This window comes from Neltuma alba, unplaced genomic scaffold (genome assembly GCF_004799145.2).
Source record: "Neltuma alba isolate B1F8T4 unplaced genomic scaffold, ASM479914v2 tig00012607_pilon, whole genome shotgun sequence".
Taxonomy (NCBI): Eukaryota; Viridiplantae; Streptophyta; class Magnoliopsida; order Fabales; family Fabaceae; genus Neltuma; species Neltuma alba.
The window spans coordinates 567085-639173 of record NW_021637052.1 but is presented as its reverse complement, the minus strand read 5'-3'; the positions used below and the strand labels follow the sequence as shown (position 1 = coordinate 639173).

Genomic DNA, 72089 nt, shown 5'->3' with positions numbered 1-72089 from the left:
AAAGATTGGTGGAAATGACCACAACCTTAATCATATTGATAAATGTATAGGTGGGAGATGAATATTTTTGAGAGGGAGAGGAATGGAAGGAAGAAGAGAGAGAGGGAGATGAAGAGGGAGAGAAGGACAAAGACGGAAGAAAAGAGAAAAGGAAGAGAAAGAGATGGGATGATGAAAGAAAGAGAATAAGGACATTTCTGTCTTTTTAGGCTTATTTCATAATTATAATTTAAAACCAGGTCCTTCTTAGTAATATGACTTATTCAGTTGACCTCTTTATAATTTTAGTAATTCAGGTTTTTATTTGTCATTTTCCCAAATTGTTCTCTAAAACATATTTTAATGACAAATAAATTGAATAATTGGGGGTGTCAGGAGGAGACTGCACCGACAAGGGACACTTGTGAAAGCTTTTGGCACAAAACCAATAAAGAACTGTCAATCATTCGAATTCTTCTTCCTTTTCATAATGGTACTGTCGTACGCCTCACACCTTTCCACCACGTGGCGCTCAATTACTGGACACGTCCTACCACGATATTTAAGCTACCGCCATATTTTATTAGTTTTATATATAATAAACAAATAAATATCTGATTTCTAATCTCATCCTTTAAATTAATAAATCATTATCAAGATAATACCAAACATCAACTAATCAATTATGTGATGGGGCTCCATACTTACATATGGGTTGGTTGCGTATTTAGACGGATTTTAAAGTCAACCACATGGCTGTTGCCTTGTAAATACTCTATATGCTACTACTTGCATCTTACATATAGTTTCAAGGGAGTATTTTTTTTTTAATATTCTTAATATAATTCACTTAATTAATTTTACACATAAATGTGAATTTTTCATATTAAATTAGGCTAAAGTTGCAAATTAGATTTTAAGGTTCATTTAATGAGATTTAAGGTATTTTGGATGAAATACATTAAAAATGTCTTATAAATTCAATCAAATATTAAAACTACTAAGAGTTACTCCTCCAATCTTAAATATAAGACCTTTATAGCTAAATATAAGACTTTTATACACACTAATATAAATGGTTTTCTATTTAGGGTTGGAAGAGTATATTCATAAGGGATAATATGATTTACTGGAGATTTTCATGCAAATCCGCAATATATATGATTTATTTTAAATTTTACACAAATACATCGATTGTACTCTGACCTAATAACTTAAAAACTTAGGTCTCGTTTAGTAGGAAGCATTAAAAATGGGGAATTGAGATTGTGATTGCAATTAAAAAAAATCATTAAAATAATATTTAGCATTAGTAATTACTTGTTATATGAGATTAGGTAAACCCATAGAGGTGGGATTGGGGAATATCACTAGTATTCTTTAATCACACATACATGGGTTTGACTAATCCCATATAAGAAGTAATCTTTCATACTAAACACTTTTTTAATAGATTTTCCTAATTGCAATCTCAATCTCTTAATTTCAATGCTTCTTACCAAACGTAATCATAGATCATTCGCAATTGCATGATCAATTATATTTTTTTTAAATAAACAGTTTGAATAGCTCTTACCATTTGTGATTATCCACTTGATCTTCTTAACATTGTTAAACAATTGATTATCCACTAACTTTAGTATGCAAAGAATTTGAGCAGCTGGACCCATTCTTTTTCCTTCAACCGCAACACTATCCTTTATTTATAAGAAAAATGTTTAGAAAATCCTCATAAAATTTGTTGTCCAAAAATATGACTTAGGATTTTAAATAGGTGCATCTCATTTTAAAAGGGTGCAATTATTTTTAGTTTTATGTGACATATCTTTACTTGTATGCATATACTCCCTTCACTCCATAACATCGGAGAGTACTTCTAAAGCAATTTTTTGTTTCTTTTTACAAGACCATTTGGTAATTTCAATAAGTAATAAATAGTTTTTTACACATATACCCATATTTTTTTACATATATTTTTTTCCTCACCTAGTGATGATATGAGTTTTTGTTGTTGTTCTTGCATACGCCTGTATTTAATGATAACAGTGAGAGAATAGAAATTCGTATGATGTTGGTATTTAATATAATTAATAAGAATAATATTAAAAATAACTTTAATTTTATGACAAATTTAATACTTTTAACTCTTTAATTGGCAGATTCTTATAACAAGAAAAGAGAATACTACTCCCCGTTCTTATTTTAAGAGATTGTTTAACTTTTATTTTAGTCCTAAATAGAAGACCCTAATTCATTTTGTCTCCCATATTTATTCATTTTTCTTTTTCAAGATAGTCTTTCTAATAATGGTACTTTTAACCAATAAACTTGATTAGTAAGGATATTTTAATAAATACAATATCTATTTATTACAAATAACTAATTTAACTTATTTATTTAATCTATCTAAATTAGCCAATTAATTTTTAGGGCTGGAAGCAGTAAGACAATATTATTTATTACAAATAACTAATTTAACTTATTTATTTAATCTACCTAAATTAGCCAATTAATTTTTATATTTAGAACTGGAAGCAGTAGACTATAGTTAATAGAAGGTTGTACGCAGCCGCCCTGCATAAGAGCTGTGACCGGATCCTTGAACAAATTTTGGAATAAATTTTTGCAATGGGAATTTTAAGAAATTTTCCCTTTCTTCAATTAATTTAAATTTAAATTTTGCAACCACCATTTGTTTTTTAATAGATAACGTGGGCCTAAATCTTCACCCGCTCGGCCTCTCCTCTTATACCCTAAATTAGAATCAGTCTAAGATTATATGTTCCTTTCTTCAACATCACCTTCCCAACTCTCATAACGTTGATTTTTCCCCAAAATGTATCTTCTTAATCCCTCCCATAATCATCCATTACTGATCTTCATTCTTCTTCTTCTTCCTCACTAATTACTCATAACTCCCAATTCATTCCTTCGTTTCTTCTAAAAATTACTACGATTTATTAACGCTCGCACTCATTTTTTCTACTTACAGTTCTGGGACTTCGGGAATGATGAAGAACGGGTTGGCCCTTCCGGAGAAACCATGGTTCTTGGTTTTGGCCCTGATTGGCTTAATCGGGGGCGCCTTTTACATATCCACCTTCGCCCGGAACTCTAACGGCTCCTTATTGTGTTCAGTCACGGCGGTCAGAGGCGGTGCGGCGGACGATCTTCCCACCACGTCGAGCCAGCTCAAGGCTATACTTCACTACGCCACCACTCACGTCGTCCCTCAGCAGTCGCTATCGGAGATCCGAGTTTCCTTCGATGTGCTCAGATCTTTAGGTCGGCCGAGCAACTTCCTCGTCTTCGGCCTGGGTCACGACTCGCTCATGTGGGAATCGATCAATCCCGGCGGTACCACTGTATTCCTCGAAGAGGACCCTAAATGGGTCCAAACAGTCCTTAAGGACGCTCCTCATCTTCAGGCTCACTATGTACATTACCGTACGCATCTCAAAGAAGCGGACCGGCTTCTCTCTTCGTATCGGTCGGAGCCGAACTGTTCGCCGGGAAAGGCCTATCTGCGTGGCAACGAGAAATGCAAACTGGCGCTCCACAATCTGCCGGACACGGTGTACGATAGGGAGTGGGATCTGATCATGATCGACGCTCCGAGGGGGTATTTCGCGGAGGCGCCGGGCCGGATGGCGGCCATCTTCTCGGCGGCGGTAATGGCGAGGAATAGAAAGGGATCCGGTGTGACGCACGTCTTCTTGCACGATGTGGATCGGAAGGTGGAGAAGTTGTACGCGGAGGAGTTCCTCTGTCGGAAATACAGAGCTCGTGCCGTAGGGAGGCTATGGCACTTCAAGATTCCGCCGGCGACGAACGTGTCCCACCATAGTTCTCGGTTCTGCAGCTAAATTGCGCCGACCAATTGCCACGGGATTTTTCCAGGAGAGCTGTGTTCCTCTCTATCCACAGCTTCTGGGTTCGACGATGATTATTATTATTTTACTTATTTTTGTTATTTCGAATTATGCTATATTGTTATATTACATATATTGTCCTATTACATTTACAGGGATTATTACTTTTTATATGTCGCTGTCTCTGTTTTTCACCCTTTGTTGGTGGCCTTCCTTTAGATTCTTAGATGTTTTTTTGCCGACTTGAGGAGACTGTGATGTGAATATATAAATAGAGAAGAGTCTGAGACTGATGAGCTCCTTGTTGGCAGAAAAATAGATGAGACCTTTGTTTCTGCTTTCCGGCCAAAATAATATATATATATTTTCCTGCTTCTTTGTTTGCTTTTGAATTAAAGTACCTCTACTCCTTAACATAACACAATATATATATATATATATATATATTTTAAGATAGTCTTTCTAATAATGGTAGTTCTGGTTAATACAATTGATTAGTAAGGATGTTTTAGGAAAGACAATATTTATTAATTATAAATAACTAGCTTAATTTATTTCTTTAATTTTTTTAAATTAGTCAATTAGTTCTTATAATTAGGATGGAAGGTAGTATAAACTTTGTTCTTTAGTATTATATGGATGATCTAAATATTCAGAAAAACGGTTAAGCGCAATTATAGTAATTTTTAGAAATGATCATAAATAGAGCTTATTGTGGAAACCAATTTTGCAAGAGCGCATCTTTAATTTTATGAATTTAATACTAACGTTGTTACCCAAAAAAAAAAGCAAATATTAACTTTTTTAGTGTTAATTTTTAAGGTAACAGTGATTATTACAAAAATCATCATCTGATACGAATTATATTGAGGTTAGAGGACTAAAAAATATTTCTTAAAATGAGAGATCAATATGAAATGTATATAAAGTTAGATGACCGAAAATGCGCAAATTAATTCAGAATTAACTCAAGAGAAAGTGGCAAACAATATAATTATGCGCAAGATTTTATATTTTTGATTTATTAAAAATAACATGTACCTCCATATGGCTTCACATAAGGATGACTTGAGGATTTTTTTGTCTTTTTTTTTTTGGGGTTCTGGAAAAAAGAAGGGATTCGTAATTTCTCGTTTGGGAGTGATGTGGGTCACAGGCGAAGAGGGGCGAGTGAAGGAAGGAACCTGGCAAGCAACAAAAGGCGAATTGGGACTATGACGTGGCAGGCCAAGAAAAACGACAGAGGCTATTTTCAGGATGTACGACGTCGTTTACCTTCCCCCCGGGGATCCGTGCATCATCAGGACCGGCATCGCGTTCAGGTCTCAGATCCCACATTCTCACGGCAATAATAAGATTTAAACTGATAATTTTATGGGAAAATCACTAACAGGTCCCACAGAAAGCAATTTATTACTCTGAGATCCCATGAAATGTCAAAATCACTGACAGGTTCCAAGGGACCTCAGAGTAATATTTTCGTTTTGTAAAATGACATTACTGCCCCTCATATTCCAGATTCACATTTGCTCTGTCATTACGATTTACAACCTCAGCAGCGACTATTAACAACCTAATGAGAGGGCGTTAACAACCCTAACAGTATCCGTTAACAACTTACTTTATAGAATTATATAACCTCTACATAAGAGTAAATTATAACTAAATAATATAATACAACAACTTTAACACTAAAATGGGAAGCTTTTTGATATCATTAAGAATTTTAACTAGATCCAATAGGATTATAGTAATATTTTAATGCGAATATCCATTTACAATCTCAACAACGATTATTAACAACCGAATGAGAGGGCATTAACAACCTAAGCAGTAGCCGTTAACAACTTACTTTATAGAATTATATAACCTTCGCATAAGAGTAAATTATAACCAAATAGTATAATACAACAACTTTAATACTAAAATGGGAAGCTTTTTGATATCATTAAGAATTTTAACTAAATCCAATAGGATTATAGTAATATTTTAATGTGAAGATTCATTTACAACCTCAATAGCAACTATTAACAACCGAATGAGAAGGCATTAACAACATAAGCAGTATCCGTTAACAACTTACTCTATAGAATTATATAACATCCGCGTAAGAGTAAATTATAACCAAATAGTATAATACAGCAACTTTAACATTAAAATGGGAAGCTTTTTGATATCATTAAGAATTTTAACCAAACCCAATAGAATTATAGCAACATTTTAATGCGAAAATCCATTTACAACCTCAACAGTAAGTATTAATAACCTAAGGAGAATTGTTAACAACCTTAGCAGTATCTGTTAATAACTAATTTTATCGGATAATATAACTTCTAACTATAACTAACTAAACTATAACTAAATAGTCTTAAAGTTAATCTTATATAGTTGTTAGAGGTTATATTATCCTATAAAGTCAATTGTTAATAGATACTGCCTAGATTGTCAACAGCTCTCTTTGGGTTATTAATACTCACCATTGAGGTTGTAAATGGATCTTCGCATTAAAATGTTGCTATAATCATATTGGGTTTAGTTAAAATTCTTAATAATATCAAAAAGCTTTCCATTTTAGTATTAAAGTTGTTGTATTATACTATTTGGTTATAATTTACTCTTATGCGGAGGTTATATAATTCTATAAAGTAAGTTGTTAACGGCTACTGCTTAGGTTGCTAATGCCCTCTCATTTGGTTGTTAATAATCGTTGTTGAGATTGTAAATGGATATTCGCATTAAAATATTACTATAATCCTATTGGATCTAGTTAAAATTCTTAATGATATCAAAAACTTCCCATTTTAGTGTTAAAGTTGTTGTATTATATTATTTGGTTATAATTTACTCTTATGTAGAGGTTATATAATTCTATAAAGTAAGTTGTTAACGGATACTGTTAGGGTTGTTAACGCCCTCTCATTAGGTTGTTAATAGTCGCTGCTGAGGTTGTAAATCGTAATGACAGAGCAAATATGAATCTGGAATATGAGGGGCAGTAATGTCATTTTACAAAACGAAAATATTACTTTGAGGTCCCTTGGGACCTGTCAGTGATTTTGACATTTTGTGGGACCTCAGAGTAATAAATTGTCTTCTGTGAGACCTGTTAGTGATTTTCCCTAATTTTATGGATCATGAATGGACTTTTGATCAACGGGATCAATTGTTATTCGCCACGTCGTTTGCGTTTCTGATCCCCGTGTGTTTCCCTGCCTGCCTCTTTCTGGTCAGTCCTTTCCTTGTAATTTGAGAGCCATCCGTTGCTACTTTCTTATAATGGTGGGGTTAGCTTGAAAACCCTTCCTCCACAAACAACCTTCCCCTTTAGGCTTCCCCCCCGCCCCTTTTTTCAAACCAGAAAATATATAAACTAAATTATTAATTTTAGGAAAAACTGGAGATGAATCCCCATTTAAAAATTTAATAGTGGAATGGGACTTGAATTTTTAAAGTCCTTTTAGAGGATTAAAAAAAGAAATGAAATTATCACAATACCTTTAATGAAATGCAATTAGAATCAAATATATACAATTAGAGATCAAGAATATATAATTAAGATAAGTGATGTACAATTAGATCCTATATACAACTAGGCATTATCAATATGCAATTAGAATCAAGCTTATACAACTTGAGATCAAGAATATGTAACGACGCATATGCAATATGCAATTAAGATCAAGCATATGCAATTAGAGATCAAGGACATACAATTATAATTAGTAATATGCAAAGATTCTATATACAAGTAAGCATCCTCAATATGCAATTAAGTTCAAGCATATGCAACTTAGGATCAAGGATAGACAATTAGGATCAGTAATATGTAATTAGGTCTTATATACAACTAAGAATCCTCAATATGTAATTAGTATTAAGCAAATGCAACTAAGGATCACGGATATGCAATTAAAATCAATGATATGCAATTAGGTCCTATACGCATTACGCAACTAGGCATATGTAATATACAATTAGGATTAAGCATATGCAATTGAGGTTTAAGGATATGGAATTAGGACAAGTGATATGCAATTAGGTCCTATATACAATTAAGCACATGCAATATGTAATTAGGATATTGTATATGCAACTTGGGATCAAGAATATATAATTACGATCAGTGATATGTAATTAGGTTTCATATGCAGCTAGGCATATCCACTATGTAATTGAGATTAAGCACATGCAACTCAAGATCAATGATATGCGATTCAGCTTATTTGATATTTTCACTCCTCAAACTTATTGTCATTAAGGTTAGGTTCCATTCTAAAATTAACTTTTCAAATAGGGATTTATCCCCAATTTCCCCTTAATTTTATCTTATATTAGTTATTTATAAAAAAATATGTATTAATTTTTTAAAATATACTTCATTTTAACCATTTACATCACAGATTCCATTTAAATATTTGCAATAAATAGTAATAATTTGAAAGAAAATTATAAATATAAAAAAATTGGAGAGCTGGATTTGATTATAAATATAAGACATTGATGCAGTTTATTTCTCATATTATTATTTTTTACAAACTAATTTATCTAACTTATAAACTGATACATAATCATAGTTATCTCTTTTTTTTTTGGGTCAAACTAATGTACCTAACTTGTAAATTGATATATTACTTTCGGACCTTAATATAAGAGCTAGTGAACTAATTTAAACAGATTAATAAAATTAGTTATTTATAATAAATAAATGTTATTTTTTCTAAAATACCCATGCTAATAATATGTATTAGCCAGAACTATTATGTGATGAAACGTTTAACATGTGTAACTACTGCAAATACTACTTTAAAAAAATAGATAAATATAAGATATATAATGAATTGAGGTGTTTTATTTAGAATTAAATTGGAAGTCAAACTAGCTCTTTTATTAAAGACAGAAAGTAGTATAATCTAATATTTTACATTACTATTTTAGGGAGTTTACATCAAATTTTTTATAATTAACTTGTCTAGCTTAATTGATCTGGTCGCAGCTCTAATATTAAGAATTGCGACTAAATATCTTCTAAGTAGGGTAGTTACCAAAAAATGACAAGGAAGAGGAGATCTTTACATATAAAAAAAAATCAAAATCAGAAATATAAAATTAAAAAGTTATTTTAATTAAATTTAACATTTAAATTGTTGGGGGAGAAAAAAAATCTATTTGTAGCCTTTTTCTGATAAGATGCTCCAAATAGCTTACGAAAATAAGCTTTTTATTTTTCAAGACATCGTTTGTGTATTTAGTTTAAATTCTCCCAACAGCTCATTTATAGTACCTATTTTCTTTTTATATTTAGTCCAACTAAAATTATTTTTTAATCTTAAACAAACTCAGTTTAAGATTAAATATTTTTCAATAAGTAGCTGCATTTCAGTTTAAAGGTTGATGTATATTTCTTATTGTCCTTTTTTTTTCCCGGTATCACTCATAAACTTTATGAATGTCTTATTTTACAAACTGCATGAATTTTGGAAATTAAGGAGTTTAATACGTTAAGAAAAAAACGAAAGCTTTAGAGCTTTCAATAAGCAATAAATAAATTGCAAGTATTTTTCTTAATCAGATATAAATCAAAAGTTAATTGTAAGTGCTGATTGATAAAATTTAAATTTGTTGAATAAAAACAGAAGAAAAAAACTCACATGGATTAAAAGAGAATCTCAAATATTATTAGTATGGTGGTACAGTCTCGTACTATTGCTTTTCATCTATCAAACAAGCTCTTTACAAGGCATCTTTTAATTAACAAATTAAAAGTGCTTGACTAATTTATTTGTTCCATGAAATTAGTATTGTGAAACATTATACACTTATTTTGGGCGATTATGGCCTTACATATTTATCATCATTCATATGTGCGTTTTTATTTACCACTCAACCAATTGTAACACAATGTAAATCGTTTCAGTATGAATTGACCTTTTCATGCTGCTAACAATATAATCTTCAATTGCTATGTGTTTTTAATACCCACAGGATAACTATTACAACTTTTTCTAAAATTCTTATGGTTTTTTACTCTAATAATGTGAATCCTTTTGTTTTTTCATTGTCAAATTAATTGTTAATATATACTATTTTTTATTCTTAATATAAAAGCTAATTTGAGGGTTGAGTTTAGCTGTAAATATAAAACTTCAATTTATTTTGTTTTTCAAATTTATATCTGTTTTTCTAATATATTCTTATTGATTATAAGGATTCCAACCAAGGAGTAGCTCAAATGTAGATGATTTGAAATGATAGCATTTGTTACAATCAATCAACTTGACTATTTTTTTTAATTTTTTAAAATTAATTATCTAACTTATATATTAACTTATATATTAAGAATTTGAGGCAGTGTATATATATTGCTTTTTAAACTATCCTCTGGTCCATTTTTCAATAATATTTTCAATAATTGTTTGTGCCCTGTGCAAAAACAAAATAAATCGTAATTATATATCCATTGATGATTTCAATAAAGGTCATATGCTGCATCATTGGACATTTCAAGAATTGTTTAGTTCCATGATGGCGATTCTCATAGAAGCTTTCTTGAAGGTCACTTTTTAGTACATATGGTACCACTCTTTTCTTATATAGGAGGAATTATTTGAAATAATTTATAAATAGGTTTTTAAGTGTGTTTTATAAAATACAAGATAAGTATATGAAGAGAGTCATGTTTTGCTTAGTAAAACTGTTAATAAGCACTCAAAATAAGTAGAAGCAAACAAGCCTTCGCATACTAAGAACACGTTAAATTAATAAAATTTTCCACATTTTTTGCCTATTAGAAAAAGATATTGAAAAAAAGGTATATTATACATTTTCTCTCAAATTTTTTTAAATTATATTCAATGGGGTAAAACTGAAAAAAAAAGTTAATAATTACCTAATAAGTGACTTATATTTATGAATAAATTTTTTTGCTAGGAATAACTTATATATAGTAACAGAGTGGTAATTATTAATCTAATATGCTTTACCAAAATTAAAAAAATCTTAAAATATAATGACAGGAAAATATTTGTTGAATTTTAAAAAGACAAATAGGTTATGCTGATTATTTTTGTAATAACTTTGACTACACTTATAATAGTTTTTACCATTCAAAATATGTTAAAATCATTTATTTGTCATTTTAAAATTTAACATGTAAGTGATTTTTTCTTCCCTCTAATCTTTGGATAAGAACAGAATTTTGAAAAACTAAACTGGGAATAGTAACTAAAAATCATTGAATATAAAGTAAAAAGTTAGACATTAAATTAGGTCTATTTGTGGAAAAAATTTTAATTTCTCACTTATTAAAAAGGAAAAAAATGCTTTTCTTAATTAATGTCTGTGAAGTAATTATTTGTTTTCATTCATAATTTAGTGGGTGACCTTTTTCAAACATTGCCAAAACTCCAACCGAAACAATGGTTTTATTCAAACATTACTAGAATTGAACTCCTAATTAAATGAATGTTGGGAGGTGGAATTGTTTTGTCTCATTGTATTTTCTTCCCTCTAATCTTTGGATAAGAACAGAATTTTGAAAAACTAAACTGGGAATAGTAACTAAAAATCATTGAATATAAAGTAAAAAGTTAGACATTAAATTAGGTCTATTTGTGGAAAAAACTTTAATTTCTCACTTATTAAAAAGGAAAAAAATGCTTTTCTTAATTAATGTCTGTGAAGTAATTATTTGTTTTCATTCATAATTTAGTGGGTGACCTTTTCCAAACATTGCCAAAACTCCAACCGAAACAATGGTTTTATTCAAACATTACTAGAATTGAACTCCTAATTAAATGAATGTTGGGAGGTGGAATTGTTTTGTCTCATTGTATTTTCTTTCAAAACGTACAATCATGCGATAGCGTAGTAGATGGTCTTCGCAACCAAGTTGTTTCAGTTCTTTCAAGTTTTAATGACATCATAGAATCCAAATTTCACAAATCATATTAAGAACAATTAATGTTTTAATTTAATTTCCGAGAGTGTTGCATATATTGAAGTCATGCAAACGTATGTGAGGGGTAACAACTAATGTTAGAATGCTCTGAGGTGAGACAAAAAATTTTCTTATAAGGATTGGCTTGTATCAGGAATCACGTTTGAGCCCTTGTTTATTTAACCCTAATCCTAGATATTCTACCTAAGCTTATAAAAAAAAAAATCTTTAAATGCATACTGTTTGCTGATGATATAGTTTTTTTTATTTTTGGCCCAAGTCAAAAGATGAGATTTGCTCTAAACTTAATTTATGGAGGACCCTGGGGCCAAAGGGTTTTCAGCTGAGTAAAAACAAGATAGAATATATGTGTTGATGAGAGACAGGTGAAAAATGATAGGAAAGTTAAATTGGGAGATCAAACCATCCTGCAAGTGACAAAGTTTAGATATTTGGGATTAATTACAAAAAAAATGGCTTAATTGATGGAGATGTTAATCATATATATAATACAAGTTGGTGGTTTAAATGGTGAAAAGCTACTGAAGTTATTTGTAATAGGAAAGCATCTAATAAGGTGAAAAAGGAAGTTTTATTGTATTGTTACAAATCCCAGATTAGAAATATTATATGGTAGTAAATGCTGAGCGTTTTTAGAGGAACAATATTGGAATAAAGTGGGATAGCTGAGATGAGAATATTTGAGATGAGTACGTGATCATATAAGAAAAGATAACATTTATAACGAGAGAAGAGAAAAGATAAAAAAAATTGTTTGAGATAATCTGGATATATTTAAATAAGGCCATTAAATGGACGGACGAGGAAGATTGATTAAACAATATGGAATCTTTTAAAAAGATAAAGGACTGCGACAATCAGTGAAGTTATTGATTAGATCTTCCTATTAACTATTTATTTAAAGATTTAATGATTAACAGTGGTAAATAATAAAACAAGAAAATAATAATAAAGGTGGAAGACGCGCAATCGGTTCAGAATTAAAAGCATAGAAAAATGATTCACAACATTTCTGGAACTAAATAAACGTGAAAAGAAAATGACAGATTTTTTCAGATAGGGACACATCGCTGAGCATGGAAAGTTTTGACACAAAAAAAAAAAAAAATCTCATCACTATCTTTGTAGACGAAATAGACAAAGAAATAGGCCAAGTTTCCTACACATTACTGTCACGTTTGGCAAACTCATGTACGATACTCACCATAAGCAATCAATTTGGAACAATAATAATAATAATAATAATAACTTAATTGGTTTGAAAACTTCACAGAGTAATGTCCTTTTCGAAGGCTCTGAATCTGATTTTCAACGGTGAAGGGGAAGGGCACTAAGCACAACGCGGCGTGCCGGCACCCTTGAAACTTGAAATACGGACGCAGCCTTGTTCCAAAGTTTATTGTTCCATTCAAACCAAAGTTTTGGAAAATCCAAAACCCAGCTACTATTGCTATTTAAATGAGATTGTGGGAAAAAAAGAGAGAGAGAGAGAAATACATTGCAATTATTTCACTACTCTTATTTATAAGTTATTTTCAATATGTTTTATATAAATAAAAAAATTTTAAATTTTATTACCTCTCATTTAAAATTCCATGACTTTCTAATTTTATCCCTATTTAATATACATTATATTTTATGTAAACAAATTTAACACAATAATAAATAAATGATAAAATTGTACATTCATATAGAGAATTTCTTTCACTTTTCTATAGATAGGACCAAAAGTGTTTTTTCTCTTTGCTCTATAAATATGATCAAAGGAGTATATTTAAGTATTCATTGCAGGAAAAAAATTGACAAATAAGAATTATTTTTTAAGTGACTTATATTTTGGACTAAATTATTCTTTTAGAAATGACTTATTTCTCTAGTCATATTTATAAGTCACTTCCAATATGTTTTACACAAACTAAGAAAAACCTTAACTTTTATTAATTTTCATTTAAAATTCAACAAGTTTTTAATTTTATTCCTATTTAATATATATTATACTTCATATAAACAAAGTCAATACAATAATAAATGAAGGCTAAAATTATACATTTATACAAAAAAGTTTCTCTCAATATCTTATAAATAGGACCAAAAAATGTCTTCTTTCTCTGTCTTATAAATAGGACCAGAAAAATATCTTGTGGACGGATGGAGTACTTTTCCTATCGCTATTTACTCATTATCATAAGAAAGTCATGGCCGGGAAACAAAAAAAATATATCATGAGAAAAACCACACATATTAAGGAGAAAACAGAATCTAAGATCTGTATAATTCTTTTCCCCCAGTTTTACTCTATTCAATGCCCCACAATTTCAAACACTTCAAGCCACCTCTCGAATCTAACCATCAAACCGCATGAAAGATAACATCCTCCTTCTACTCATTCTAAAACACTTCAAACCACCTCTCGAATCTAACCGTCAACCATCTCACCAGAAACAAGGAAGGGTAGTTAAGTTAGTAGCTTCGTATGAAAATATAGAATAACAATTTTTTTAATTTTTTGGTTTGTATTACATTCTCTGCGTTATTAATGACTTTAAATAGAGGTAATATTAGAAAAGTAAAATGAAATTAAAAGATTTAATAAATTGAGGGGGGAAAAAAACAAAATAAGTACCGATTTACAAATTGAAGAAAAGTATAGGCACCTGTAAATTAATTTTCCCTATCTATCCAATAATATCCCTTGTTAACTAACTATAATCCAATCTTACGCATGTCTTTCAATCCCTTTCGCCACCATAAATAAGTAACAAGGGTGTTATTGGAAAAAAAAAATTTCATTGTTTCATGGATCTTGTGAAGTGACTTAAAAATAAAACCATGAAATGCTTCTAAAGGATGGCCTATAAATAGGACTGAAGAGTAATTCAAATATAGGAGAATTTCATGAAGATAATCATGTCTGTTACTAGTAACAACAAAATTGTCTACTATATTTCCTTTCAGTCACAAAGGGTAGTAAGTTAAACATATCTAGCAAATACAAGTGATCTCTGGTTGCTAGAACAACACAGAAACATGGGTTAGACAGATATAATCAAGCTAACTACTGGAAAGCAGGCAAATCATGAATCGGGATTTTCTGTCGTGCTGATGGACAACAGCCACAGCAGATCCAGCCATTCCTTCACATATATGATATATGAAAATCTGTTTATATATGAAGAAAGAATAAATAAATGGCCAAATCTGTCATGCTGCCTGCACACAGTGAACGTTCCCAGTCCCAGTATCATAAATACATCGCCGGGGAGCCTGGCATTCTATACAAAAAAAAGACCTAACGGATTATAAGAAGTACTTCATCCGTTCATCTCTCCTCATGGCATTATAGACCGCTTGCACCTGAAAAATGCAGTAACATTACAAATATTCAGGGAAGACTCAATCCACAACACAAGATCTAATCAATGAAATATTTATATATAGAATCTTCAGTGAATTGTAAGAGAAAATATCTATGCACTACTTCCTTTTTCGGGTGAGTAACAAAAGGGTTTTTCCTTCATTAAGAATCGCATATGTACTAAGGTTAAATTACAAAGATTAAAAGACGTAAAAACCTGTTCGCTCGAAACAACTTGGATTGGCCCGATATTTACAGACACATATTTGCCCCTTGATGATACCTTCTGCTTCACCCGTTCCTGAAACAAACGTGTTATGTTTCATGGACATCAGACACCATCTGGGGAAACGAAACCCATCTACTAGGTAAGTGCACGGGTGTGAATTAGCATGGCATACAAAATCATATTCAAGATACGTAAATAATGCAATATCTGACACTCTTCATATAACAAAAATGGTAATAAAAACATGCTGCGGTGCCCATGATACTTCATATGATCATCACTATGTAAGAAACCAGCCATCAGTTTTCCTTTTTGCAATTTCTCAATGCTAGTTCTCAGTTCTCAAAGCACCCTTGTACTTAGCAGCTTAATTCATTGGAAGCATCCTCCTCCCACCTGGCAGAAAATAATTATTCTCCACCTACTAGTGACTGTTTTCTCAGAAGCAGGTAAGAGGCCTCATTGCCTCAGCCAACCTGTCCTAGCCGTCCTGGGTGAATTGAGTGAAATAAAATTAGTGGCTCACCGCCCACCTGAATGTTTGATTACTGACGGAGACCAAGATTAGCATGGAATGTCTTATTGTGCCTCTCATTGAGTTAAACGAGATGCTCCGCGAAATACTTAAGTAGATTGGTTTTTCCATTTTAATAGCTAGTTTTTAGGGGAGGTTTATCCATGTTACTGGGGTAACCATCAATTTTATCAAGGTTGGTTAGTTATCAGCAATTTTTGGGAAGTGCAATCTGGAGAGTTCTGATAAGTGGAGAGTTCACACCATTGAGGAAGCCAAGTGAAGCGTCAAAGCGCAACCATCGAGATGCTTCAAAGAATACCAGTTGATGAAGACTAATTACGGTAAGACAGAATGGTCTATAGGATACTAGTTGAATTGGTGATCCTATCTCAATAGCTAGTTCTTGGGGAGGTTTCTCATTCAACTTGTATACCCCTCTGTTGTCCTATGAAATCAGGTTACCTTCCAAAGCTCAATGAATCAAAAACATTTTCGACCCATTCACAAAACAGCAAGCAATGCTTCTAACCTTTTGCTGACTTGCAGGTAGTTAATAAAGCTGATCAAGGAGGTGCGAGGGTAACCATGTCTTACAATATTGACGTCGATCACATTCAATTTTAGCCCCACAAGGAAAACAGAAAACTCTCAAACAAAGTGTATACTTTTCATTCCCTCGCACCCTTCAGAACAAGGATTTAGGGACCTTAATTAGCAGCACGAGAGCATGCTTAAGGTTCTTTTTGCAGCATGAAGTGTCCTTGATCATCAAATACAAGGTCATGATTAATCACTTTTCCTTGCCAATGCGAGTTAAATATGATATCCATTCACAATTAAATCTCATGCTCCTGCCTCAACTGTGAAGACGTACAAACACAAATTACCACAGTAGCTTCATAAATTTAGTAGTTTAATGAGTTTAAACAGTCAATCACATGCATTCATGTAAACCAGAACTTATGAGTAGCACAGAAGCCAAACTATCAAAAGTTTCACCTGCGTAGAGAAATATATTGGAAATATGGTTAAGGCAAGCCAACCAAACCTAAATAATTAACTAGGTATTCATTTTCTTTCATTTTAGCAATTGGAACCACCATTCAACTTGAAGTGCTATTGCCAAGCTCAGCAAACAATAGTATGTTATCCACAAATGAACATCACATCGAGTTCAAGAGTAGGCGAAGTTATTTGGAAGTCAGATTGAAGCAATAAAGAGACATTCACTTAAACACCATGTCCTCAAAAATTTAAAAACAGGTTGGTAAATGGTCCTTAAACAAATGTTTGAATGACCAAAGCTACCAACATGCTCCAAATTTTTCATAGTTTTCCAACAACTTTTGCGTCAATAAATCCAAAAGTGGAAGATTGTTAAGACACCAACCCATATGGTTTAGCAGAAGTGGTTTTGCCAAAGATGAAAGACACCCTCAAGGAGCGTATTTGTACAAAACCATAGGCAAGTGGCAGTAGAAAGGCGCTCGCTTGAATGAATCAAGGGGCTATAATCATAAAATATGATATATAGGGGAAAAAAATAGATAACTGTAATTTGAAATAAACCTCCACATTAATTATGAAAAATTATGACATAAGAGGAAAGACTAAATAAATGTGGGAGAATTGCTATGAAGTCGAAGTCCCAAGTAAAGAACATAACTGACTAAAAAGTCCCAGTAACAATAGAGCAACTTGCAATAACAAGTTTTAAGATAGTAAATGACAACTGCTCTCTTGTCATCAGGGTTTGAGACCTCATTGTAATTCTCTTAAATGTGAGTTTAGGATAAAATATACTACTCAAGTTCACAAACTTGTTGGAAGGTATTAAAGAACTTTAAAAGCCTATCATAGTAGTTAGCTAAATCAAAAGTGAAGACATAAGAAAGTACAACTTGAAAAATATTTTAAAATTATAACCTGAAAAAGGTATCTGCTACTCAAGTCCCTCTTTGCTTTTTCATCTTTATTTACAAAACTCCAAGAAAGTAATAACTCAAAAATAATTTAAAATTGTAATGTTATCCTAAATATAAAAGGGTTGTGAGGACTTTGTACATGGTATTATATAGTTTTTACGCCAGAGTTTTCAGTCAAACTCCTTCATATAACCAAGGCACCTAAGACACTCATGAGAAACCCTAGAGCTCTTTGGTGCGTCACCTCAGCACATTAGGTGCGAAGCACTCAAGGCTCAACTTTGACAACATTGGTCTCCAGCATAGAGATGCTTTACCAGCTCTTCTAGTAGAAGGCACAGGCGAGTTGAATCCAGAAGTTGGCCAGAGTGGATAGGAGGGAAGTAATGGTCTGCCTATGCAGGGAAACAGAAAGAGAAGAAAGGGAGGGAGAACTAGAGCTGCCAGTAGGTGTTGGAGACCAGCAAAGAAACGTGGATAGACTTTGGAGTTTTTGGAACCCTCAAATTATCAGCACTAGCATTTTTATTGTATCTTCTATTGCTTTCCTACAGTGCTGATATTGCTCTATTTTTCTGCTACTTTCTGCGTGAGTCCTGTGACGGTATTGGCAGTTACCATACTACTATCCCAGCAAAAACCTTGAAAGCAGGTAGTATAAGTTTCCATTACTAGATATGTACTTTTGTTACCCTACCTCAACAAAAAGGAAAAGAAACATCCGTACTTTAGCCTTTGGATGAAAAATTTGTGCATCACAAATTTTCATGTGGCTGGTTGCAAATAAGAGGCTGGCAACAAAGACAATGACAAGCAAATGGGATGGAGGTAATGATCATTGTGCTCGCTGTGACCAAGCTAGAGAGGATTTGCTTCATGCCTTAGGGGACTGCACTAATGCTTCTAGTGTCCGGAGGAAGACTCTGGATGTCTATGAGAGAGTACAATGTTTTGGAGATGACTGGCAAGAAAGGCAGTGACAAGCAAATGGGATAGAGGTAATGACCATTGTGCTTACTGTGACCAAGCAAGAGAGGATTTGCTTCATGCTTTAAGGGACTGTGCTTACGCTACTAGTGTCGGGAGGAAGTTTCTGCCTGTAAATGAGAGAGTAGAATGCTTTAGAGGTGAACGGCAACAAAGTCAGTGACAAGCAAATGGGATGGAGGTAAAGATCGTTATGCTTGCTGTGACCAAGCTAGAGAAGATTTGCTTCATTCTCTAAGGGACTGTGCTTATGCTACTAGTGTCTGGAGGAAGGTTCTGCATGTAAATAAGAGAATAAAATGTTTTGGAGATGACTGGGAGGGGTGGCTAAACAAGAATTTACATAGCAGAAGTAAAATGAACGAGAAGATAACATGGCCAGAGATAATGCTGGTTTCTACGGAGATGGAGTAGTCAATTACATAAGCCAGAATTCAGACAACCATGAAATGCGGAGGTAATAATAAGTCAGTATTTGAATAAATATCATCAAAGATGGGAGGATGAGGGGGAAGGCTGTCAAAGAGTAGAAAGGATTATCTACGTGAAGTGGGAGACTCCCAAGATTCCAAAAATGGGGTGTGTAAACTTAATACGTATGGGCCAAGTTTACAAACTGGAAGAGCTGGCTGTGGAGGGTGCAGCAGAGGGAACTCTGGCAAATGGTTAGCTGGTTATCCACGCAACATTTTTGTCTGTGAGGCAAATACTAAAGCAGGGGGTATATTAGAAGGGCTGCGACTGTGCTGGGACCTGGACCTAAAGAAGATCGAAGTTGAGAGTGATGCTGAAAGAGTCAGAAAGACACCACAAACAACAAAATATGATCGAGGGCTGCTTTCTTCTGCTGAGGAAGATAAGGAAGATGCCACAATGAGGCGGGCAGGCAGAATTTAAAAGTGCACAGAGAGGATAATCATTGTGCTGACACATTAGCTATAAAAATCTTAGATCAAAAGGAGAGTAAGAGAGTCTGAGCATCATCACCTACCACTGTTTTATGTATTCTTAGAGAGGACATTGAGGAACCTGGAATCCCACGTAGAGTTTCTTGTAGCATGTAATTGGGCACTGCCCCTTCTTTCACCCCAAAAAAAAAAAAAATTGCATCACATGATCACATATAATGATAAAATAGTCTCTTCTTACGCACTGAATTTAATATAGGTTAAAACTATTTTTATTTGACCCCTTTAACCATCAGATTTAAAGTTCACCTCAACGTCCTGTTTGTTCAATTCTCTTCCAAATTCCAATAATAATAATGATCAAATGACTAACTATAATTATAATATAGAAAATGTATTACAAAAGAGGTTCCATAGCCACCGCAATTAGAATTAACAATATATGCATTATGTATGAAAGCAAAGATTGTAAAGAAAGTACAGAGAAAATGAATATATACACTCAGGTTGTGTGTATGTCATCAGCATTATAAATTTATAAGAATTGTAAATCAATGCATCAATCAAGAATTTTTCTATAATTCCAAATTGCAAATATTTCTTGACAAATACCTCAGGAATTGGCTGTTGGATTACAGACTCCACAGCAACAACCATGGCTTGTACAAAGTCCTCACCTCCAGTTCCTATGGCAGTAAACCCTCGAACAGTGGGGTATGAATTCACCTAATGGCGTACAAAAACGAAAGTATTGTAACTCTTCTTTCTATAGAGGACTTTACCAATTAAAATATCAATATGATACTAATTATCACGTTGTTATAAGACGTATATAAGGTATCCTAAAGCAAATACCACCTAAAGGAAGCAAATATATCATAACAATCCCATGAAAGGAAGCCAGAAATGCATTAAGCAATGAATTCATACCTTCTGGTCCAAAGCCAGCCATTCGTTAGTAGAATCATCAGTCACAGTGCCTCCAATAACCATGTTTGTAGTTTGGCCGACCCTTCCTTCTGTCTTGGACACCTCTATAACCAATCAAAAGTTGTTTACGCTTCTCAGGACAGGAAACATAAAAATTTTTGTAGTACCCATACCCCAAGAGAAAAAGAAAAACTTAACAGACTCCAACAATTCGCAATTGACAAAATGGAATTCTAATAGCCATAAGAGGCGCAACAACCACCTAAAGGTGGATGGATTGAACACTAAATAACGGAGCCTAGAAGGATAAGAGATTGTTCTGGTCATAACTGAATCTTGCATTTAATATTACCAAAATATATAAGAGAAAAACAGCCTCTCCGTCTGGTCCGTTTCTCATAATTTCTGTATACCAGACAATTTCTCATATAATCGCTGTCCGAACTAAATAATTACGAAAAGAAACGGTAAGATAAAAAACCTGAAATGGCCTTGAGAACAGCTTCCTGAGGAGGACCTTGATCGTCATGAGGGGAGGAAGACCACGGCGATTCGTTGTGAGAGCAGCGAAGAGGTCGCGTTGCAGAATGAAATCGGCGAGGCTTAACAAGGGTTCTGAGCTCATAGCCTGAGACAGTATTGAAGCAAGGCGGTCGGAACGGTTCTACGAGAACTGCAGAACAACGAAGCATGTTCCTGCACGCCATCTTTCCGCTTGATGTGGCTATCGCCTTCCCCGAGCTCCTTCCGATCAGATATTATTCAGATAAATGTGCCTCTCCTTCTTTCTTGGGCCTGAGCCTGACCTTGTCTCTCCTGCGTGAAAATCTTCCCTTTTAATTTTGTAAGGAGAATGCTTACGTAAACTTGCTCTACATGTTATGTGAAATTCTCTAACGCTAATTAAACATGAGGGTATATTCCTTCGATCGTAAATATAAATACAAGGATGTTATATTTAGGATCAGAGAAGTACTTCTCCGGTCCTAATTATAAGACCCAATTGACTTATTTGAGGAGATTAAGAAAGTAAGTTAAATTGGTTATTTATAATAAATAAGTGTTGTCATTCCTAAAATATCCTTACTAATTAAGTATATTGGCTAAAACTATCATTATTAGAAAGATTATCTTGGAAAAAATGCATAAATATAAGAGACAAAATGGATTGGGGTCTTATAATTAGGACCAAATAAAAAGTTAAATGGGGTCTTATAATAAGGACCGGAGGAGTATTTATTTTTAAAATATTATTATTAAAGTGTAAATTCACCTAAAAAAAGAAAAAAAACTTGATTATATATATAATAAAAAAACTCACATATTAAATATAAAAACTTGATATAAGTATTACTGCTATTTATGTTTTAATATATATATATATATATACACACATATATAAAACAATAATAATTTAAAAATTAATTTTTTAAGATTGCAGTTGCCGTTTGATGTGTCTTTAATGAATTTGGATAATCAAAAAATAGAAGGACAAAGAGAATTAAAAAAATTTGAATACAATAATATTATGAATATACCACATTTAATCTTTAATATAAGAACTAGTTTAACATGTAATTGGGTTTTAAATACAAGATTTCAATTCACTTTATCTATTATATTTATCTATAATTTTCAGAATAGTCTTTATAGTAATTGTATATGTTAAATGTTCTATTAAATGATAACTTTAGCTAATATATATGATTAGTAAGGTATTTTAGAAAAAATAACATATGTTCATTACATAAAATTAACTTAACTAATTTTTTAATATTTTTAAATTAATTATCTAACTTTTATATTAAATATTAGAGCTAATAATATTTATTCGAAATGTCCATGTATCTTTCATGTCACTTCAAATTTCTCAAAGGAATGTAACCTTAACCGGTTTGATAATTCATTCCCCCAGCTTACATTCTGAGAAATCTGTCTTTTTTAATATTTCACTGTAACCTCAAAGGAATGTACTTTCTAATTTTAAGATTGCGCATATATAAATAGAGAGTAAATATCGTGTATTTGATATATTAAAAATAAATGAGAACTATTCTCCCGCATATTTATTATCTCCAATTTTCTACTCTTCTCCACAGTTGAGTTGTTGAATATTTTATGTTTTCTTTATTTTCACAACAAACAAAAAAGTTTACTAATTTTTTTTATACGTTTTACTCCTACAATTTTTTCCTCTTTACTTTTCTCTTAATTCAAACTAAGTACTACTTCCAATCCTTAATATAAAATCTTATTTGATTTTTATTTCGATTTTAAATATAAGACTCTAATATATTTTATTTATCATATTTATATATTTTTTCTCCTAAGTAATCCTTCTAATAATGGTGGTTCTAACCAATATACTTAACTAGCAAGGATATTTTAACGAAGACAACAACTATTTATTACAAATAACTAACTTAACTTATTTTCTTAATCTATTCAAATTAGTCAACTAATTTTTATATTTAGAACCAGAGATAATATCAAATTGCCACATTGAAGCCAAGTCATGCTCCGTTAGCCAAATAAGCAAAAATTAACAGAGGTTTGGTACCGAATATATGTTTCCACAAGGGAGTTACCTGTAGAACAAATTACAGGTACCCATTTCCAAGTATAGGAACCTATTTCAAGCTTCTAAAGTATATGTGCTAAAAGGTTTATTTTCCTACATTTTCGAGGCTCGGATTTGATATTAAAATTTTTTTAAAAAATCTTATAAATAAAATTATGTTTATTTTTTAACATTTTATTTTTAGTAGTTTTTAAACATTTACTCATATATCATGCAAAATAAAAAATTAAAAAAAAAACACTTCCATTCGCCAGTTGGGTATGACTGTATGTGTTAAACTCACGCACAGTACTGTCCGTTAATGACAAATGGTCTTATTAATAGCTCTATGCACCATTTTCGGCCGGAATATATATTTTATTTGATTAAAAAATGTACGATATACTACTTTTGTTTTTAATTTAAAAACTTCTTTACTAATTTGAGAAAATTAAAAAAATTTATTGAATTTGTTATTTGCAATAAATATGTATTATCTTTTTTAAAATACTCTTATCATGTGTATTAGTTAAAATTATCACTTGATAGAACTTTTAACATTTGTAATCATTATAAGAATTATTTTGAAAAAAATAAATACATATAAAAAATAATATGAATTAGAGTCTTAAATTTAAGGGAAAATGACAAATAAAGACCCTTAAATTACTAAAATTACAAAGAGGTCACCTGAATAAGCTAAATTACCAAAAAGGGCATGATCTCAAATTGTAATTATGAAATCAGGCTAAAAAGACAAAAATGCCCTTCTTCTCTTTCTTCCATCACCCCATCTCTTTCTCTTTCCCTCTTTTCTTTCTCTTCATCTGTGTCCTTCTCTACCTCTTCATCTCCCTCTCTCTCTTCTTCCTTTTATTCCTCTCCCTCTAAAAAATATTCATCTCCCACCTATGCATTTATCGATATGATTAAGGTTGTGGCCATTCCCATCAATCTCTATTACAAAAAAGATGGTGACTCATCGTTAATGCTAGTTGGCAGAGGTGATCAGATTCAAGTTGATAGCAATAGTGTTCTGGACATGGTATACAGAATCAATGTTAGAGAAGATGAGATTCAAGCTACCCAAGACACTACATGTATATATACTTCATGATTGGCATGGCATCATCTTGGTGGGTTGCAGTGTGGTCATTAGGTTATACTGTGGAAGAGAATGAAACATGAAGTTAATGATAGAAAATGTTAGTTGGAGGATGTTGTAGTTAGTTTGAGACACACTTGTCACTGAATCTTGCAGAAACTGGTTGCTGTCAAAACACCTCTGGTTTTTTGTTATTTGACTTACTATTGTTGTAATTTTACTTAGTAGTATTGTAACTACAGATTGGTTAGTTTGATTGCAGCAACATGACATGACAATCTGAAAATGTTAGTATTTTGTTTATGGGCAGAGCAATGTTAACATTTAGTATTTATAGTTGTCAATGGTATCAATGTAGATCCATTTAATATTCTGAATTCATGACAAATCTCCTTACAGACTTATAATTTCACTTACCACAGTTGTTATTTGGCTTTCCACTCTTGTCAATTGATTTTCATAACTTGTCATTCGCCTTAATCAACTTGTCATAAATCACTTATCAGAACTGGTCATCTGCTAAAGAAATCTGAAAATTCTGTCATTTGAAAAGAGAAAATTAAATTTTTATGAATTGCTTATTAGAAGTTGTTATTCGCTTTACTAAATTTGTTATTCGTCTTATTGAACTTGTCATTTGTTAAGAATGTTTAGCAAGGTGTATGATAACTTCTGATAAGCAACTCATAGGAATTTAAGATTTTGCGTTAAAATGACAATTTGCACAATTCCTTGGCGAATGTCAATTTTAGTTTTATTTAGCAGATGACAAGTTCTGATAAACAATTTATGACAAGTTTAGTTAGGCAAATAACAATTTTAGCAAAGCAAATGACAACTTATGATAAGCATTTCATACAAATTTAATTTTCTCTGTTCAAATGACAGAATTTTCAAATTTCTTTAGTAGATGACAAGTTCAGTAAGGCAAATGATGGAATTTTTGTGTTTCTGTCGCTGTATTTCTGTCACCATGTTTCTAATTAAGTGGACAACATTAAATAGCTCTCCATCATTATAATATAAAAATGATTAACAAAAAATGTTAACATTAACAACACTCGCACATCATTACACTCAAATAAACCATCATCACTTGCTTCATGTCATGGACGTAATGTAACAAATTCTGTGTTTTTATCACTGCATTTTTATCATCACAAGATGATTGTTTTTTACTTTAGAAAATCACAACTTAAGTATAATATATGACAAGTTAAGTATATCAAATTATAACTTCGTTTATTTCCAGATTTTTTTGGCAAATGACAAGTTGAGTAAGACGAATGACAAGTTTAGTAAGGTGAATGACAACTTCTGATAAGCAATTCATAAAAATTTAATTTTCTCTTTTCAAATGACAGAATTTTCAGATTTCTTTAGCAGATAACAAGTTCTGATAAGTAATTGATGACAAGTTGAGTAAGCCGAATGACAAGTTATGAAAATCAATTGACAAGAGTGGAAAGCCAAATAACAACTGTGGTAAGTGAAATTATAAGTATGTGAGGAGGTCTGTCATGAATTTCAGAACATTAAATGAATCTATATTGATACCATTTACAGCTATAAATACTAAATGTTAACATTGCTGTGTCATAAACAAAATACCAATATTTTTATATTGTCATGCCATGCTGCTGTGATCAAACTAACCAATCTGTAGTTACAACACTACTAAGTAAAATTACAACAATAGTAAGTCAAATAACAAAAAACCAGAGGTGTTTGGACAGCAACCAGTTTCTGCAAGATTCAGTGACAAGTGTGTCTCAAACTAACTACAACATCCTCCAACTAACATTTTCCATCATTAATTCACATTTCATTCTCTTCCACCGTATAACCCAATGACCACACTGCAACCCACCAAGATGATGCCATGCCAACCATGAAGTATATATACATGTAGTGTCTTGGGTAGCTTGAATCTCATCCTCTCTAACATTGATTCTTAATACCATGTCCAGAACACTATTGCTATCAACTTGAATCTGATTACCTCTACCAACTAGCATTAACGATGGGTCACCATCTTTTTTGTAATAGAGATTGATGGGAATGACCACAACCTTAATCATATCGATAAATGCATAGGTAGGAGATGAATATTTTTGAGAGGGAGAGGAATAGAAGGAAGAAGAGAGAGAGGGAGATGAAGAGGGAGAGAAGGATGGAGATGAAGAGAAAGAGAAGAGGGAAAGAGAAAGAGTGGGGTGATGGAAGAAAGAGAAGAAGGGCATTTTTGTCTTTTTAACCTGATTTCATAATTACAATTTGAACCGGGTCCTTTTGGGTAATTTAGCTTATTTAGGTGACCTCCTTATAATTTTAGTAATTCAAAAGTCTTTATTTGTCATTTTCTCTAAATTTAAAATCAAACTAGCCCATCAAAGTTAAGGTCTGGATATAGTAATATTTAAATATTTAGTATTTTATTTAGATATGGTAATATTTAAATATTTAGTATTTTATTTATTTATTTATTTTCCAAATGCGTTAACAATGCCATCTGGGGCAGGTAAAAACAAAAATACAATGCCCCGTGAGCCCCTTCAAAAACCTAATTCGGATTAACCGTTGGATCGATTTCCACCTTCATCAGTTCCTTTCTATCACCGGCGAGACTTGGCCTGATGTACGGTTCGGAGAAACTTACGGACGACTCGGAGCGAACTGCTTTTAGAAGAGCAGAGAAGAAGTACAAGCTGTATTATGATAATGCTTCCAAAAAGTACTGTTCTTCTATCATTCTTGTTGGCACGCTTGTTCTATTTGATGGAATTGATTTATAACATCGAATTCTGATTGCATGTTCAATTCACCGCAGAAAAAAGCAAGCAAAACCGGTGGACATATCGGAGGTCCTCGATTTTAGGACTGTTCTGGAATGCCATAGACTTGATGGGGAGCTTCCTTCAGGTGTTTCCCTTCTTGAGGAAAAGTTCAGTTGTCCCGTATTTTGTTTGGAAAATCGCCCTGGTATGCTTATCATTTTGGTCATATGATAATTCACATCTGTTTTTTTTTCTTTGCCCCATGTTGACCTATACCCTGTTTCTGTGTATCATGGTTGTTATAATGCCTGCCAAGATGTAATTGCGTGAGATGATTTTGAATTGAGCTTTTAAAGTTGAGTTTACAGTGAGCATTTTCATTTTTTGTTGTGGCGTTGCAGGATTTTATTTTCTTCCTGGAGCATTGAATGTGGAGGAACAATGTATACTGATAAGGGAAAGCTTAACTGATTTCCCGCAGCCCCCTAACAGAACAAACCACAATGCAATATATGGACCTATCCATGACTTGTTTCTTGCAGCAAAAGAAGGGAAAGTTCTGATTGAAGATAATTCTCCAATAAGCTCATCTGAATCCAATCCTGATATAATCAATAGAGTTGGTGAGGAGTGGAAATTTTCGGTAGAAAATGCGGAGTCTGTGAAACACTGCAAATCAGTTTCTTCTTCTGCTTTATTGCGGAAGTTGCGATGGAGCACTCTTGGCCTACAATTTGATTGGTCCAAGGTGAGCTTTTATTAACTGTTATTCGTTAGTCTTTCTCTCTGCCTGGAATCTCCGTAACCTACTTGTACAAATTGATGTGTGAGGGCATTCTACATGCGGTTTTCCTATTAGGTTAGGCCCAGAGATAATCTGCTATTTCTCGTGGACAAAGGAACCTTATTTTAAGTGTTGAATTTGAATGGGATATATACAACAACTTGTAGTAAAATCCAGCTCATGTATTGCTGTGGCCTTGCCCCACTGTTCACCAGCCAAAATTCATTCAGTAAAACTCAAAGAGATTATCATGTCAAGGTTATGCAATCTTTAAGGTAGTTAGCCATCACGTAACTAGGTTACTGAGCTGATTCTTTGTGATAAAACCCTTAGCATTGCATCCTAGGCGCATGTGTTATGACTCATGAGTACTTGGTAGATGTGATAAGTTCTGGGACAGAAACTTTAATTTTTGGCAAGATCTCTTAAGAAACATGGGTATGTGCAGCGGAACTATGATGTTTCTCTCCCTCATAACAAGATCCCTGATGCACTCTCCAAGCTAGCCAAGCAATTGGCAAAACCTGCATTACCTGTAGGCGTTGAATTCCAGCCTGAAGCCGCAATAGTAAACTACTTTGCATTAGGTATGCTCAGTTAGAACAGATATTTATCATATTAAATACATGAATTAAAGTTTGTGTATTTTTTATTTTATGTTTTTTTTGGGTTATTATTTGTTGGCAGCTAATCATGGCCTTGCCTTTGAATATTATTTGAGGTGACACGCTCGGTGGCCATCTTGATGACATGGAAGCAGATTGGAGTAAGCCTATTGTTAGTTTAAGGTATTATGCCAATTTCTTGAACCGTTGAAAAGGAAAATCTGAACTTCATCCGTGATTCTAACTATGTTTTCCCCCCTCTTTGTTTTAGTTTGGGCTGCAAAGCTATATTTCTTCTGGGAGGAAAATCCAGGGATGATCCTCCTCTGGCAATGTTCCTTCGAAGTGGTGATGTTGTACTCATGGCTGGAGAAGCTAGGGAGTGCTTTCACGGTAGATGTTACAATTAACTTCAGATTTATTGCATGATACGTTGTTGTTTCCCCTTGCTAATAGAATTTAAACATTAATATTCAAAGGCAATCTATAGTTCAAAAAGTCATGATGATTTAAACCAAAGGTTAATTGTTCTTACATAGACGAAGGCTCTTAGGAAGGCTTGAGAGATTTATTTATTTGTTCACTTTACAGCATGAGGTCACAGTGGTTCTTGTTGCGGTAGTAAATGTTTGTTGCTGACAATTGCACTTTTAGTTTAATGCGTTAGAAATTGATTTGATGTTTTGCAGGCGTTCCTCGGATCTTCACAGACAAAGAAAATGCTGAAATTGACCATCTTGAGGCTCAACTATTGCGCGAAGATGACGTTTGTTTCTTGAAATATATTCAAACTTCAAGAATCAATATCAACATCAGACAAGTTTTCTGAGACGTAGTTTGTTTTTTTGCAAATTGAATTTTTGTTTCATTACGAGTTCATGATATAGAAGGGAGAAAGGATATTATCATTTTCTATATAAGATTATGATTCATATATAAGATGGTTATTGCTGATTGTTGTCTTGGTTGCTGAGCGCACAACGGACCACTGAATAGGCCTTGCAGAAGCAAATGTCTTGTGCGGGAAGCATTGAAAATTAGAGATTGAGATTAAAAGAGAATAATTAAAAAGTGTTTAGCATAAAAGATTGATTGTTATATGGGATTAGCCAAACCCATATATGTGAGATTGAATAGGGGAAGTAATATTTTCCAATCCCACCTCTATGAATTTGTCTAACAAGTAATTATTTATGCTAAATACTATTTTAATGATTTTTTTTCAATTGTAATAATCCTTTATTTTCAAAATTTCGTACCAAATGGGATCCAGTGTTCTGTTTATGGTTTGATGTTCTGCAACTTGCAGGCGTTCCTGGGATCTTCGTGGACAAAGGAAAAGCTAAGATTGACCATGCTGAGGCTCAACCATTGCACGAAGATGATGATTCTTTCTCGAAATGTGTTTAAACTTCAAGAATCAACATCAATATGAATCATTTTCTTTTTCAGATATATTTTATTCTGTTGCAAATTGAATTTTGGTTTCATCACGACTTCATAATATAGGAGGAAGAAAGGATCTCTTTCTATGTAAAACAATTATTTATATAAAGCATGAGACAAACAAAGGGACATAGACGTTCATCAAAATTATTCATATTGCCTTCGTTATTTTTTAATAATGACATTGTGATTCGATTTGTATTTGTATGTTTATAAGTTTATTTGATAAGATGTTCCTAGAGACTAGATGCCCTAATATTACTGGATGGTAAAGGTGTTGATGAAAGCTAATTACATGTTAAAAAAGAGTGAGAAGAGAAGTAACTTTGTGGAGAGTGGGATTTGAAGCGACGCCCTTTCGGACCAGGACTTTAATCTGGCGCCTTAGACCAACTCGGCCATCTCCACTCAATTGTGCCATTAGCATGTTTGTTTAGACCAATTCATCCGTACACCTTAATTAAGATCTGCACCAGACAAGGGGAAAAAAAAGCCATACCAACGAGACACTAAATCGGTTGAGATAATGGTTTAAGAGTCTGTTGGTTAGATGAGGATCAACTCGGAATCAAACCAATCATATTAAAATAATATAATTTAATTAAAAATAACAATTCTATCTCCGGTCCTAATTATAAAATCTCATTTGTAGATTACAAACGAGGTCTTATAATTAAGACCAGATGTAATAATCACTAATAACAAAATACAAGGAATGTAATAATAGTTTGATTATAACAATAATAAAGTATAATAATATTAAAAATTTTGATCTTTAAGATTTATCAATAACTAAAATTAATAATAACTTATATCAAAATTATCATTAAAATTCATTCAAATCTATCATGACTGAAATACTAAAAGTTGAACAAGAGAAAAAGAACCAATAGCAGCATAATCATCCAAACCGGTCTACATCGGTTTTTACCAATTCACACTAGTTTGATCGGTTCGATACCGGTTCAACTCCTACCCGGTTCAACAACAAAACCAAACCGGACCACTGCCTGGTTCACTGGTTTTCTGGTTGAACCGACTAATTTGATCTGATTTTTTTTCTTTGGCACCACATACTGGGTCTGCATTCGAATTTTCCTATCCTATACAATTATTTAAATAGAAAAGGTGATTTAACGCGACAGGCTCTAAAAGTAAAAAAATAAATTAATGGTCTCCACCTTTACTGGTCTAAAAATTATAGAAGTATTTTTGTTTCGTCTAATTGTACCACGGCTGCTGATTTTTTGCATAGGGTTATGATTTAGCACATCCTTTAGACACCTTGTTGATAAAGCTATATTACCTTCTTTTTTTTTTTTTTTTTTCCAGCAGTTTGGTAGTGTCGTACTTGAATCACAATCTCCCACAAAAGAAAAAAAAAAAAGAAGGGAAAGCTACCGCCAAAATTTTGATAGGATTTTGAAAACTTAAAAAAGAGAACATTGTCTGTGAGAACCAAGTAGGGTTTGAGAGTTAGTTGTACATGAAAAAAGTATTAGGCACTCCACAACACCCGTTTAAAAGAACAACTACCCTAAACAATTACTCAAAATTACACCAAAAAAAATTGAAAATGAAGCAGGGTGTATCAACTGAAGACTTAGGGTAGCAAGGGGAAGGCGCGAACAAAGAATATGTCTTCAATTTCTACACTGACCACATAAAAATGGCGAAGTAACATATTAACATCGAGCTCCACTTTTTACATGCACCCATACCATAGTCCTCAACGGATTAGCCATACAAACACTTAGAGGAGCCATATTTTCAATAGTTGGGTTACTACCCACTACCTCTCGCATTGGTACTACCCTGCTCTTTCTCGCATGGGAGGAAACCTTCTTACTGCAGGGGTTTTAGAGGTGAGTTTGTTAAGCTATGGAAACATACTAGTTTTCTTATCATTTAAGAGAAATTCAAATGTTATATAGATAATAGATACAGGAGAAGATTAAACCTCTCTCAGCATGATTTGATATATTTACACCGATTGAGTTAATATTTGATATAAGAATTAATAATGACACCAGTCATAATAATAATCGATATAAAGGCTGTGTCGTTATTTACAAAAATGACACCACCTCATTTGTTATATCATTGGCATAACAAAGAGAGTAGGTAAGACGGTGTAAAAGGGTGTTTCTCTAGTAGTAAAGGCTTTAATTTTGATCATATCATGTTAGGTTAAAAGAACATCTAGCATAACATGCATGTTTTCTATATGAAGATAGCTACTACTACCAGATTATGCAAATGGCTGGGTCTCATTGTCCCTAAAAGTACATGTCTCATGCTAATTTTAAAAAAATACATATCTTAATAGACCTTTTATTATAACCAAGAAAAAGGCTCTAAATAGGTTAGATTTTCTCTCTCTTGGGATTTGTGCACCAGAAGGTTCCCCCTGACCGGCCTTCGACAGAGGAGAACGAGGAAATGAATAAAAAGAAGGTTGAAGAGTATGCTACTGCTATAATGGATGACCATATGGACGAAAATGTTGAGGAAAGTAAGGGTAATATTGTGGAGCAGTATAGCATGAGTAGGACCATGCAAACGAAGATTCTTCCTTGAATCCAATAGGGAAGTTTCCCTCCTATCGTTCCTTACTTCTGGGGTTCAATAGGGTGGCTCAGGAGGAATTCAACGAATGGTGTGAGCCGTGGAATTATGCTTTGATTCTTATGGTCCTGGGAAGGAAATTTAATCTGCATGTACTAATAGACTACCTCAGGAAAATATGGGGCTTCCAAAGCTTTGATTTAATTGACATGCCAAATAACTACTTTCTTGTGAAATTCATAGACCCAGAACAATGGAGACAGCACTACAAGAAGGTGCTTTGTGAGGGCCCATGGGCAGTGAAGCAGTATTCAGTCCTGGTACAAAGATGGTCTCCTTATTTCAATCCCTACAGGAACCCATTGGGACATGTAGCAACCTCGGTTCAGATCCCAGACATTCCAATATATTGTTATAACAGCCATTGCATCAGGAGAATTGGTGATAGAATTGGAAGAACCATAAAGGTGGACATAAATACTCTATCAAACTTCCAAGTGAGAAACTCTAAAGTGTAGAGGGGAAAGTATTTAAGGATATGTGTAGAGCCCAATTTGCAGAAGCCACTTGTACCCAAAATTATTGCTGCAGGAGAAATCTTCAATGAGGAGTATGAAGGTTTGGGATTAATTTTTTCTGCTTGTGGAAGGTATGGCCACCAAAGAGAATCTTGTCCGTGGAAGAACAGCAACAATACTTGGTGTGCGGAGAACATGTCCACGCAACGCGTGGTAGTTAATCCGGTAGCATCACAAGAGAAGAAAACCACGGAGACGAGCGGTTTGGCTCATGGACGATCAATCCTAGGATGAATGGGTCTCAGTTCTTGAAGAGAGTAGACCAGAAAGACAACTAGAGAAAAGGAGAAATTTCTAACAGGATCCCATAAAATGTCAGCCTCCTAGTGTAGAAATCTCAGTTTTTGGTGATTGAAGATATGGAGGGAGACAGAAAATTTGAGGGAAGATGAAGACCCAGAATTGTTGAACGAAGAGAACTCCTTTAACAAGCAAGAAAAAGCCGTTGTACTTGCTCAGAAAATAAAGAATTTGAAGGCAAAAGGGAAGAGTGTGATGGGACAGGTTGGAGGCACTAGGAAAAATGATTCAACTAGACCAAGGTTGAGCTACAAAACCTAAGGCTAAGAGAACTCAAAACCAGCAAATGGGCAAGGGGAAAAAATGGGCCGAAAAAAATTGTAGTGCTAAGAGAAGACCCTAGTTTAGGAGACAAAACCATGCAAATAGGCTAGAAAAACAAAAAAGGGAAATGAATTCATTGTGTAGTCCAGGGCTGTGTAGAAATGATGGAAAAGAGTCAGAAGAAAACCCAAGAAGGGAATAACCCAAATTGCAATGCCATTATTCCTGTGACCAAATCTCAGCCTCAACATATTTAGCTCCCAAACAGTAACCTCGTTCCATCGTCTAGCAATATAGTGGAACCTCAAGATGGGAAGCTAAAACCACATAATCCTAACTTTCACATCATGGAAGAAATTAATGGGGATGGTGAAGACTAACTATTGGTAGTGGCAGAGACGCAGCTAACTGGGAATAAAGGGTTAATTATTGCTACCCCAAAATGGTGAGTTCTTTATGTTGTTTTCTTTTGGAGTTTTTAAAATGATTGTGGCATCTTGGAATTGTAGGAGAGCTGGTAGCCATGCTTTTCCCTTTTTAATTAAAGATATTATTGCTTGTTATAACATTGAGATTTTGTATCTTTTGGAACCACGCATTAATAGGCACTATGCGACAAGGTGATAGTCCCCTTGGATTCAGTCACTGGATTAGAGTTGAATCAACGGGATTCTTTGGTGGTATCTAGATCTTATAGAAAAATATTGAGTTTAAAATCAGATATCTGTATTCAAATGTCCAAATTCTCCACTGTCTTATTTGAGATAGAAGTGCAAACTCCTCCTGGTTTTTTTTGTTAGTAATGTGTGGGGAGACTAATAGAAGAAGTAGAAAAATCCTCTGAGAAACTATTAGAAGGATTACACCTACCTGCTTAGCTCCCTAGATTATGATGGGTGACTTCAATACCTTCCTTTTGCCTATGGATAAATTAAGGGGCAATGAACCAGATTGGGAATCTATGAAGGATTTTAAAGAGTGCATTGAAAGGTCCGACTTAATTAAAAGGAAAATTCACGAGGACCGATTCACTTAGGAAAGGACGGGATTGCGTGAATGACTTGACTGGGTCTTCAACAATGCCAATTGGGACTTGACTTATCCTCATGCTATTGCCACTCATGAGCTTAAATTCAAATTAGATCATAGAGTGGTTGTTGTTATCTCAGCACCCGTAAACTGTCGCCCCCTTTTGCCACGGAGATTCTCCTATTAAGCAGCCTAGAGTATGGAGACAAGTTTCTAGCCATTAGTGGTTAATTCCTGGCATGACAAGGACTGAAATAACGGCTTAGTAACCTTTCAAAACGTAGCTCTGGAGTGGAGTAAAAAGCAGGTGGGGAATTTCTCTTAGAGGAAACAGAAGCTCATTAGAAGATTGGAAGGGATTGATAGACAGAGAAGTCACTGTGACCATCTAGGACTAAAAAACTTAAAGACAGACTCTGGGCTTTATTTCATAAACTGGGGCCCAGGAAAAGCTGTTCTGGTTCTAAAGATTAAGGGTGTGTTTGGGATGACGGTGATAAAAGTAACTTTTTTCAATTTGACTTTTACAAAAGTCAGATTGAGTAAAAGTCAGATACTGTAATGTGATTTATGTTTGGATTGGGTTTTGTAAAAAAATTAGTTTAAGACGCTGAAACTTGTTTGGATGATAAATGTAAAAGTAAGTTTGGATGTAAAATGACTTAAAAAGACATGAATTTTATTAAATAGTGCATATATAATATTAGATATATATAATGTGACTATTTTAAAAGAGGTAAAAAAAATTATTAAAAATAAAAATTTATATATAACGTAACTACTTTAAAAGAGATAAGGAAAATAAAATTATTAAAAGTAAACTCTCCAAATTAGATTTTATTAGTTAATTTTTTTTCATATAATGTTTTTATAAACATAAAATTATTGAATTAAGTGGGACCATTTAAATACCCTTTTCTTTTTTCATCTTTATTTTTGTCTCTCCATTTTTGTCTCTCCACGGCTGAGAAGCAACAATTTTGAGCTTCTCATTCAATTTGACTTTTTCATGAGAAGCCTATCTACTCCACTGTGATCCCAAAGAATAAAATTTAGGTAGAAGTTCGTTTGAGCTTTCAAATGAGCATTTGGTATCGTGCAATGTGATCCCAAACACGCTCTAAGGTGTAAATGGCTTAAATGGTGAGACCGGAACACAAAATTCTTTCATGCGTCCACCGTAATCAAAAGAAAGAAACAGAAATTTCTCTCTCTTTAGGATGATGTTGGAAACTAGGTGAGAGATCCCCAACAACTCAGTCAACTGGCTTGTAATTTCTTCAAAACTTTATATACCAAGAATGACTGTGTTGCAAGTCTAGTGGGATGGTGCTCTAAATTTCCACATCTAACTACTCTGGAACTAAATAGAATTTCTAGATTAGTGACATACATAGAAATTAAAAATACAGTTTCTGATATGGGAGCCTTCAAAGCTCTGGGGCCGGATGGACTACAAGTGCACTTCTTCCAAAGTCAATGGAACCACATTGGAGGGAAAACCTACAATATGGTGAAAGACTTCTTCCAATCCCCAAGCAAAGTGAAAGAGATTAATTAGACTAAAGTGGTCCTTATACCAAAAGTAGAGTACCTTACTAGGATCAAGGATTTTAGACCAATATCCCTATATAATGTTAGGTTCAAAATTGTCACGTAACTTCTAGCCAATAGGTTGAAAGATGTGATGGACAAGCTTATTAGCCGAGAACAACGCAGCTTCATTGCGAATTGATCTAGCTGTGATAATTATTATAGTGCAAGAGGCAATTCACACTATGAGGAAGAAAGGAAGAAAGAAAGGTTACGTAGCTATCAAACTTGATATGGAAAAGGCATATGACCATCTTGACTGGAATTTTATTAACCACACCTTTGTTTGTTTGAAGCTGGATAGGAGAATCATTAAGCACATGGAATGGGGAAGAAGGACCACAATTTAAACCGTCTCGAGGCATTCATCAGGGTGACCCTCTAAGCCCATACATCTTTGAGCTATGTACGGAGAGACTAGGACACTTGACCAGGGAGGAATGTAAGGCAAAGAGGTGGCACCCCCTTAAGTTGAGTAGCAGAGGGTTGTGCATATCACATCTTTTCTTTACAGATGACCTAATTTTTTTTACTAAAGCAACCAATGATCAGATGCTAGAAGTGAAAAGAATAATGGCTGGCTTTTGTAATGTTTGTGGACATCGTGTCAGCCTTGAAAAATCCAAGATGTTTTGCTCCAGAAATATTCATTTTAGTATAGCAATGGAACTCAGTCAAGCTCCAGGCCTTGGGATTACTCCTGATTTGGGGAAATACCTAGGAGTGCCTCTTTTTCATGAGAGAGTAAAAAAGGCTACCTTCTCTCCTATTATTCAGAATTGTCAAAGAAGACTCTCCTCTTTGAAAGGTAGATTTTTAAATATGGTAGGTAGAACGGTGCTTGTTAAATCTGTCTTGTTTGCTCTACCAAGCGATCAAATGCAATTTGTGATGCTACCTCTTGGCACTCTAGTTGAGATGGAAAAAATAAACAGAAGTTTTATTTGGTCACATGAAGAGGATGTCAGAAAGTCACACTTGATCTCCTGGGACAAAATTACCTCAACCTAGCAGGAGGGTAGGCTAGGAGTTAAAAAACCTTACTGCACTGATCAAAGCCTTTATAACGAAACTATGTTGGGGTCTATTAACCAAACGAAGTCTCTATGGCCGCAGTGCTCGAGAGCCAAGTATAATTGTGGCGATGGTGAAATACCAAATGTGTACAAACAACCAAATGCTTCCAGGACGTGGAAGTCCATAGTGGGAGTTTGGGAGCTGTTCATTTCAAAGATTGGAAAGAGAATCATTAATGGAGAAAACACCAGCTTTTGGTGGGACTTGTTGACCCCTCTCGATCGCCCTCTCATCTCATAGGTACACTACTTAGACAGTATAAACAACAATCATACCATTAAGGATTAGTTCAACGAAAATGGGGAATGGAATGCCGATCTCTGGAGGGGAATATTACTAGAATGAGTGATCAAAAAAATCCTCAAAATACCACCACCCCCCATGGGTAATGCAAAAGGTTGTTTTTGGTGGAGACCGGCAAAAGATGGTAATTTCTCTATCAAATCATCCTATGACTCAATTATGAGCAAAGAAGGGATGTATCAATCCAGCTTATGGGGGGAGTTATGGAAATGGCCGGTACATAAAAACATCGAGTTTTTCACGTGGCAAGTATTCCATGAGAGACTTTCTACTAACTTGCTTAGAGCCAAGAGAGGTCTTGCTAATTCAAATGAGTGTTCCTTCCTTTGTAACAATGAAGAGAGTGTCCTACATATCTTGAGAGACTGTCAAAGAGCAAGAGAGGCGCGGACTCTATTTTTAAATGCTAACCTTTTCTCTAGTTTTTTCTCTGGTAACTTGCAGGTTTGGCTTTGATGGAACAAAAGGAATTGCCCACGACGAGGAGAATTTAGAAATCACGACTGGATTAAAATCTTCTGCTTCGTCTGCTGGACATTATAGTCCTTGAGATGCACCTTTGTCTTCGAAGGGAAAAAGGGGACTTCGAGAGAACTCAAACATAAAATCCAATATCTGCTAACAGAAGAAGCTATTGGAGATCAATTAGGCATCAAGTCTTCAAATTCCTAGAGAGAGAAGAGAGGACTTGGACAACCCCACTGCAGGGAACCATAAGCATTGATGTGGATGGATCGGTCCGAGACAACATGCAAGCTGCTTGTGGAGGATGCATCAGAAATAGTGCAGGGGATTGGCTGATGGGATTCTAGAAAAGCATTGGCCTATGCTCCATCATTGAAGCTGAGTTGGTCGCGATTCGCACAGGTTTGGAGATTGGGAAGTAGTTAGGCTACCTCAACATGAGGATCTATACAAACTCAATGGATGCGTTTAATATGATTACTAGAGACTACTCTTTAGATTGTCCTTTAAGATCCATTACTGCCGACATCAGGGATCGAATATTTGACCAAGAAGTGGAATTTCATCACACCAGAAGGGATGTTATCAGATGTGCCGATTATCTGGCCAAGACAGGACATGGAATGGGCTTTCATACAAAGCTCCTCAAGGACGTGCTAGAGGGATGTACTGACCTCTTTCTGCAAGATAAGTCGAATGGCTATGCTTACTAGCCTTGTCGAACGTATTGGGATGATCGTCTAATCCCCCGCTTTTGTTTTTTCTTTTCCTTTCTTTTCTTTTCCAAGCTTAACTTGTCACTAACTGTTTGAAAAAAAAATATAATCTTCCGGTTCTTAATATAGGACCCAATTGTTAAGTTGGTTTTGGTCCTAAATATAAGACCCATTTCTCATATTTATCAATTTTCTCTAAATTACCCCTATAGATACTCTCTCAACCATAATCAAGGAAAAGAGGGAGATGAGGTATTAAGAAAGATAATTATAGTGTTTTAGGAAAAATGTGTCACATTTCTTATAATTAACTAACTTATCTAACTTCATTAATCTAATCAAATTTGTTAAATATGTCTTATATTAAGGACTGGAGGAGTACCTTTTATTGTGGTTTTTACAGGATATTTCTAGCATGTTCACGCACCTTAATTCCCATTGTTAAATAGTTAAAGTTATATAAAATACAAAAATTTCATGTTTTATCTTAATTAAAGAGTTGTAAAAGTTCTTTTTAAAATTTACGGTATCACCATTGAAAATTGAAGAACAAAAATAAATAATCATTAAAATGCTTTTATATAATGCTCTATAATTTGAATTAAAAAAAAGTCTTGTAGAAAAGACTTTATATACAAGATAGGAAATTTTAATATGTAAGTCCCTAAAATTTTGTCTTTTTAATAACGTCTTTATAGTTTTTTTTCTTCCTTTTTATCAAATCCTTGTAATTTCACATGATTTTAATGAGATCTTATAGTTTTTTTTTCTTTTAATCATATCCTTCATTAAGTCCTTATAGTTTCATATGACTTGTTAAAAAAAGCATTTATATAGTTTTTAGTTCCTCATATTTGCTCTCATTTTAATTTTGTTTTTTAAGCTTCTTTTTGTTTTAAACATTCGTCCATATAATTTAATAAAAATTTATATCATTTTGCCCCTTGAGGAACTAAAATTAATTATTTAAAACTTGAGATACTAAAACCAAAACAAGAAGAAATTGGAAAGACTAAAAATTATATTAACCCTTGAAAAAATTATAGGAACTTAATTAAAAATCAGGTGAATCTATAATCACATGATGAAGAGAAAACAAAAATTACACGAATTAGATTAAAAAAACTGCAAAAATATAATTAAAAATAAGATGAAATTACAGGAACATGCAAATTAATTTTATTTAAAAAAATAAAAGGAGCATGTGCATTTACAATCTACCATTTTCTGAGTAACACAGGGTCAATATTTTTTTTTAATCTAATGGTGGCAAAAAAAAAAAAAGCAGGCGGGGGAAAATCACGACTATTTTTTAAATAAAATAAAAAAAACTATATTTCACAAAGAAAAAGAAAGTAAAAACTATTAAAAGGGACGGAGAAACAAAACAAAATTTGAAGGCCACATAAATTGAAGCGGTCCAAAACAAAAGAACCAAATGAATCTTTGAAAGAAGAAATCAAAAACGAGAAAATCATCTTCGGCTCTCCCCACTAAACTACAGACCTCCTCTTCTGTCAGCCACCAAACCCAACGCCGTCTACGTGTTCAATTCCACAACCACTTTTTTTATTTATTTATTTAGGAAAAAAAATCCATCACAATATCAACACAATCTCTCCTAAAAATCCCTCTCTCTCTCTCTCTGTCTCTTCTCTGATTCTCTGGTTCCGATATAGCACTAATATGATTCCAGTGGTGTTGAGCCAGGTGGCCACCGGCCTGAGCGTGCTCGCCGGAGCTGTTCTGGTTAAATCGGTGGTGGACCAGAAGCCCATGGCCGGCCCGTTTCCTCGCTGTCCTTCTTGCAACGGAACCGGTCGAGTTACTTGCCTGTGCTCCCGATGGTCCGACGGCGATTTCGGCTGCAGAGCTTGTGCCGGTTCAGGCCGAATGGCTTGCAGCAGTTGTGGCGGAACCGGAACCGGCCGACCCTTGCCTGCTAGAATCACAGTGCCGTCGCCGGACCGCCCCTCCTAGTTCACCGGTCGGTTCGGTTTTGATGTCGGTACTATTTTTCATGTATAAATTGTCTCGTGTATATATATATATATATATATATAGCTTTGTTTTTGTCCATTTTTATTCTTACTGAAATCTATGTAATATGTTAAGTGCATGACACTTGTGACCCAGAAGAGAGAAGACTGTTATTATCATGTTGTGACTGAGGTTCTTACCAAATCATGCAACTTCTTTGTCCCCCCCCCCCCCCGGGGTAAAAAATCATGCAACTTCATGTGATACATGTAGTCTGATTTGCTTCCAAATTTTGAATTTTTTTTTTGACCTGATTCCAAATTTTGAATTAATACTTTGTATAAATGAGTAGAAGAAATTGCGCGTCAATTATGTGCAATATGCTAGGTGTATTATTAGTATATAGGGTTAATATCAGTATATGATATTCTTTTTGGCTTTGATCATTGAAACCAGTAGTTTTTATTCCATCAAATTTGCCTCATTTTAGCTAGTTTTAATCTTCAAAATTTGAAGGTAGTGATTTTGATTCATGAAATATGACTTTATTTTGATTTTGGTTTTTATCTAAAGATCAAAAACGTTGTTCCAATTACTAAAATTCTTTAAGCAGATAAAAATGAAATCAAATTTAATGTCAAATTTGAAACTAATGGTTTTGCCATTTTGGTCACTGAATTTTGACATCATTTTAGCTTTGATGTTTAAAATTTGATACAAGTGATTTAATCGGGTTATGAAATATGACTTTATTTTTGTTTTGATTCTTGTTGTAGGAACTAAAAAACACTATTTGATAATCCAAAACTAAATGAGGCCAAATTTTAGGAGTAAAAATAAGATGAGATTATATTTCAAGGACTAAAAACTGGTATTAACTATAGTATGTAATTAATCATGTAGTATGTTCAATATTAAATATATATATACATATATAATATTCAATTAATATTGTTGGCTAGATTTAAGCATTATCCTCGATCTAAATAATTCATCTAACATTATTTTAACTTTTACAAAGCTTAAATTCCAAACCCAAAAGCATTTTTTTTTAAAAAGTATTCTTTTCACATATCTATCTCTTATACTATGAAATTACTTTTAAAATTGTGGTTTGATTCCAGCCAAACAGCCAGTTGACTCCATCGGTTAATTTTGTTTTGGTTTTATAATTTATACTAATTATTCAAAAATATATGATTTAGCATTATAATAATGAGATTTGATTTATCATTATAATAATGTGATTTGAACACAACATTCTTGTCCAGTTTCTGTTGCTCATTGTGGAGGTAATAGCACACTTGCCTTCAAAATCGTGAATTCTGGTGTTAAATAAACTCGTGCAACTATTTGTTTGTCTGGTTGTTCATATTGGTTTAGAGATGAAGCATGGCAATAAATCCTGTCCATACGACATTGTTTATTGGGACACAGGAACCCGATAACACATAAAATGTAAAAAAAAAATTTATTAATTACTACTGGTTTCTAATATAAAAATTAGATAAATAATTTAAAATTTTAAAAAAACTAGTTAAATTAGTCATTTGTCACAAATATTTGTTGATATCGTTAAACTATGTTTTTTAATTATGTGCATTTGAGAGATTAAAATTATTTTTTAGTGGGAATCTCTTATAATCAATAGATATATTTTGAAAAAAAAAGAAGATAAAATGAATTAACATTTTATATTTAAGACTAAATAAAATTTCTAAGTTCTTGTATTAAGAAATACTCGTAATAAAATATAATGATGCAATCAATAACCAGACTCCTAAATTCTCTGCTGTATTAGTTCTTTTAAGGAACCAAATGAGTCACATCAAAAGCTGCATTTAAACCCACGTTTTATAAAGCTTCAGTCTATTTAACTTAAATTATGGGGGTCTCTTTTATTTTGAAAACTCCTGTGAACCTCCTTTAAAGTGAAAAGTATAAGTTTCACAAATTTTTTTTTTTTTTTAGTTTTGAGATTTAACTTTCATCCACTTAACTATTAGATGAGCATCAAATTATAGTATTGACTTATTATTTTGATCAAAATGCCTCTTCTTAATGCAAATGTTACACAATAATTACCATTTAATCATATATGACATATCTTTATCCGAAATCAAAAAATAATTTTAATACATATTTTAATATTTGTAGCATATTATTAAATAGATTACCATATTACAAATTTTGATTAATTTTATGAATATAAATTTTTATTTTTCAATAAATTTAAATTTTTAATCTCATTTATTGATTAAAACTTACTTGTGATGTAATCCCCTAAGTATATATTGAAATGAAAATGTTTTGCAATCGTATGTCTTTGTAATTATATTATAAATTTATAACATATTTATAATAAAAATTTCCAAATATAATTTATAAAACATATATTTGTTAAAAAATTATTCAAATTTTCGATTAAGTTATTCTTATCATAAGTTACTCAAATTTTGTCTAAATTTACTAAACAGATCAATGATAAATGTTAATATTAAAAGATAAATTAGAGATTTGGTATAATGAGGGGTAAATTGGTCGGTAAACAAGACTTATTCTAATATGATTTTTAATTAAAAAACATATTCCAAGAATATTTGAGAATGTTTATTAACAGTGTTAATGAGGAGATCTATATAATCAAGCTAAAACAGAAGGGTTGTTAAAGTATTTTACTCAAAAAAATACTCCTCCGATCCTTAATATAGGACCTAATTGTTGAATTAGTTTTGGTTCTAAATATAAGACTAATTTCTCATATTTTTTGGTCCTAAAAATACTCCTCCGGTCTTTAATATTCTCTCAACCATAATCAAGTAGAAGAGGAAGAGAGGGTATTAAGAAAGATGACTATGGTATTTTAGAAAAAACGTGTCATATTTCTTATAATTAACTAATTTACCTAACTTTCTTAATCTAATCAAATTAATTAAATGAGTCTTATATTAATGATCGGAAGAGTACTATCTTAGATAAAAGAACTAGTTGAAAAATTAATTTGGTACTAAATATAAAACTTCAATTCACACTATCTCCCGTATTTATTCAATTTTTTTTTTCAAAATAGTCTTTGTATTGTGAAAATAGTTTTTATATTAATTGTACATGTTAAAGTGTCTCCATTTAAATGCATATAATTAACAAAGATATTTTAGGAAAACAACACAAATTTATTACAAATAACTAATTTAACTAATTTTTTTATTATTTACAAATTAAATATCTAGCTGGGAAATGGTAACAATTTCTATTTGCCATGTCAGTCCATCCTTATTTGTTAATGAAAGCATGTGGCTGCAATCGGTGTTTCTATTCTAGAATTACAAGTCCCAAAAATCCTCATCAGAGGGAAAATTTGGGTGTGGTGCTGCTTGACCTTAATTAAGCCGATTTTATAATTTGGAAGCTAATCTACCAAAGCAATAATAAATGATTATTAGGCATATAATAAGTTCAAGCAAACCAAAGAAAAAATTTATCTTCTTATTTAATAATTCAAATTGTTTCACTAATTTAATAAAGAAATAACAGAACTTATAACGTAACTTGTACGAGGATTATCAATAAAGATATCGAACCATTATGAAAAACTTGTGCTCTTTATGGGACTTTCAGTGCTAAGTTATGTTCATTTCTTTTCTTTTCTTTTTTTTCTTTCTTTCTTTTCAAGTCACATGTATTTATGGTAAACTCCTATGAAAAAGCATAATATATGGTTCGAGTTGTTTTCTAGAGCACTGTTATTAAGAATTATTCCGCCATACAAAGTAAAAATAGAAGACAACATTTTTTTTTGGATTAAATGAACCTTTTCTACCATCTGCAGAAAAAAGGGTACCATAACACTAGAAATCGAATACTTAACAATGTTTATTATCCAATTCAGATGATAGAATAATCAAAATTTTGCTACCTTTAGGAAGCTTCAAAGTATATCGTTTATCTTAATTTTTTTAGCAATTTCATTCTCGGCCACTAGCTTCCCGTATAAAGCTAGCAAACTAATTGAATCACGATCAAAAGCAACGCAAAAATGCAATTAAACTCCCACCAGTTGCTTAAGAGACAAATTATTATTATTTCTGAAAGTTTATCTCAGAAAAACTTATAAAAACAGTGGGGGGGAAAAAAAGAAATTATGAACAGACTTGTATATTTTGTTGCGGCCCACAAGTCTACCTTCCAACTTAAAATCGTCAAGCTTGGTAGTTGTGTGTCATGTTCTGGGGTAAATTAGTCTAAATGGTTTCGTGTTTACATTTTGTGAATTAGATGTGAGTTTAATTATTTTCAGTTTTGTGCGTGTGAAGATTTACTACTAAAATATTTTTGCACCTATGTGATACAGATCACCTCAACATGGAATGATTCAACATCAAAGAAAATCAGTTCATCCTCCAAGCTTTTATATTTTATAAATAAGTTTTTATCCAAAATCTAATCATCTCATCCCACTACTAATCCTAGCACAAACCTTATTATGGCAATATTTCATAATCTTCATTCAAACCCCTATATCTCACTTGCTGTTGAAGCTCTTTTTCTTGAAATACAACGTGGAGGCAAAAAGCCTAAAATCAAACTCAACGACTATTTTTTGTAAAGCCTCAAGAGACCACAAGAGAGGTCATTTTTCATTATGACTTTGCACTCAAATGAACGTTACTAAGAATTCGATAATTAATTTACAAATATTAAAAAAATTGTTTAAATTCGTTAGTTTTAATAAATGACTATTGTCTTCCTTAATACCTCTATCAATCATATGCATTAAAATTACCAACATGAGCACTCAGCATGGGGACTAAAAACTACTTGGGACAAAATAAATAAATATTAAAAACCAAGTACGGGCAATTCCCGCTGATATAAATATTGGCTTCTCTAAAGATATTTATATTATCCAGTGTAAAAAGTGTTTATAAACCCACCATTTGCTCATTAAACCCACCTCCAAAAGAACACAACTTTCTTTCCTCTGTCCAAATCTCAGATTTCTTTTGCCCATATTGAAGATGTGTTGAGGATCTTCATTTTCCGAAGTTCTTGTAATCACGTGATGAAGGTGAAATTTTCAATCCCAAACCTTCTTGACAGTGCCCAAAACAACCTGATCAGTTCACTCGAATTAAGTGAAGCTTTGTCTGCTAGGAGTTTTGGCAAATCTGAAGCATTACATTCATGAATGATGGAGAGATGGAAGGGTGGACTTCCACCCACTTCCTATTTTGCTGTCCTTTTGAAAATGACCAGACCAGCGTATGATCAGGGTCAGAGACACATTGGATGTTAGACAAACAATTTTAGAAAAAACGTGTCATATTTCTTATAAATTAACTATTACCTAACTTTCTAATCTAATCAAATTATTAAATGAGTCTTATATTAATGATCGGAAGAGTCCTATCCTAGATAAAAAAAGAACTAGTTTGAAAATTAATTTGGTACTAAATATAAAACTTCAATTCACACTATCTCCTCCGTATTTATTCAATTTTTTTTTTCAAAATAGTCTTTGTATTGTGAAAATAGTTTTTATATTAATTGTACATGTTAAAGTGTCTCCATTTAAATGCATATAATTAACAAAGATATTTTAGGAAAACAACACAAATTTATTACAAATAACTAATTTAACTAATTTTTTTATATTTACAAATTAAATATCTAGCTGGGAAATGGTAACAATTTCTATTTGCCATGTCAGTCCATCCTTATTTGTTATGAAAGCATGTGGCTGCAATCGGTGTTTCTATTCTAGAATTACAAGTCCCAAAAATCCTCATCAGAGGGAAATTTTGGGTGTGGTGCTGCTTGACCTTAATTAAGCCGATTTTATAATTGGGAAGCTAATCTACCAAAGCAATAATAAATGATTATTAGGCATATAATAAGTTCAAGCAAACCAAAGAAAAAATTTATCTTCTTATTTAATAATTCAAATTGTTTCACTAATTTAATAAAGAAATAACAGAACTTATAACGTAACTTGTACGAGGATTATCAATAAAGATATCGAACCATTATGAAAAACTTGTGCTCTTTATGGGACTTTCAGTGCTAAGTTATGTTCATTTCTTTTCTTTTCTTTTTTTTCTTTCTTTCTTTTCAAGTCACATGTATTTATGGTAAACTCCTATGAAAAAGCATAATATATGGTTCGAGTTGTTTTCTAGAGCACTGTTATTAAGAATTATTCCGCCATACAAAGTAAAAATAGAAGACAACATTTTTTTTGGATTAAATGAACCTTTTCTACCATCTGCAGAAAAAAGGGTACCATAACACTAGAAATCGAATACTTAACAATGTTTATTATCCAATTCAGATGATAGAATAATCAAAATTTTGCTACCTTTAGGAAGCTTCAAAGTATATCGTTTATCTTAATTTTTTTAGCAATTTCATTCTCGGCCACTAGCTTCCCGTATAAAGCTAGCAAACTAATTGAATCACGATCAAAAGCAACGCAAAATGCAATTAAACTCCCACCAGTTGCTTAAGAGACAAATTATTATTATTTCTGAAAGTTTATCTCAGAAAACTTATAAAAACAGTGGGGGGGAAAAAAAGAAATTATGAACAGACTTGTATATTTTGTTGCGGCCCACAAGTCTACCTTCCAACTTAAAATCGTCAAGCTTGGTAGTTGTGTGTCATGTTCTGGGGTAAATTAGTCTAAATGGTTTCGTGTTTACATTTTGTGAATTAGATGTGAGTTTAATTATTTTCAGTTTTGTGCGTGTGAAGATTTACTACTAAAATATTTTTGCACCTATGTGATACAGATCACCTCAACATGGAATGATTCAACATCAAAGAAAATCAGTTCATCATCCAAGCTTTTATATTTTATAAATAAGTTTTTATCCAAAATCTAATCATCTCATCCCACTACTAATCCTAGCACAAACCTTATTATGGCAATATTTCATAATCTTCATTCAAACCCCTATATCTCACTTGCTGTTGAAGCTCTTTTTCTTGAAATACAACGTGGAGGCAAAAAGCCTAAAATCAAACTCAACGACTATTTTTTGTAAAGCCTCAAGAGACCACAAGAGAGGTCATTTTTCATTATGACTTTGCACTCAAAATGAACGTTACTAAGAATTCGATAATTAATTTACAAATATTAAAAAAATTGTTTAAATTCGTTAGTTTTAATAAATGACTATTGTCTTCCATTAAAATACCTCTATCAATCATATGCATTAAAATTACCAACATGAGCACTCAGCATGGGGACTAAAAACTACTTGGGACAAAATAAATAAATATTAAAAACCAAGTACGGGCAATTCCCGCTGATATAAATATGGCTTCTCTAAAGATATTTATATTATCCAGTGTAAAAAGTGTTTTATAAACCCACCATTTGCTCATTAAACCCACCTCCAAAAGAACACAACTTTCTTTCCTCTGTCCAAATCTCAGATTTCTTTTGCCCATATTGAAGATGTGTTGAGGATCTTCATTTTCCGAAGTTCTTGTAATCACGTGATGAAGGTGAAATTTTCAATCCCAAACCTTCTTGACAGTGCCCAAAACAACCTGATCAGTTCACTCGAATTAAGTGAAGCTTTGTCTGCTAGGAGTTTTGGCAAATCTGAAGCATTACATTCATGAATGATGGAGAGATGGAAGGGTGGACTTCCACCCACTTCCTATTTTGCTGTCCTTTTGAAAATGACCAGACCAGCGTATGATCAGGGTCAGAGACACATTGGATGTTAGACAAACATCTGTCAAGATTTATTGCCTCCAAGCCACATATCGCTTAGGCATTTTGTTGAAACAATGTGGGTTGTACACGTCTATAGAGAACTCTTTACTGTTCTATAGGATACAATCATATAAAGACACTAAAACCCAGACCCGTTCCGCTATTAGAGAACATGCCACTTTGTGTTTTCTGTTTCATACCAAGAGGGTAGATTATCTCCCCAGTGATTCCACCCTTTCTTCCACACCCCCCCCCCCCCCCCCCAAAAAAAAGAAAAAAAAAAAGGAACAAGCACTAACATCCTGAGATTAAAACGAGGATCGAACTCACAATCTCCCACATTTCCTTGATGGTGCATACAGTGTGGAAGAGTTCTTGCCTCGTGTGGAGTGTCCTAAGGAATCTTCCTCACTCAAGTTTCCTTCTAATCAGTCCCTTGAAGAAATCAAAGCTACATCCACAAAAGAGGAATAGGCATTAAGTTATAACGAGACACAACAATAACTAGTCTGAAATTTCAAATTTGTCCATGATTTCATAACCCAGCGACATGAAAACTTCTCTACAAGTAGTGGGTTTGATCTTTCTTATAATCTCAGACTATAAATACATACTCCTCCGATTGAAACTATAGCTTGTATGAAATTTACATGACTACAAAATCTCACAAGCCTCACCATTCATATCTATAATTTCATTTTCACAAGTCATACAACTGTTGCTCACACTGGCAGACGTGCTTTTCATCATTTTATTATTAATTTAATTCCTTTACCTCCTCTCTACTTTTTTTTCCCCTCCAACTACTTCAATTGAAGTTGAACTTGAATTTTAATCTTATCACCTAAATTTTTATTCAAATCAATATATTCTCAGACAAAGAATGTTTATCAGGAAATTCTTTATCTCATGTATATAGCGAAAATAAATAAAAATATTGTGTTCATTGATTGTAAAAATAATACTCTCTCTATCTCTCTCTCGTAAGAGATGTTTAAATTTTACCACGCATTATTTTGTTTTAAGAAATAATATACTATTTTCTAACAATTTTTTAAAATTACAGATTTTTTTCTAAAATACTTTCAATTTATAATTTGTATCTTATGTAACAAGCATTAACTATGCCTTTGGCTAACATAAATACTTACTTTTTAATATATGGAATAAACCATGGCTAAAAACTTTAAAAAAAATCTAATAAAAATATTTTTATTGGGCAAATTTTTATGGAGAATGTATAATTAAACATCTTTCAACTAAAGAAAGAGTAATTTGCCCTTATTGATAAAATTGTTTATTTAATTATTCTGAGTTATCCTGAAAACAATGCTGAATTCTGGCCCTTGGACTCTTGAATTTTACTCTGAATAGGTTATCAAAAGCAATAGTCAAAAGCTATTCATTACCTATTGCCATCAGGATGGAGCTCACACATTTGATTATCATCGCCAACAGCCAACAAGTAACCTGAGGATGTTAAACCCTACATAATATTGAAAAAAAAAAAATTTAGATGATAGGAATAAGACAACTATATCTAGAAGAATGAAGATGAACTTGCGAGGCAAAGATGCTCATATTTGCCATACCTGAATGGTTACCACATGTTCAATCACTTTGTCCTCGTTCTTTTCTTGCACAATAACTCTCTGTCCACTGCATGACATTTTGCATATTCAAATTACTCAAACTAAATAATTCCACAAATATGAGTGTTGATTCATACAGCATAACATCAAAAGCCTAAGCTAATTAGATTCAGTATAGTCGAGTTCAGCTTTGAGATATACGACAAGGGATACAGATGCCAGTTCAACTCTTTTATGGTCAGGTTATCATGCTTAAAGGACATGAAAAGTTAATTACCAAATATTTCGAAGGCTCATATTATTCAATTGGAAAAAAATCACTCCTCCTCCAAACATCTATATTTTACAAAATTTTTGTTCAAATGAAGTACCAGGACCCCATCTAGCAGATCCACAGAAAATGGATGTGCCAAGTTCAAAGGTATTGCAGGATAGAAATATTATTAGTTTTGATTTCTTTCATATTCTATATAGCCATACACATTCATTTACAAGAATCAATATTAGTCATCCAGAAAGCTAACAGAAAAATGAAAATTTCCAGATTGACAATTCTCTGTTTTGAGGATGGAATGCTGGCACAAACTGTTATCACATTTTTGCCAATATGCTAAAGTTTGCAGCCTCAAAACCGCTTCTCATTTCTCTTTCAACTGAAACCATAATAAAGCAATCATATGCACATATCCTCATTAGGATTAGGTCCCGCCTGAATCTCCATATTACATTTCATCTACAATTAATACTTGCAAGAAAAATTCTATGCATTTAGCATGCAAGCCACAAGTTTAAGACGAAAACGGCTATTGTAGCCAGTAGCAAACTTTCCTTCAAATATTATCCACAGGTGACCTACAGATGAGAATGACTAAGAGTGTGTAAAATCCACGTCACCTGTGCAACCAAGTCTTATAATATAGCTGCTCCAGGGTTTGGAATCCTGCATCACATGGAGCGAGTGAACTTGACAACACACCAATACGAAGTTCTCCAAATTATTGATTTGTTATCAGTTTCTAATTGATAGAGGATAAAGTTGTTGCCACTTCATTATAGTTACTTAATTACTGAAACATTTCTAACAAGAATAAAAACAGAAAACATTTATAAAGGAAAATAGCACGTCATGTTGAATTTTAGGCATACATTATAAAACTTTTCCCTTCTGTCTCTTGAATAGAAGCCAAGATTAACATCTCTGAAAAACAGTCATACCTCTCATGATAAAATTAACCTAACAAGAGGATATGGTTGATACTAAACTCTTAAATGCATCCAAAAGGTATAACAATGTTCAGTGCATAGAATAACAGGTATGTCTTAATATATGAATAACCACACAAAGAGGAAGTGTAAGTTTCTAAAATTCCCATCTCCATCTATGAAAACCCTAATTATATATTTTTAATTTTGATTTCAATCATATAAAAAGATGAATTTTAAAGTATCATCAAATGTCCATCTTTGACAATTCTTTTTGCATAGCCATTGCAATCTGTCATCATTGTTGAAAGGATGGGAATCTGTTATGCAATTATAAAGCATGTTTCCTAATCAATGGTAGTTAAGTGATTAGGCTATGTTTAGTAGTTAGATGCTTCCGTCAGTAGTTGCCTACATAAGGACCATATGCCCAGAATATTGTGTACGTTTTCATTATGAACTGAAGCACTGAATTGTTCAGCATCTCATTTCTGTCTGGTTTCCTTTCTCTCTCTCTTGATTTCCCTGTTCGCCTTCCTTTCTTTTTTCCCTCTTTCTCTTATACAGAATAATTCTGTAACAAATGGTATCCAGAGCCATGGGTTCTCGGCCTTTCCCACCTAAATTTCCAACGTTCTATGACTATTACAAGATCAATTATTGTTGTAAGGTGGCGGACAAATGACTCCAATTCATCAAAGGTCAACTTGGAACAGTCAATACCTTGCAAGAAACAGTTAATGGCATGACAGATTGACTGCAAGTCTTGGCTTGCAGCGTTGAGGAGATTAGAGCAGTCATCACAAACCCAGCTACTAAACATGATCAACCCAGAATTGAAAATTGAAATCATAAGCAAACAAACAAAAAACAGAGAAGTGGGGCAACCTCGACAGATGCGATTTACCAAGATGTTCTTCCTTCGATCTTGAGGTGTGAGAGATATTTCAAACTAGATGGAACCCCAAAAGAGGCGAAAGTCTAGATAGCCAGCATCCACCTTGATGAAGATGCCTTTCAATGGCAGCTAGCATGCAGACAGCGATAGAGCGACCTGCGTTGATAGAGAATTTGCTGTGGGCCAGTGGGTTTTCCAGAAATTACAACCCTATAGACAAATTTCTGCACCGACAAGGAATTCTCAAAAGCTGGCTCCTAGGTATTTTGGGCCTAAAAAGGTCCTAGAAAGGATTGGGAAGGTTGCCTACAAGCTAGAACTTCTTCCATAAACCAGGATTCATTCAGTTTTCCACATTTCAATGCTGAAACTATGTCTTGACCCTTCGGTTAAGCCAAGACATCCACCTATTGATTTTCCTGAGCTGCCTACAGTTCAAGAACCAGAATGGACTTTAAATAAGAGGGTTGACAGGAGGACGCAGATAATTACAGAAATTTTGGTACGATGGAAAGGAAAGCCTGATGAAGAAGCTTCTTGGATGCCTCTATTCCAGTTTCGACAACAATTTCCAGACTTAGTTATACCTGATCCTTAAGGGCAAGGATCTTTTGAAGGGGGTTATGTAATTATAAAGCATGTTTCATAAGCAAGGGTAGTTAAGTCATTAGGTTATGTTCAGTAGTTAGTTACGTTTTATGTTTCCGTTAGTAGTTGCTTATATAAGGACCATGTGTCCAGAGTATTGTGTATGTTTTCGTTATGAATTGAAGTACTGAATTGTTCAGCATCTCTCATTTCTCTTTGGTTTCCTTTCTTTCTCTCTTGATTCCCCTGTTCTCCATCCTTTCTTTTTCCCTCTTTCTCCCTCTTTCTCTCATACAGAATAATAATTCTGTAACAGAATCACGCATTCCACAAATAATTTTAAATTAATAACTCAACTGTGAATCTCTCACGGATGGAAAAGGAGAGCCGAAATTGGGAAGTTTAATTTAGATGTTCACAAGAAAGTACTTGAATTATTCATTAGAATACCTTGATTCACAAAAAGATCATAGAATTTCTCAAATTTACTGAAGAAGGTTGCCAGAACATCTTCTCTTCGAAATTGGTATGCTTTCCTGGACAATTCTCTTACAGCCATATCTAAGCATGTTGTTGGCTTCTCATTGTTGACATTCAACCCAATCCCTGTAAGAGATATGAGTATCTATCTTTATTAAGAGCATAAATTTGGACACATTTTGTGATATCAAGATGACGTTAACAAAACTCAAAGTTTTTTCAAAGAACAGAGATTTGTTAAGAATTTGAAATTAGGGTCATTGGTAAGCGAACGGCCATAATAGAATAGCAATTCAAGAGTATAACTTATTACCTGCACTAACATTAAACTTCTTAGATTTATATGTTGAGGTACATAAAATGCCTCCAACTTTAAGGCCATTTAAGTAGAGATCATTTGGCCACTTAATTTTCACATCAACACTGGGTAAGCCCTGGAGTGGAAAATGTCAAAAAAAAAGAGACATTTAATAGAAGAATCAATCACATATTATTTAAGCATTGCACTAAATCGAGCAAGTAAGATTAAGTGACTAATTTAGCACAAGGAAGATATTTTAAAAAAAAAAATGCAAACTTACTAAATCACTGACCATCCAGTTAATCGTTACTTCATAAAGGAGGAACTTAACCTTTCTCTTCCTTTCAGAAAACTTGCAACAAATGTATGCTTCATCTTTGATGGGTTCCGTGTCACATTCTTATTATATTAAAAAGTAAGATGAATCAAACAGGTCTGACGTTGAGCTAAGAAAAACGAAATCATCCCTAATAACATATTCTCTCAGATATCTATGACTTAGATTTTCCCAGGTTAAAAAAAAAAAAAAAACACCACACACACACAAACACACTAAATATAACAATTAATTTTCTCAAAATGCCAATCATATATAATAGGATATGGCTTGTTGCTCTAAAGAATTGTCTTGAATGGTACTAAATAGAGAAACTCCGCCTATATTGTATAGCCGGTCCCAAGCCCGGATAAAGGAGGGTTGTGTTAGGCCTTCGACAGCCAACGTAAAAACTTGTCGAATCTCATGAACATGGATCAACGAAGTAATTATGCTAATGCTAGGCATTGCCCAGTTTGGATAAAGGAGGAGGGTTGTGTTAGGCCCTCGACAGCCAACGTAAAAACTCGTCGAATCTCATGAATATGGATCAACGAAGTAATTATGCTAATGCTAGGTCATTGCTCAGAAGTGACGCGCTGTATGGCTCGAGTACAGTGAGAAATGAGCTAGAGCCGCTGCATCGTCGCCCGGATGCAATGTTAAATGAGCGAGGGCTACCACACTCTCTTGGACTGAGGCGGCTAAAGAAGTTAGTTCATGAGACTGAGATTAGATTTGGCACTTGGAATATTGGGACGTTGAATGAGAAATCTATGGAAGTAGCAGGAGTTATGAGGGACAGAAGGATTAATATCTTGTGCCTTCAAGAAACCAAATGCACTGGAGAAGCTGGAGCTGCCAAAGAACTTGGAGAGTATAAACTTTGGTATACAGGAAAGGTGAGTGCAAGGAATGGGGTTGGTATCATCGTTGATGAAACATGGAAGAGAAAAGTGGGTAGAGGTTAAAAGGTTTGAAGATAGAATAATATCGTTAAGAGTAATTGTTGAAAAAGATACTATCAATATCATTAGTGCCTTGCACCTCAGGTTGGGACAGAAACACACCTTAAAGATAAGTTTTGGGAAGATATGGAGGGATTGGTTCAAAGCATACCACTCGAAGAAAAAAATTTTATTGGTGGGGACCTTAATGGACATGTTGGTAAGGAAGCAAGACAATTCAGCGGGGCCCATGGTGGTTTTGGTTTTGGGGAGCTTAATATTGGAAGACAATCTATTCTCGACTTTTCTCTTACATATAATCTTAAGATTGTCAACACTTGTTTTAAGAAGTGAGAGGAGCATTTAATGACGTACAAAAGTGGTGTCTCAAAATCACAGATTGATTTCTTTTTGGTTAAGAATCCAAATAGAAGATTGCGTACTAATTGCAAAGTGATTCCAAGAGATGAGGTGACTGCCCAACATAGAGTACTTATTCTTGATGTACGTTTTAAAAGTACCAGGCAAAAGTACCACTAAGTGGTAAAACCCAGGATTAGGTGGTGGCAGTTAAAGGGTGAGAAGCGAGAGTTATTTAAAAGGACCTTTTTAGAGGAAGGGATTTGGGAGTCGCAGGGAAATGCAAACATAATGTGGGAAGAGATAGCTACAAGGGTTCGTTTGGGAGGTAAAACAATTTTGGGAGAATCCAAAGGTCTTGCTCAGAGAGATAAGGAGACTTGGTGGTGGGATAACAGTGTGCAAGAGAAAATCAAACAGAAAAGAGATTATTTTAAGGCCATACACTTGTGCAATAGTGTAGAAAACCAGAAAAAGTATCAATTGGCTAAAAAGAGACGAAGAGAGTAGTGAACGAAACACGTACTAAAAACTTATGAAGGGTTTTATCAGGAGTTAGGAACAAAGACGAGAGAAAGAAATATTTAGAAGATTGCGAAGCAAAGGGAGAGGAAAAAGAGAGATATGGACCAAGTAAAGTGTATAAAGGATGAAGATGGTAAAGTGTTAGTTACTGATGGTGATATTAAGGACAGATGGGAGGCTTACTTTTACAAGTTGTTTAATGAGGAAAACAATTATGCGACTCAGGACTTAGAGGACTTGCTAATTAACGAAGATGATCGAATTTGGCCTTCTATCACAGGATCCGTATTGGAGAGGTTAAGACAGCTCTCAAGAAAATGGACAATGGAAAAGCCGTTGGGCCTAATGGTATCCCTATTGAAATTTGGAAATGTTTGGATGATGAGGGTGAGGTGTGGCTAATCAAACTTTTTAATGAACTTTTACGTTCTAAGAATATGCCGAATAGGTGGAGGAGAAGCATTTTAGTTCCTATGTATAAGAATAAAGGAAACATTCAAAACTGTGCAAGCTACAAAGAGATAAAACTTATGAGTCATACAATGAAGTTGTAGGAAAAAGTGATGAAATATAGGTTGAGGCTGGAGGCTTCTATTTCAGAAAACCAGTTTGGATTTTTCCAGATTTATGGGAGATCCACATCGGAAGCAATCTATTTACTAAGAGGGTTAATGGAAAGATATAGAAGTAAAAGAAGTAAAAGAAGGGATTTACATATGGTTTTTATTGACTTGAAAAAAACTTATGATCGTGTGCCAAGAGAAGTAATGTGGAAGGTTTTGGAAAAGAAAAGTGTACGGGTTGCTTATATTAAAACCATACAAATATGTATGAGGGGGTAACTACCAATGTAATGACGCCTGGAGGTGAGACAAAGGACTTCTCTATTCAGATTGGCCTACATCAGGGATCTTCTTTGAGTCTGTATTTGTTCAACATTGTTCTGAATGTTCTAACTGAACCTATTCAAAAAAGAATCCCTAAGTCCATGTTTTTCGCTGATGATACAATTCTCATGGCGGAATCAAAAGAAGAGATTAACACTAAATTAGAGTTATAGAGAAGGACTTTGGAGTCGAAAGGTTTCCACTTGAGCAAGAACAAAACAGAATATATGCATTGTGATTTTGAGAGGAGACAAAGCAATAGGGATTTGAAGGTGAAGATAGGGGAACAAATCATTCCTCAAGTATCAAAGTTTAAATACCTAGGATCCATTATACAAGAGAATGGGGAAATTGATAGAAACATTTCTTAGAATACAAACTGGTTGGTTAAAGTGGAGGAAAGTTACTGGAGTTATTTGTGATAAGAAGGTACCTGAGAACTTAAAGGAAAATTTTATCAGATTGCTATAAGACCAACTATGTTGTACGGTAGTGAATCTTGAGCAATAAAAGGAAATAAGAGCATAAAGTCGGGGTAGCAGAAATAAGAAATAGGATGTTGAGATGGATGTGTAATCATACAAAAAAAGATAAGATTCGAAATGAAAATATCAGAATAAGAGTCAGTGTGGCACCTATCCAAGAGAAAATGGTTGAAAATCGCTTAAGATGTTTGGACATGGGCAGAGAGAAGGCCATTGAAGGCTCTGGTGAGGAGGGTAGATCAGACAAGATGGAGTCCCATAAAAAGAAACAGAAGAAGATCAAGGAGAACGCTTAATGAAGTCATTGAACGAGACCTCCTAGTCAACAACATATCTAAAGATTGGGTTGTTGATAGAGCATAATGGCGTCGTGTGATTCATGTAGCCGACCCCACCTAGTGGGATAAGGCTTGTTGTTGTTGTTGTTGTTATTGGTACTGAAATAGAGAATACTAAAGTTCAAAAAGTATAGACCAAAGATCAAGTCAACAGGTAAAGATAAAACATTTACATTTTTGTTGCAGACATCCTTTATTGCCTCTGTGATAGCCAGGGAAACAACATATTGTAGTAAAGGAACAACTCGTCCATCTTCCATTTGTAGAGTAAAAGAAAATAAGAGGCAACCCAACGGAGACTCCCACACATTCTTTGACCGACCTGAGATTTTATGGAAATTAAACCATCGCAAACCAACGCAATGAAAATGCAAGCAGATAAGACAGGGAAACACAGTAACACGATCTCAAACCTCGTCCCTTGGTCTGAACATCAGCGACACAAACCGCGCCAATAGGAAGCTCACAAAAGTTGCTGTAGAAAAATATTTTGAAATCATCATCATCAATGTCAATATATATAATAAATGTAAAAAGTTAAAGGAAGCCACTCTCTTCCTAGAGCTGAGATGTGTGGCCTGCTTCCTCTGGCTCCATGTAATGCACAAGGCTGAGAGCTCAGATCCAATTTAAAATAACATGACATTAAATCACATAGAGGATACAAAACATAGGAATGTAACTCTGAAAGACATACTGTGAAACCACATCATGTGTTGAAGACAGCCGTGGGGACCAAATGAGAAACCGGCCAAATTTATGAGTAGAAAGCGAGCTCATGAATAAATCAATTCCAAAGGAGTCTTCTTTGAGAAGTTTATCATCCAGTTCAGAGCGCAAAATAATCGAAATTTCACTGCTGTCAGGAAGCTTCACAGTATTATTCGTCTTAATTGTTTTAGCAATTTCATTCTCGGCCAGTGACTTCCCGCATAAAACCAGCAAACCATCTGAGTTAATGGTTGAAGCTGGAAAAAACGCAGAAAGAAGAGTTCAAACATTAACTATTCAATATGTACGGTTGATTCAATCATCACAGAAAAATCTTGAAACCCAGCAGTAACCTCAAAGACGAATTATTATTTCTGAAAAAATCAGCACCCAAAAAAAAAAAAACTCATGGAAACAGTAAAGAAACAAAATGTGAACAAACCTGTGGGCTCCATCAATGAAGATATGTTGCAGAACCGGATAGTGGAAGCTAATCTTACTTTTGGTAAATAGAAGACGAACGGGGATGCAGAGGGTTCCGCACGAAACGGAGGGAGAGCAGTATTTCATTAATCGCCAGCGGTTGTAAGTATGAATTCTCAAGTCATGTCTCAGAAAATCCTGAGCCTATTCATTGTTCCACGTGTGGTCATCGTAGTCCTGTGATTACTCATAGGTGTCAACTTCGGGATGAACGCCCTTGTCACGTCTAAACTATGTTCAGGATGGGATGAATGCTACGGGAGAAATTCAATTTCAAAAGGAATTAAAAATCAAAACGAAAATTTGAGCAAGGAAAGGGACTCGCCATGTCAAATAATACTCAGTTTAAAATTAATTAAAAACAATAAATATATTAAAAAATATATTTTTTCTCAAATTTGTCTTTTTTTATTAAAAGAGTAAATGAGAGGTAATAAATGAAAAAAAAAATGAAAAGAGAATATATGAATAATAATAATGAGAAAAGAGAAAACTAAATTTGGTCAACTAAGGACAAAATAGAAAAAAAAAAAAAATATTTAGACAAACTCAAAAATAAAACTTATATTTTGGACTAGACTCATCTTCAAAAGTGATGTTTATATATAGCATCGAATGGAGTACAATTTAATTCGAATTTTCTCCCAATATATCATAGGTTAATTTTCTCCCACCTGTATCTATTTTCCCGCTATATTGAATCAAATAAGACAATCTAGTTTATAAGTATTGAAGTCCTTGATACCGTAATACTTCCTCCCTTTCCCTTTTAATTAACAGACGAGAATGCATTGAAGTCTTAGTCCTATGATGTTTTAGAGCATATAGGCATAATTTGAGTCCTTGTATTTGCTAGAGCACAAGCAAAGAAAGCATGCAGAAATGAAAACAAGAACAAGTAGAAGCTAAGTTATTGCTGCCAAGGCTTATTCAATCATTCAAATTCCACTATGGATAATTTGACTTTGAAGGCTAGAAGTGAAAAAGGGAGGGGATGACTGTTATTCCCAGCTAGACGAAAGGGATGAAAAGAACAAATTGAAAGAGGGAATAGAGAAATGATCATACCTTTTACTCTTCTAGGTTCCACGACGACAAGGTGAATGAGGATAAGCAACCACTATGCCTTCATGACACTCAAAATTTAGGGGGGAAAAGGAATGCCAAATGCCGAAACTAGGGCTGCTTACGGGACGGACCAGGACACCCTAGTCCTGAGTCCCGTCCTGAAAAAAGGACGAGAACATAATTTCTGTCTTGTGTCCCGTCCTGTCCCGGTCCCGATTGGGACAGGGACGGGACCGAGACATCCCATTAAGACCCCGCTTGTTAAAATTAAAAAAAAAAACTCTTAAATCGAAGCAAAAAAGGAGAAAGAGGGAAGCAGCAAAAAATTTCAATTGATCCTTTCCCAATCAAATGAGGCATACTGCAAAAAAAGCAACAGTAAAATTGAATAAAGGAACCCAAATCACTAATCGATCCCATTGCCACTTAAAGGAAGGCCAAAAAAAATAACAAGGAATGAATTTTTTCAACTCAAGCATAACACATGAACATAAAACTAGTCCAGACAAGCAAATTGTTTCAGCGAGCAATTGAGCATATGGGTGTCCTCTCCCTTTTGATCTTTCCATTTGCTTGAATCAACTCGAAACCCATAGTGACTTCTTTTTCCTTCTCCCCTCAGCACCAGACATGAAGAAGAGAGTTGCCATATGAGGAAAGAAGGAGAAATAAAGGAGAAACACAGAGAGATGAGCGTCAAGCAGAGAGACCTAAATGATTGGGGAGTGAGTATTGGGGATGGCAAGCACTGGGGGAGATGAAGAAACTTACATTACCGAGTGGGATGACTGGATCTGGAATGGGGAGTGTGGTGGATGGTGATTTGTTATAGGAGACAGACGCAAATCGCAAGGTAGAACTGGAGTTGATCGTCGATGTTGAGCAAGAGAAGCCACCAGTCGACGCCATAGTGCTTAGATGCTAGGGGGAAATAGAGAACTGGAGAGTAGAAAGGAAGAAGTAGAGACCACGATTCTGCCATTCTGGGGTTAGAATTTTTGAGAGAGTGACAGAGTAAGAAAGTAAAGGGAAAAAATAAAGGAAAGGAGGAAGACTGAATAAATATTAAATAAAACAACAAAATAAAAAATAAAAATAAAGGAACCGGGATGGGACAGGACGTCCTGATGGTTATCTCGCATCCCGTCCTGTCTGTCCCGGTCCCGGTATTATCCCGTCCCAGTTCCATTCGGGACAGGTCCGTCCCTTCCCTAAATGACCAGGACGGGTACAGGACAACTGAGACGGGTAGATCTATAAGCAACCCTAGCCGAAACGGTAGAACTGGGATTTAGTGTAAGGAAGGGGAGTCTGCACGCCTAGTGTTCGCCATCTAAACAGTGCTATTTTTTGTCCCATGTTCTTTTTCTTTCTTTTAATAGGAGTTGCGTTATGTTTCTATTAGGAGTATTCACAAGCCAGTCCAAGTGTATAGAGACAGGATGGGTTTCCATCCTATGTTGTGTCTCTTTTTGAAAATGTCCTGGTCCCAAATAGGATGGGATTAGGGTGTCCTGTTAGTTGAAAAAAAAATCCCAATGTTTTAGAAAATCATAGTTATGAAAAAATTATGTTTTAGAAATAAAAAAGTTACTATCTATCTATTTATATATCCTATAAACGTTGTGGCTGTTCTGTGATTGGTCTACATGGCTTTCATCTATTGGCTCATGTCTTTTAATTGTTTGTTGTGGTTGTTCTGTGATTGGTCCATGTGGCCCTTGTTGTGACTTTTAATTGTTGGTTTTATTGGATTTTTCACTTAAAGTTGAGAGGACGGGAATTTATGTTTTGCTTGTGGCAAGTAATACTTAGGATTATTAATTTTTTGGGAGAGGGAAAATGAGTTTGTGGGAGACGAGCTATGTAATGTATATGAAAATCTAACTCATCAAAGGATATATATATATATATATCTATGAAAAGCAAGCTCGATTACAGTGCAATACGGGAGAGAATGACAGAAATGGTAATCTCAGTCACAAAGGACTGCCAGAAAGGGGATCACAGAATCACAGGAAGAACGAGGGAATATTACACAGAGAGAGAGAGAGTTCAAAACAACCAACAACCCCTCCTCTATGACCTCATCGATATTTATCTTTGCCTTCTCCTTGTGTCTTTCATGCCGTGTTCTCTGGATCTTCCTCAACTTGCCCCACCATTAGGCCCCCATTTGTCTTGGGCTCCCCATTGGGTCACTTTCACGGCCCATTTGTCTTGGGATCATAACATTACTCCCCCCATTAGAACAGACCTTGTCCTCAAGGTCGAGGTGCCGGTACAATATCATGAGTACCTCATCATCTTCCCAAGTGGCATGTGGACAACCATCCCACCAAATTAAGTACTGTTATAGCCATTGTCCCCTAATGGTGTATGAAGCATGATTGTTCAATTGCCGCTAGTTGCCCGATGGGATCTTCATGGACAGATAATAATGGCAAGGGCATCCAAGTTATTGAATGTTTTAGGCCCCCCTTTAAATCCTTCAGATGCAAAATGTTCCAAAAGAATAGCATATAGCCATTTAATCAAATATGGTGGAGATACAGTATCAACGAGGAAACTTGAAACGAAACGAAACCAAAGTGTCTTGGCGATGATTGTGTCCAAGGCAATTACATCGATCACAGGCTCTACATCATTTAAATACCAAGCTCTTTAGAGCATTTCCAGGATCAAACACCAATATCAAAGAAGAAAAAGTAATGGGTGATTGATTCCATGACAGTGGGTTCATTTCCAAAATTGAAATGCTCAAATGAAGTGAGCCAACAAGTGCAAAGAGAACAACAATACCCTTTTCCCTATGACAAGAACCACCATTGAAATAAAGGGCACCGTAGTTGAAGCTAGAAAGTGTCAAGCTGTAATTGATCCTTGCTCGTAAGACCCAGTCAAAAAAATCTAGAATCTTTGTCATTTGTACCAGGTTCAACTGCATATGAACATTGTGATCCTTATAGTTGTGGCAAATATAGTACGAGCTAGTAATAGTGGATCCAGCGTCAAATATTAATTGAATAAACCAACCAATGAAAAACTGGAGCTGCTCAATAAGTAATTCACTCAAATTAATTCCACACCATGAGAACTTTTCTCGGACAGTAAACCAAAACCGAAATGCTTGTAATCTGCAATTCACAAAAAGAAAAATAGGAATACCCGGATCAAACGTCACCCAACTAACCAAACCAGGATTATTCCCATGATAGTAGTCTGAATTGCACCCCATAATGGGCATAACATCAAAGACAGTAAGATCTGTTAGAACCCATTGAAGCTTATATGCCATACTGTGAATGGAAGAGTATTGATAGAATAAAATAGTTAGAATGCAGTCCGATGTAGATACTGATCTCATATCCCATTTAGAAAAATTTCCCAAGGGAAGTTCCAAATGCAGGACAAAATCATACTTGTCTCTCTCACTGTCTCCAAGATTATAATTCTCATTAGCATTCATTGGAATATTCTCAAACATAGTAATCAAGCCAATAGCTTCGATAAGATGCTTTACCCATTCGTTCTTGCAGCCACGAATCTCTGTATCAACATTAGGATTGTCTCTATTTAACTCTGCTCTTAAAAACTCATACGGATTCTCTGTTTCAGCATCCTCTAACATGTATTTAACTGTCATACTAATAGAATCATGTGAATTCATTACTTGTCAGCCAAGTTTTATAAAATTCATGCTCCATAAGTAAAATATTCAGTGCAAATCCAGATACGGACAGCAGCTCGACCTCAGATGATATGAGATCAATAACAAGAACTTTCTTCTCTAGCATTTCCCATGTCCTCAATCTGTTAGAAACAGCAGCAACCAAGTCCACTGTGAAACCCCAGGTACTTTCTCCTTTTCCACCATTAGCATGATATATGCAAGTGGCTTTACAACAGAGTGTAGCAAAAGACCCAAGAATCAAGTTATGATTTCTATTCAAATTCAGTTCAGCTATAGTGTCATTTGAAAGGTGGGTAATAACAGTAACCACGGTGGCCACAAAAGGTTTTATAATGGACTTTTTCCTCCCCAAAGCCACACCACCAATATCAAACGGAGCAACATCTATAAAATAGGTTAGGTTTAACATATTTGTAGCCTTCTCGAACCTTGCATACAGTCCATATTTATAGGATTTATATAGCTGAAGAGCTTCAAATAGATGCGCACTTGATGCACAAAATTCACCGAAGCCAAGTCTAGGATTTAATGGATTATATATGGTAAGAAGACCAGAAAAGTGTTGCATGGCAGCTACAATCGTAGCAACTATACTGGCTAAGCAATGAAAGAAATCATTAATAAAATGCAAACACCCTTTACCATCTCCTGGGTCAAACACGGAAATGAAGAACGGAAACATTGGCAGAAAACCAGCAAATGGGATAGGCATCTTAATGCGACAGTTGGACAAACACATGGGGTGCATCTTAAATGACGCATGAACTGTGTCCCTATTGTGGACCATCAACTGCCAGCTTGGAACGACAGTTCTAGAATGGTAAAACAGAGCAAAACCAAGCATGAAGGAAGAGTGTGGCAATGATGGCTCTATCACAGAGTCTGAACGCACATCGTTAGCCTTATCAAGGAAAAGCTTATATGAAAGCCAAGCCCTCAGTTGCGCCAATGACAATGAATAAGAGTGGCTCAACAACCCACCAAAAAGAAGCTCGTCCTCTGACATTTGAATCACGGTAGAACATGAATAACCCATTGCTACCTCATCCATTGTAAGGGTCAGTTTGACCTCGTCTTTGTTTGGGTCATCAGCATCATCATCTATTGCCATCTCATCCTTAAGCATTTCATCCTCATTTTCAGTATCCACCATCTTGGTTGGGGTTGATATTAAATGTGGAACAAAATCCTCATGGAGAAGATGCGACCTATGAAGTTCCTTGGGCTTGATTGTTTCTGTCGCAAATACCGATTGCCCTTGAGTCTCTTGGTCGATGTCCTTCGCTGAGGTCGTTGTCCATGAGTGGTCGGCGAAGCTCGTCAGCCTGGGAAATGGAGATAAGCCATCCATAGCTCCTGCCATCGTTTCCATCTGTTGTATAAGAGTGCAAAGAGAAGCTTCTAAGCTGTCTAAACGGCCGTTAAAAACTTGTTGCATCTGAGCAGAAAATTGTTCGATCGAGTCTTCAAGCTCATCAAGCTCGGCATCATTAAAATCATCTGCCATTGGGGTAGGTTCTCTCAATGAAAGCACCAATGTAATGTATATGAAAATCTAACTCATCAAAGGATATATATATATATCTATGAAAAGCAAGCTCGATTACAGTGCAATACGGGAGAGAATGACAGAAATGGTAATCTCAGTCACAAAGGACTGCCAGAAAGGGGATCACAGAATCACAGGAAGAACGAGGGAATATTACACAGAGAGAGAGAGTTCAAAACAACCAACAACCCCTCCTCTATGACCTCATCGATATTTATCTTTGCCTTCTCCTTGTGTCTTTCATGCCGTGTTCTCTGGATCTTCCTCAACTTGCCCCACCATTAGGCCCCCATTTGTCTTGGGCTCCCCATTGGGTCACTTTCACGGCCCATTTGTCTTGGGATCATAACAAGCTACTACTCCTATAGTTAATTCTTATATATTTTTATTTCATTTAGTGATATAATAATTTACCCAGTAAATAAATGCTAGATCGAAAGGTTAGTATAGATATGTCGATATTTCTTCCCTTTTTTCATTTCATATTTTCACAGTTGACCAATGTTGAAGTTTGTAATGGTTGCCTCCAAAGTTGTATTGTTCCTTATTTTGTGGGTTCAGTGAATGATGAGTAAGGCCTTTAATTAATTTGATGGTTATAAATTCCTGTGTCTTGGCTTGTTGTTCTCATCTTTAATGCTTTTTTGTTGCTGTTGTTGTTCCATGATGGAGAGTTCAGAAATCTTCCCTCTTGCTCACGTAAACTCTGATGGCCCTAACTAGAATGTCCGTATTTGTGTCTTGCATAAGTTTTGGGTGTTTGATGAGGATTTTGATTGGCATTTTAAATCTTTGAACGCCATTATTACTGACTGTGAGGTATCTGTTGATTCATAACTTGTCTTTTGCTTCTTCTTTTTTATGTTCGTGCTTCATTTATCCTCACTTGTTACTCTTTTTTTTTTTTGTCTAGGGTATTGTTATGATTTTTACTTGTAGCACATAAAATATGTCCTTGATGAATCGCCTCTAGCCATTGTTATCTAAGGGCTATTCTTACATCCTCCAGTCTATGGGTGCAAGGGTTAATGTGGGTCTCTTTCCAATGCTTGTGGTGTGGAATTTGGTCCCACTTACACAGACAATAATTTACTTTTCTCTCATTTTAGTGGCCAAGCCTCAGTTTAGGCTATTCAATCTTTAGTATATGCGTCTTAGGCATGTAGTAGAGAGGCATTTAATACTTAGGCTTATTTTTTTGGGTTCGACATAAATTCATTCCCTGTAAATTTTATAGCAGATTTGTAACTACCATTGTCTGTGGTAATTTTTCGACTATGTTCTCCAAATATTGCTTGGTTTATGGAGGAGGTACAGCTTGTGTTAATTACTAAAGGTGATAACGAGAGATGGGAGATTAGGTTTGGCTTGAGGGATTCCAAGTTGTTAGTTTTTTTCATTTCTCATGCATTTTGCTTCTAATTTTTAGGGAATATTGCTCTGATCATTTTACTGTCATCTTTAACTTTTAGTGATCACTACATTCAATGTTGTTTGTGGGATTCACTAGCATGGTATGGCTACGTTAATTGAGTTTGTTTGGATGGTTGAAGTTGAAGGTGATATGTTCGTTCATACTTTGCACAAAATTTTTGTAGTCGCCTTTTTTGCATTTATGTCGATTATTTATGTAGTGTTAATACAGCAAAATTGATTGGTTTTTTTTTATTTGCTTTCTTTTAATTTAAAAATTTAAAATGAAATTAATTTAATATTGAGTATTAAGAACTTTATTAATTATATATTTTATATTATTAGCATTTATTCTTAGTATTTATTATTTTATAATATTTATTGATTTTTAGTAACTATTAATTTGATTAGTGCTGTTTTGTGTATCTGATACTGTTTGGCATGGTTCTGGCAGGTATCAAATTCCTGGTAAATTATGAAAATACAACTCGTGTGCTCTCCAACCCAGAGCATCTAGATTTTTAATCCTTGAGGAATGTATCAAAGTGTCGTCGATTGGAGATTATTACTTTTGAAGTATAGATGATTCTGTATTCCCTTTTGTGGGCTTTCCTTCACTAGCGTGAATGTTATTGTGTCCTCTTTGTATCTTTCTTCTCATAGACATACACTATAACTAATATGATCTCATCCACTTTTGAATTTAAAATGTTGTCTTTCATATTATTATCAATTGAATTTATGAGTTGGCAAAAAGTATTACTTAAATTTATGAATAAATTAATATAAAGGTTAATGAATAAGAAAAAATATCAATGTTTTGCGTTATTGGTTGTGTTGGCCGATGTCAACACAACCAAATAACGCCCTTGTGTTGGTCCTTAGCTTTTGCTTCATTTTTTGGCATTTTTAGGGTAGTCAATTTTGGCCCTTGATGTCAACGCATATAAGATTTATGCATCCGTATAGGTTTGTGAGTTGTTTCTTATGAAATAACACCTCTTGAAGATGTACTACTTGACCATATAAATCTTGAATATTAAATAAATGCATGTGAAAAATTATTGGGATTCTAGAGATTTACACGAAGAAGATTGTTAAGATTGTTCAGATTTTTAAGATTATTTACATTGAATTAACTATTTATTTGAATTGAAATGAACAGATTATTGAGATCTCAATATAAAGTAATTAAGTAAATGGAGAGGGAAGATTTGTTTAGATAATCTTCCTAAATTTGAATTCTTAATTTTGAATGAATAGGCTAGGAGTTAGAAACTCACTAATATCTTTACATCATAAATCTCAATGATTCGTTTAGATAATCTTCCTAAATTTGAATTCTTAATTTTAAATGAATAGACTGTTGAGATTTGCATAAAGAGATTGTTGATATATAAGTATTAGAATTTCATAGAAATCATGGATTGTTAGAAAGGCTAAGAAGAGAATAGAATTGTTCGGTGCTAACAATCATATGAATACTACAATTTCGTGGTTATTCTAATTTAGGATTTAATAGTGGGGTTGAAGGCACGATTAGGATTTAATAGTGGGATTTAAAATTCAGATTTCTGAATTTATCTGCACCCATCCTCCCTACGAATTTAGTTTACATAGGAATCTCAACAGTGTCTCTTAATTTTAATAATAAAGAGAGAATTTTCTTAATTTTAACAATAAAGAGAGAATTCAATGTAAATAATCTTAGAGGATTAGAATTTCATAGAAAGGCTGAGAAGAGAACAGAATTGTTCAGTGCTAACAATCATATGAATACTAAAATTTCATGGTTATTCTAATTTAGGATTTAATAGTGGGATTGAAGGCATGGTTAGGATTTAATAGTGGGCTTTAAAATTCAAATTTTTGAATTTATCTTCACTCATCCTCCTTGCAAATTTAGTTTACACTGGAATCTAAACAAATGTCTTTTAATTTTAATAATAAAGAGCAAATTCTCTTAATTTTAACAATAAAGAGAGAATTCAATCTAAATAATTTTACAGTATCAACAATCTTAGCAATATTATCTAGCATTTTTTTACATTAATTAAAATTAAAAATCTAAATAGAAAGAATGTTGATATCTCAATAAAAAAAAACTATGTTACAAGTGTAAATCAATTGACTTTGCCTCAACAGGCCCGATGACAGGGATTGGTTTCTCTATGCATTTACCATCATGCAACGGATTGTTTGATCATCCTACACCTAACCAACAGACAAATCAATGACTATGGAATAGTATTTGTTGTTTATTGTAATTGTAGAGTCCAATACAGTAGTAGTCATTGAAAACATGGGCATTGAGAAACTTAAAGCCAGATATTAAAGAGAAACACGAACATCAAAACAAGTTCATGCATAAGCAATTAAGTGAGGTCAAAACGGAAAACAAAGCTAGCCCACAGATGGGAAGAAAAACAATAAGATCTCTCTGGTACTGGTGTGGCATTTAATTGCACAACCTAAGTCATTTATAGGCTAGTAAAACAGTCAGGACGTTTTACACAGGCCAAGAGTCACTGTACATGAACTTGATGATTCTCCAAATTTTTGGTTTGCCTGGAGGCCTTTTCAAAGTAGCTAATTTCAAAGCATTCCCGTTTAAGTATTGTGGCTTTCTCTCCTCAACTTGCTATCAACAGAAGCATGAGGCACGTTTCATTTTCACCTGTCGCAAAAATCAAAAGCGACAAGCATCACTAGAACATACGAATTCGAGTCTTGCATGAATTTTGGGTTGTGCATGAAAGTTTTGAGTGGCACATCAAATCTCTCAATGCAATTGTAGTTGATAATAAGGTTCATAATTTTTATGCTTACAAATAGCATTATTTCTGATAATTTTGGCATGAAAGTTAGTTAAATACTTGCGAAATCATTTGTAACATGCCTTGCTTGATTGTCATTATAATTGTAATTCTTGGCTACTGAGATTTCTATGAAATATCATTCATCTCTATGTCCAAATAACACTAATAGGGGCTGCAAATAGTCTTGGCAAAGGCAAGGAGGTGGTCACATCTTAAGAAACATTTTGATGACACTTAAATGAACTCTATGTTATAATATTGTAATACTTATAAGATAATGTGTGTTGACTATTTGAGACTTGTAATCTATGTAAATATACTTGTTATATGCTGTGAATTATGGTTTAAATATGCTTGAGTTGTTAAAGTTGAGTTATGGAAAGTAAACCCCTTAAAGGATAAAAGTTTACCTAAATTGAGCCAATGTTTGACCACATGAGATTTTGAGCAAATGATAGAATTTTGTCATGAAATTTGGCATATCAATAGATCTCATTTTTAGTTTTAAAATGAGTAGTAATTCATAAAATTTAGAGTTTTGTATAAAAATTTATACATTTCCAAAGTTAGGCATAAATTCTGAAAAATTAAAAAATTGACTAAATAAAGAGTGCATTTTGATGATGGAATGGAGAACAAACACTGGAGCTAATATCACATTTTTTCTTTAAATATCTCGTTGAAAACTTCAAGTAGGACTTAGAATCATGTCATTTCGATTTTTATAGATTTAATTATGATTTTTTAAATTTGAGTCAAATTTAGGGTTACAATAAATAGTAACTCGAGAAAAGAAATTTAAAAATTCAAAATTTTCTAACTTAAAGACTTATTAAATAGTTCTAATTGCTTCCACTTGACATATAATTTGTTGGTAAATTAAGGTGTTATAAGAAATATATGCTTTCAGACATAACATCATATCCTTTCCATGTTATGTAGAGATATATATTATTGAATTCCAAAAAAGAGGATCACCACATGTTCACATAATCTCGTTTTCACACCCTTCGGCCAAACAAAAATCTCCAGAAGACATTGATAGGATAATTTCAGCAGAAATCCAGATAAAGATTGTCACATCCCGAGAAATTTCATCTGAACATAAGGAATCAAAAATTAGGATGAGGGCCAATGTAGAAACTAGACGGGGAGATGAAACAACTTTTGATGTGAAACCCCGATAAGGTTCAGGCTGACATTTTCATAATTATCAGTCTAGGAAGGGCAAAACAGGAAATTTTGAGAAAATTCTAGAAAATTCCCCAAAAAAAGAAAAAAAATACAAATTAGAGGTTTTAGAAACTCGGTTGAGGCCTGAAAGGTAGAATTATTATGAAAATAAATTATTATAGAATTTCCCGTGAACAGAGGTTTTTCAGAAAATTATTGGAAAATCGAAGAAAATAATTATTTTAATTAGTTAGAAGCTCAGGAATTAATTTTAAGGAATTTATTTTCCTGCAGTGACACTAATAAAGGCCTAATCGGAAAAATTTAAAATAAATACCTAGAGGTGGAAAAAAATTTGAAAATTTTTAGATCATGTTATTATATTAAAAGGTGAATTATCATGGTGAGAATGAATTTTTAGAAGTCTGGAAAAATTATGGAATGTTACTAGTGAATAGTAACCGATAAAGTTCTAAAATGGTTTGGGATTTTGATTTGGGTTGTGGGCCATATTTTTGGACCATCCTAAACCATTTATGGGGCCCACATTAGGCCCAATTTTGTGCAGTTTCTGGAGACTTAAAATTAATTAAAGAAAAATCCAAAAATTGGTGGATAAATGTTGGAAATTCTAGTATATGGAAACTTGGTTAAATCTGAAGTTATGTAGCATTTGATGGCTGCCAACTCACCTTATTTTTAGCATTTTGGGCATCCTAAATCAGGGGGAAATGGCAGGTCCATTTGTCTATAAATACCCCTCCCTAAAATATAAGAAAATGTTGGAAAAATAGGAAAAATAGGGGAGGTGCTGCCACTTTGTGTCTAGACCAAGGAGACCAAAAATTTAGAGGTATTTGGGCAAGGAATCATTCAGTTTTTACCAAGGAAGCATCAAGGTATGTTCAAGCCTTCCTATCCCTAAGTTTCGAGCTAGTTTAGTTAGGGTTTTTGGCTTGAAAAATGAAAGGAAATTGCTGCCCCATTTCACTTTAAACATGTGATGTTTAGGGAAGGATAGAAACCTTAAATACCAAGTGGAATAAGCTTGTTTAAGTGATGTATGGAGTGGTTTTTGAAAGAAAATCAACCTAAGGTCCCTTATGCTTCATTTTAGTCAAGCACTATTCATGGGGTAGGAGATTGTTTCATCTTGATTTGATAATTCTAATGGGTTTAAAATGTATTTTTGTGTAGGGATATACTAAAGAAAAGTATTTAAAATCATTGGAATCAAAAATAGAATTTTTCGAAGCCATATATCAAAAATCATTAGAATTTAAAAATAGAATTTTTCATGGGGAAAGAGTTTATTTTTGAAAAACTGATTGGATATTTGAATTTCTCATGAAAAATTGTATAGGATTGGGCCAAAAGATTATTGATTCTAAAGGAGGAACTATTTTGTTAAAAATCCAAGAAAAATAGGGGAAATGTAACTTGTGTTTATGCTTGAATTAATACGTTTTGTGAGGAGGAATTAAGAAGAATCATAACCCCTTGAGAAGACCAAATTGATCAAGTGTTAAAAGGTAGCATTGAATTATAATTTGATTATTTATGTTGCTTGTTTAATGTGATTATGTTGTTTGCTTGGATTGAGGAACTTGTGTTGTGATCTTGGTTGATTGGATGACTTTGGGTTATGCTTTGGCCAAATGCATTGAATTATATTATTGTGGAAGTGTTGGTGTTCCTCTCCTAGCATGATGATAAGCATG

The 72089-nt window shown here is 33.8% G+C and overlaps 5 protein-coding genes across 5 annotated transcripts; 3 read left to right on the top strand and 2 right to left on the bottom strand.

Moving 5' to 3' along the window:
• Positions 1 to 2724: 2724 nt before the first annotated feature.
• On the top strand, positions 2725 to 4193 carry LOC114729145 (probable methyltransferase At1g27930). Its single transcript, XM_028916115.1, has one exon. It carries the CDS (start codon positions 2988 to 2990, stop codon positions 3843 to 3845), a length of 858 nt encoding a protein of 285 aa, XP_028771948.1. The 5' UTR covers positions 2725 to 2987; the 3' UTR covers positions 3846 to 4193.
• A 10498-nt stretch (positions 4194 to 14691) lies between these two features.
• On the bottom strand, positions 14692 to 21491 carry LOC114729143 (uncharacterized). Its single transcript, XM_028916113.1, has 5 exons — positions 21141 to 21491; positions 20660 to 20763; positions 20342 to 20455; positions 15381 to 15464; positions 14692 to 15162 (listed from the first exon to the last, which is right to left on the bottom strand). The coding sequence occupies exons 1-5, from the start codon at positions 21364 to 21366 to the stop codon at positions 15106 to 15108; spliced, it is 585 nt and encodes a 194-aa protein (XP_028771946.1). The 5' UTR covers positions 21367 to 21491; the 3' UTR covers positions 14692 to 15105.
• Positions 21492 to 26853: 5362 nt separating this feature from the next.
• On the top strand, positions 26854 to 29623 carry LOC114729142 (alpha-ketoglutarate-dependent dioxygenase alkB). The gene is made up of 7 exons (XM_028916112.1): positions 26854 to 27058; positions 27155 to 27306; positions 27503 to 27849; positions 28334 to 28472; positions 28607 to 28673; positions 28762 to 28883; positions 29180 to 29623. Exons 1-7 carry the CDS (start codon positions 26961 to 26963, stop codon positions 29317 to 29319), a joined length of 1065 nt encoding a protein of 354 aa, XP_028771945.1. The 5' UTR covers positions 26854 to 26960; the 3' UTR covers positions 29320 to 29623.
• Positions 29624 to 40427: 10804 nt separating this feature from the next.
• Positions 40428 to 41030, top strand: LOC114729137 (uncharacterized). The gene has a single exon (XM_028916105.1). The coding sequence runs from the start codon at positions 40516 to 40518 to the stop codon at positions 40807 to 40809; it is 294 nt and encodes a 97-aa protein (XP_028771938.1). The 5' UTR covers positions 40428 to 40515; the 3' UTR covers positions 40810 to 41030.
• Positions 41031 to 48410: 7380 nt separating this feature from the next.
• Positions 48411 to 58730, bottom strand: LOC114729136 (biotin--protein ligase 1, chloroplastic). The gene is made up of 10 exons (XM_028916104.1): positions 58612 to 58730; positions 58156 to 58426; positions 57872 to 57933; positions 57632 to 57780; positions 53613 to 53733; positions 53270 to 53425; positions 51025 to 51070; positions 50131 to 50197; positions 49948 to 50024; positions 48411 to 48989 (listed from the first exon to the last, which is right to left on the bottom strand). Exons 1-10 carry the CDS (start codon positions 58622 to 58624, stop codon positions 48947 to 48949), a joined length of 1005 nt encoding a protein of 334 aa, XP_028771937.1. The 5' UTR covers positions 58625 to 58730; the 3' UTR covers positions 48411 to 48946.
• Positions 58731 to 72089: the final 13359 nt, after the last annotated feature.

Bases quoted from the DNA above. Each gene is read 5' to 3' on its own strand.
- LOC114729145 (XM_028916115.1), top strand. From the start codon at position 2,988: ATGATGAAGAACGGGTTGGCCCTTCCGGAGAAACCATGGTTCTTGGTT.
- LOC114729143 (XM_028916113.1), bottom strand. From the start codon at position 21,366: ATGGCGTGCAGGAACATGCTTCGTTGTTCTGCAGTTCTCGTAGAACCG. The intron at 20,764-21,140 runs GTTTTTTATCTT...GATTGGTTATAG, and splicing joins TGTTCTCAAGGCCATTTCAG to AGGTGTCCAAGACAGAAGGA. The intron at 20,456-20,659 runs GTATGAATTCAT...GTACGCCATTAG, and splicing joins GGCTGGCTTTGGACCAGAAG to GTGAATTCATACCCCACTGT.
- LOC114729142 (XM_028916112.1), top strand. From the start codon at position 26,961: ATGTACGGTTCGGAGAAACTTACGGACGACTCGGAGCGAACTGCTTTT. The intron at 27,307-27,502 runs GTATGCTTATCA...GTGGCGTTGCAG, and splicing joins TTGTTTGGAAAATCGCCCTG to GATTTTATTTTCTTCCTGGA. The intron at 28,884-29,179 runs GTAGATGTTACA...GATGTTTTGCAG, and splicing joins AGCTAGGGAGTGCTTTCACG to GCGTTCCTCGGATCTTCACA.
- LOC114729137 (XM_028916105.1), top strand. From the start codon at position 40,516: ATGATTCCAGTGGTGTTGAGCCAGGTGGCCACCGGCCTGAGCGTGCTC.
- LOC114729136 (XM_028916104.1), bottom strand. The intron at 53,426-53,612 runs GTAATAAGTTAT...TATCTCTTACAG, and splicing joins GAAGTTTAATGTTAGTGCAG to GGATTGGGTTGAATGTCAAC. The intron at 48,990-49,947 runs GTAATGAATAGC...TTGTGGATGTAG, and splicing joins CTCCATCCTGATGGCAATAG to CTTTGATTTCTTCAAGGGAC.